We start from the raw sequence: 72,089 nt of genomic DNA, 5'->3' as shown, positions 1-72,089 counted from the left end.
GAAGTCCAGATTATATTCTTCATCGAGCAAAAGAAATTCAGGCCCTAATATTTCACTGCAAAAAATTGAAGCTTGTATCATTTGATAGCTGCTTTTGGAAGTTTTTTTTTTTTTTTCAAACAAGCTAACTTCCGGGTAGATTATTAGGGAGTAGCAAAAATTTTCCCCTTTTATTGGGATCTATTTATCATGATTTTGTGCATACGCATGGTGATATTAAATGCAACTCTACTTTCTTTTGAAGTCTGAGGAGAAAGATGGATCTGGCACATTACTTAATTTACTTAAATGGCATGGAATTATTGATCTGTTGATTGAGATGCTTCTTCTTTTCTGCAATTTGATGTAATGTAATTTTGTTGATCCATGTAAGTCCTGCAATATTGGCAATTATTTCCATTCTCCAAACTATGAAGTACATATGGTTGCTTGTATTTTCTGCACACATATATTCTTCTCCGTGTAAATAACTGTACTATTGTTTTAGACTTGAGCATTTTTACTCATAAGTTGCCCATTGGTGTCGATTGATATCTTACTTGTGTTCGATAATGCAGGATGGCTTCTTTTAGGAACAAATCGATAGATAAATGGCAGAGGAAGACCCAGGTGACAAGTGGAGCTGCCTCTTTCAAAGGGAGGTTACACGCGTTCAACCAGGTTTAGTCCAAGTTCTTGTATAATGTGCCATGATGCAGCTAAAAGCATAGCCAGTTAGAGTGATCATGTTGATTTTTGCAGAACATTAGTGAACAAGTGGCTCTGTATATGAGGGATCCAAGTAAAATGATCAAGGGAATGCAACAGGATAGATCGGCAGTTGCTCAATTTGGAAATGTAATATTTGGTTTCCCAATTGCAATGATTAGCTTCTGAATCTGCTCTTTATCTGCTTTGCAATATAGTATGTTGGAATTATAAACTAGTTCTTTGCTCGTCTCTTACAGGTTCTGGGTTCTACTGTTCATAATCAGCCAGAGGTATCACCTGGCTCTGCTGACTTGGTTTCTGTGGTTATTTTAACCTAGGATTAAGCTTCAACTTGTTTGATTAAAATAATGAAGATAAATTACATGTAACCCCGTGGTTTTACATAATGCTACCTCATCCCCCACCCCCAGGGGGGGGAGGTTTCAAAATAGCCATATAACCCCTTGTAGTTTTATGTAAGTGGAAAATGGACAGAAAGCACCACAGGTTACAGATATTGAACCAAATGCAGTCCAAAAATGTATGACTGAATCATAATATTCACTTAACCCCCTTATAGTTTGCATGAATGTCTACTTTACCCCCTTATGGTTTTAGCATTTATCCATATATTGTCCCATAGTTTTGTGCAAGGTGGTCAGACCGTTGTTCGATTTAATACTTAAGGGAAATACTGGTATTTCAACTAACGACATTATAGACGCTATTTTCCGTCAAGTTTTCACTTCACATGGAAGTATATGGGGTGAAATGGATATTTTGAAATGTTAGGGGGTCATGTGACAATGGTGAAACCATGGCATTTATGTGTAATTTACCGAAATAATGAAGAAATTTGTTGGTATAAGTTCATTCTGCTGTATATACAAAATGGTTTTTCAGTGGAATCAGGTTGTTGAAAACTGCTGGATACATGCTTAAAATTCAAGTTACCTGCTTTTGTAAACCGTTTAAACCTTTTATCACTTCTCTTCGTGATATCTCAAATTGTTTGGACTATTATTCCTTGACATTAATGAATGTGACCCAAACATATGTTTGGAAGCATCATGGGGTTGCAGAATGTATTGCTTGATATGCGATGTCAAAAGCTAATGTTACAGCAATTGCTCATTTATTTTTTTGCTGGAGTAGAGCTCTACATGGTTCCACCTTACTCTGCTAGTCTGAAATAATTGATGTTCCTGTTCCCTCACAGATGCCTAGAGTGCTATATAGGGTAATCTAAAGCACGTATGATACTGCATTTTGTTAGGTCTAATCTTTTAACTCTCATCAGGTTATAAGCACAGGTGGTGACCCTGAATTGCTGGATGACTCTGACTTCTATCAGCAACTGTTGAAGGAGTTCTTTGAGACAGTGGACCCAAATTCATCAGGTAAACTTTCTAGTATATCGTATATCAGCAAACAGAAGGATTCTTTTTATCGTGTATTTTTTTTTTTCCAATAATTGTCTTTGTACGCTTGTTATCCTTGTTCTGCATTTTGTGAAGGGCATGCCAAGATAGTTACTGTTATCTGTGTGGGAAATGTTTTACTCCAATAGAAAATATTACATTTGGTTATTCAAAGTCGTGAATCTCTAGAAATCGATACATTTCCGAGATAGCCCAAAACTTGCCTGTTGGACTCCTATGTCTAGTACTGGTTTGCCAAGCATAGACAAATTGTCCCTAAAAGTTTTGAGAACGCTTTTCTTTTACCTTTTGAAACTTCTTGTTTAGTAACCTAATATATAAATACCAGCTGAGGTAATGTATTTTATCATGAAACAGAGGCGGCATTTTATGCTGTAAGAAGGCTACAGGCTAAGAAAAGAAAAATTGTTGATCGACGCGCCTCAAAAAGTCGTAAGATTCGGTAAGTTACCCAGCTGGTTAGCTTGTTGAGTTGCCAGCATTTACTATTTATTCTGTATCACCTTGATGAGCGCCAACTGTAGTTGTTTTTCATTTTGGATCAAGTTTCAGATATCTATGTGCAGGTATAACGTCCATGAAAAGCTTGTCAATTTTATGGCTCCCCTACCAGCGGACATTCCCCCCATGGCCCCTAAATTGTTTGAGAACTTGTTTGGGCTAAAAACTCAGAGGCCTGCAGTATAGGCTTATTTGTAGGGTATAGTTTTTATATTCTGTAGATTGCTGGTACATCATTGACTGTACAATGGAAGTCATTATATAAATTTTTTTTTCAAAAAAAATTCTTCCTTGAGATCAAATTTAGCCTGGGCTATAGGTCTTTCTCCCTTGGCAAGCTGCAACGTGTCAAGGAGATGAGGACTAGCCCAAAATTCAGAATGATATTATGTAACAATTAAATTTCTCTATGAACTACTACTTGTTTTGAAGATCAAAATGTCAGTATCAGGATATTTGGATTTCAGGCTGTGTATTAGCATCTATAAAAACAAAATTATTAAAACAATGAACAAGTTTTACTGTTGGGCTTTGTTATCCTGTATTGACATCAAAGGCAATGTAATTTCCAGAAATCAAACGTCACATAAGCATATGAACTAAATCCGTACAATCTCAATGCTTTTGCCAACCAGGTTGTATATCACCTGATGAATATAGCAAACCCTATCATTTTTCCCCTCAAAAAAGAGATCAATTCTATCCACTTCACCGACCTAGTCACCTAATGAATCTGCGCGACCAACCGGGTTCCATATCACGTCAAAAGTAATCAAAAGGAATAGAGAAGGGACAACACAAATAGAGAGGGCAAAGGTGAAAATAAACACTGCTTAGCTCATACCAGACAAAATTAACATGCATATATATGAGAAGGCACTACAAAATTGCACCTTTAAAATTCACTTGAAACTTTTATTATCTCCAATAACAGGAAAAGGACAACTTTGGGTGGGGCAGAAAATAATCAAAAAGATAAAAAAAAACACTAATAAGCGTGTCTTTTGAGACAAACCACAAGATTACAAAATTACAGTATAACGAATAAGTTCACACTACAATAGTCCACAAGTTTGTACACTGGTTATCTCGTCCCTAACTTAACGCCGCCGCCACTTTGGACTTATATTGGCGGTGCCTGGAATGACTGTCCATAGTAAGCAGCCGCCTGGTCTGCAGTGGTTGATGGATATACTGGAGCGTGAGATGGCATCATAGCCGTTCCAGGATTACTGCAAAACCATAGAGTGAGTGAGCATTTTCTAGTTTCCAAAAGCACAGGTAGTAAGTTCAAGACAATATAGATCTGGAATCTCATGTATGAAAACAGAAATTGAGGATAGGAAGATTTAGCTTTGACTTCTCAACACATGGAAAGCTTTCATGAATGTTCTAAATTGAATCATCAGAAGATATGCTCAGTTCCTTTCTAATTCAGGAAAAAAACTACACATAGTTGTCCTGAAAATCAGCATAAAAAAATTTTAGGAGACAATTGGCAATGACTTTAATTTTTATAATTAAGCCAAAAAAAGCTTGCCCCAAAGCAATCGAAAGCTAGCATCATGCACAGGTACAGAAAACTAGCTTGCTAGGAAAGATTGGCGAAATCATATCTGAAAAACTCTCATATAAGCCTCACAGAAATCATAAATCCAAAAGGTATTGTTAACAAAATTTTTCTTTCAAACTCTACCCATGTGTATAGTAATATTGAATATTGACAATAGAACCAACAGTCATCTGCCTTCCCTAGATCCTACAGTGACAACAGTTGCCACCAAGACACGACGAATTTTGACAATTAGAGATTGTTAGGTCTACAAGCATAGATATTCACTGCAATACAAGGTACCTGCCTGCAGTTCCATACAAAGTGAACACAAGTGCTTATGCTTGTTAAGCTACAAACTTGCCCACACTTAAAAAAACCACACACATAAAGGAACAAAAAGCATGCGCATGCAAGTCCTAGCATAGAGTTTTAGGACATTAACCTGCTTATATAAAGTCCACTATTGTGTCCATAACCTTGCAATAAAGTATTTGCTTGGAGATAACTATTTGCTTGGAACAATGTGTTGGACACAGCAGGTCTGCATCACACAAGACAACACAAAACATACATCCTTGTTAGATGTACGGTCAATCTAAGAGAGATTCCAATTTCAATTGCAGGTCCAGAAGGCCCCAAATAAATGATAAAGTGAAGACTACACGAAACAAAAATAAAAATTACATTGATGGCTGTACACCGGATTGTAGCATCAACTGGGAATAAACATATTCATCAATTCTCTGCTTTGCTAGGCTAACCTGTGAGGAGTAGAAATTAGATAGTGAGAGACTTCTAAATCAATCCAAGTAAATTCGCTATTTCAAATACAACAATATTTTGAGAGAAAAATAAAAATCATTGAACTACCCCTGTAGTTGGTATCAACTCTCAATCAGATTACATGGATCAGCAATTAGTACAGCTTAACAACTTATAGATTTTGATAGAGGGTTAACAAACTAAATTTCTGTATTCTCATGGGTAATTTATTTCACTGCTTCACAAGGTTTCAAGATGGATTCTCATACATCAGTCCACAAAAAAAGCACAAATAGCCCTTATTGATGCTTTTTTTTTTGTTTTTTGGTTTTTGGGGGGAGAGAGGGGGCATAGAATGGATGGTGGATGTTGTTTTTCTTAGTACTGTAAAAACCAGAAACTTATATCACAGACGAGCAATGTTCACCTGTTGAGCACTACCACCCAAATGAATTTGCCTTTGAGTTTGTTCACCCTTTGCACCATAAACCTGCCAAAGCAAAAAGTACAGCAGAAGGAGATTTCAGATCCACACTTGAACATGGTCTGAAAGCCCAAAGTATACAACTATTCTATCACAAGTATCACACGCATAACATTTCATTAACACATCTGAAGAGGAGATAGAGTTCAAATTCACCAAATCCACAGAGGTGGGAGTCCTACACTTGAAAAAATAAATTAATCCACGTGCAGGAAGCTTGAACATCACTAATTTGTAAGGTGTAATGAAACTCAGATACTAGTGCAAATAAATGACAGCCCTCAAGATACAAATACAGCAGATTCAAGCAGTAATCAAAAGTTGACCTCTTGCATACAAGAAAAGAGATGACAGAGAGAGCCAACATACCTTAATAGTTGCTCCTGACTCAGTCCTGATTCTTGAAATGTTGGAACCACACCGTCCAATTAAGCCTCCAACCATTGATTCAGGAACCATAATCTCCAGATTTACATATTCAGCTGCAAGAGTGGTTGTCCTAAAGATCATGCCGTTATGAGAAAAATATTAACATTGCATACAGCAGCAGAATGCAGCAGTTTTTATATAAATACAAAAAAGATTAGGCAACCTGAAGCTGGATCAACGTATTGATGAGGTTGGCGATTGAAGCCGGGAGTATAGGATGGATTGATGGAAATTACTTGTTTAGGTGGATTATCCCTGAACAATTTTTACATATAAGTATGAAGTAAGAAAGTGAGACGATAAATTGATCGGAATTAACCAAAGCTGTAATATACCTCAGTTGACATCCAATCTCCACAACAGCCTTCAGGACTGTATCAATGTCTCCAGAAACCTACATTTGACATGTAATGGAGCAAAATTCAAAATTCAACAGAAAACAAGCAAATGACGCGCAATCATTTTCCCTAAAACTCTGGCTTCTTGTATTGACTTGTACAATTTCTGCAGAAATATCCCTTGGTTTGCAGATCAGGTAAAATTAGACATCTCAACATCATCTCATATAGGCAGTCAAATGAAGCCACAAGCCACCATGGGCAAACAATCATTAGTTCTATTTCCTCAAAACAAACCAAGAAACTAAAATTACATTTCCCTCATTATGTTCAAAAACAGACTTTCGTCTGACTAGTGACCATCATTTTGAACTGAAAAAAAAGATGTCAAAGAGAAGAAGAAGACAATATGTCATTTGCACTCTAGCAAGATTAATTTCACATTATGACACTTCAAGTTTCAACTAAATCAACACAATAACTTGGTTTTTACCTGCACCACTCGATCAGACTCATGAGCAGATGCACATAAAGGTAACTGACTTTGAGCAAGAACCGTAATAGAAGCTCCAGAGGAGTTCCTTAGTTTCTCAATATTTAGACCATTCAGTCCAATCAAACCACCAGCTTGCGTACCAGCAATTAAGAGCCTAATTGTATTAGCAGCAACATGCCCAGCTGCTACTTTCTGTGGCTCAACGTTAACATCATCATCCTACCAGATGCAGAATCAAAATTACCACATCAATGAACTTCTCTTACCCAACAAGTTGCCACACCAAGAACCAAAAAAATAAGAATATATTGAAGAATATATTGAACATATTCCCATAATCAAGCACGTAGAAGCTAACAAAGCTCACAAGAGGTCAAAATCTGTGGCCCAAAGAAAAGAAGTGGGAAAATTAAGCATATACATGCCAAAAGTCTGTGGCACCAAAAAAAATGCAGTAGAACAATTAAGTATTTCAGATTTCTAAAGAGATTATCTAGTGTTCTCAAGCATCCTAATCTTTTCTACTGCTTCTTGCACATGTTTGAGAAGTCACGTTGCAGAGTTGTCCTGCATCTATTGATATCTAAAAGTTCTTGGAATTAGTTTTTTAAGGAGAGTCAACTATCTTTTGCTCCTAAGTTGTATACAGCAGGTATGAATGGAATTGCTATAGGCAAACACAGACTATAGAGAAAGGATTCTCAGACCGATTAAAAGAAAATCCTCTGGTGACGACCAGTAACTTTTTAGAAATTCACGACATATCTGAGGTAATGGATTTCTCAGGAGACAGATGTTCACAATGGACACTTGATATCATTTGAAAAAAAAAGTAAGTGCCATCACCTTAAGGATCAAATTGACAATATGATGAAGGGCCATCTCAGCATCACAAAATATGTTGTCACTGTCTTTTGAACTTATGATGATTACTCTTTCTTCATGCCGCTGCAAACATCAAAATTTAGAAGTAAGTTCCATTCTCTGAGAAGGAAAAAACTACTAAACAGATAAATGCGATGTAATATATCAATTAGCAATGATGAGACAAATACAGCACTTCTCTTTGTCTGCCAACAACAACTCTAACTGCAAAAACAAACAACTTTTTCTGCTGAGGGTTTCCAATTCTAAAGTATCTAAATCTATGAGAAAATTAAAATGCCTCAGAAATTCATTATTCAACAAGAGGGATGATTGCCATATACTTAAGCCAAAAGAACGCAATTAAACAACACTCAAGACATCTTCAAATTAGGAGACAGAAAATTTTCTGCATATATATTTTTTTTGGTATACAAGGCCAATCTTCTCGTTTTACTGACTGCTCCTGTTCCAACCAGCCACCACACAAAAAGCCATACCACAAAGTTTGTAACATTTTGGAAAAGTCAATCTAGTGGACCTACCAGTTCCTCCTCCTCCCTAGGACCCATTCACAAAATCCCCACCCACCCAAAACAAATATTTGTACCGCTCCAGCACAGCTTCTGCCCCACTACCCTCCATCTCCGACAAATGCAGAATAGAAATGAAAAAAAGAGAAAATACAAACTATAGCAGACTCAAATAACAGTCATCATTGTTATATTCCCACGCGACCATGCAAACACAACCAACCAACACTGCCCCTACCATATCAGCTACTGCAACTCTACATTTCCCACAAACTATGTCAGCAGCCAAATTCATCAACTGACACTGACAATCCTTCCCAACCTACACCATCTGCCATCATTTCACACCGACATTGCTACGATCATCTAACATCCCCTCCAAAGCCATGCACAACTATCAAAAAATCATTTCAATACTCCCCAGCAATATCCTAGGTTTTTTATTACAAACTTTCTTGCCCAAAAAAATCCAGGTTTCTCAACATGAAAAGTTCCTGATCACGTTCCTACTAATTCAACTAAACATTACATGTTTGCCAAGATCCAGTACCTAATACTAAATTGGCTATGTTACATGGGCTCAAGTTCAGATGTGATATGTATATTACATGTGTATGTGCGCACTCGTGCAAAGGTTGGATTGTCTAATGATTTTCAGCTTACAACATCTTTTCCCAGAACTCAAGGTTAACTACGCAACAGCGTCTTAACTTTAGGTGACTTTCAAATAGTAATTAACAAACAAGTCATCCCACATGGCTAGCTATTATCCTCTCAGGTCAATACAGCCATGCTTGAAAATTTGACCTTTGCTCTACTATCTTTCTTTATTTTACTTCATTACTCCAAATTTACGAATGAAACTCCGTTTGATAAATGCTTTATAAGCTATTGGCCAGGTTTCCATATCAGTTACCAAAAAGGAAAATTAGATGAAAATATGCGTTCTAAAAGCCCAGCCTTTTACAACTAAATATACTCTGCAAAACGTAGGCTTTCTAACCCCACATCCACGTCCTGAAGCAATTTGCAACGTTTTTGCCCGATTATGGACATCAATGGTTAAAAGGATTTTTCTTATTGATCATCTACTCAAAACCAAAATTATCAAATTCCAAACTCCTAAACTAACAAGACATTTCTGTTCTGCTACTACGTTTAACTTCAAGTCACTAAATTGCCCTAATAAAACAACAACGACAAAGATTGCTCTTTTTTTATAATTTTTTTTCAGCATCACAACACAAAATTAAGAGAATTAAGAGAGAATAAGCAACAAAATTTAAGCACTCACAGCTATAGCGTCCGCTATTTTAATATTTGCTTTGGTATCTTCACGAATCTTCTGAATTCGATGCCCAACTCTACCAATAACCTTCCCAATCTGCCTCGACGGCACCACGATACGGTAAAGGACGTCCTGAGTGACCTTGACCCGCCGTTTCAGTGCCGGAGCATCAACGGATGTACCGGCGGCTTCCGCCTCACTGTCATCTTCTCGAGGACGCTTCAACGTGTTCGTCCGAGGCGGATCTTCGATCACTGATAGCATAGCCGAGGCTGCAGCTGCAGCTGCCCCTGGAGGCGACGCCGTGGTAGAAGAGGTCGCCGGAACCGAAGCAGCCGAAAGTTGTGCCGGAGTGTTTGGGTTTACAAGGGTTTCGTTCGGGTGCTGAGATTGAGCCATTCTGGGTAGGGGCGAGGTCTACAGACCTGAAAATATATCTAGGATCATTAAGCATCCAAAATTACTACTAATATATTCTTTGTCAAATATACACGAGGGAGTTTATGATAGGAAAGAAAAGAATGCAAGGACAAAGATGTAATTTTCTTCAAATGCTGTTTGGGTTAAAAATTGTGGCGTGTGTTGGGGTTTGTGACTAGTTCATTGTGAAAGGAGTAAGAGTGACACATGATCGGAAAAATTTTCAAAATGGTAACAGGAAAATTACTCTCTCATAAAATGCAAGTTTCATTAAATTTAGGGTAAATTCCAGTAAACCCCTGTCAAAGATTGGAAATATCCACAGAACTCCTCTCTCTTGACTAAACTCGAAAAGAAACTGCTCAAAAATTGGCTAAATGACTGGCAAAGCATAAAGACTTCCTGTTTGGATTGTTTTTTTTTTTTTTTGGAAAAAATTTATTATAGAAGATACGATATTATATATGATATATATATATGAGATAAAAATATAATTGAAAATTGTGTAGAAGAAAGAAATATTCACAAAAAATGATAAATTTTTCTGTAGAAAAGCACAATCCAAAATTTTTCTTGTTCCTTTCCTTTCAATTGTTGACCAAACCAAAAACTTAGTTTTTTTATTCCTTTTCTTTCCATTTTCCTCCAATTTGAGAGTATGAAAAATTTTAATTTGACCAACTAATTTTAAGTTTTGAAGGAAGAAACCCCAATTTAACAATCTTTTATCTTTTAATTGGTTACTGGAGGGCATTTATGGAATAAAATGTGTTTTAGAACAACACGCACCTGGATGATGTCACTTAATGGCCATTCAGCCGGTCTTCAAGTAGCTTGCAATTTAGTCAATAACACTGAGGGTTTATATATAAATATTTTGAATCGATAAGCTACATAACATAAGTCTCGAGAGAATAAATTTGGATGCATTATTTGATAAATCATTAATGTATTAATGATTGAAAGGGCAATCCGTGTATTTCAATGATGGTAGTGTTGATAAATAAATATATTTGATAATAAAAATTAGATAGTTGACATAGTTTTGTTATTGTGGTAAAATATAACGTCCTATACCTATATAAATAGGTGACTATTAAAATTTTTTCGTCTACCGGGTGTTTTAGGCAGGTAAAAAGGTAAATGCAAGTGGTTAAGTGTATATAATATTGTAACGTGTAGTCAAGTAGGTTTTAACTATTGTATCCTCCCATATGCAATTGGTTTCTATTACACATGATTATCAAACTTTTAACTAGTGTTTATATATGAAAAAAAACACTAGTTTATCCTTTGAACTAACCGATAACTTTAGCATTAATACAAACAGAAAATCCATTAGATTGCAAAATATTGTGAATCCTCAAATATGCAATTCAGCTTCTGTAACCAACAGGACTCATTGAATTTAGTAATTGAGTCATGTTTAAGGTAGTTTTAATATGTAGTAGATGAAAAATTAGCATTGCAACCACTTACAAGTATAATTGTGGCACTTTTCCTTTTTGTCTGTAATTGTTAGGTACTTTTTCTAAGTGCCTTAATGGAGGCTCTTAATGCTGTAAGTTGATTGGTTCAAAAAAACTCTTAATACTCAAGACTCTTGGTGTAGATGATTTTGTTTTGTATTTTGGTGTGGTTGTTTTAGAGAGGTATGTTCATTTAAGTCAATAATTGATTTATATTTAAGAGAATTTTAATGAGCAATAAGTGAAGAATCATTTCCAATGTGTTACAAGTATAATTGGAGTCCTCTGAGCTTTTTGGCAATAATAGAGCTTTTAATATTAAAAAATGTTGGTTCGGATGCTTGTGCTCCATATTTTACTATAGATATTTGAAGGACAAGTATGTTAGTTTTCTTTTTCCCTTTCTGCAGTTTTTGATGCTTACCTGATACAGTAAAAAATATGCATTTTCTATTGCAATATTTTCTCAGGCGTTATTGCATGAATCTAAAAAATTGATTATGGAATGCATGATACCTGTGAATAATCATAGAAACCTTCTTACATCTTTTAACTGTATTTGCAAAATCTAATATCCATGGCTACATGTGGTTAAATTGTTAGCAAAGGTTATTTGTGTGACGCTCGAAGGAAAAGAAAAGGGAAAATTTTCCTTATTTATTTTATTTTTCGCGTGCATTTCTATTACTTTATTTTATTGTCAAAATTTTCCAGAGACTTTTATAAATGAATATAGTTTTCCAACCATTTTTCTAGTATAAGTTAGTTCGGGTCAATTTGGAAGTGTATTAAGGACGTGGGACTCGCTAGTACGATAAATTTTTGGCAATTAATTGAAGTTTAGTATTGATGGGTATTATTTTACAAGGTGCTAGGAGATAATTAGAGATTAGCTAGATAGATTAACCATTGGAAGAAAGAAGATAAGTTTGAACCATTTAAAGTGCCACGTGTCGCGACACGATTGGGTGGTGGACTTGCCTAACTTTCTTACTTTTACTAAAATCCCAATTTTGACCAAGATCATCTTCATTTTTTGCTTGGGATGGTCGAACCTCTTAGAGGAAGAAACAAGAGAAACTTTTCAACCTCAACTTCAATTCTTGCTTCAATCTTGATTTCCAACCATTGGAATTGTAAATTACTCCATCAAAGTTGTTTATTAAGGAGGATTAAAGCTTCTAGTGAAGGGATTTGTGAAAGGAAAACCCTAAGTTATCATCTTTCTTGAGGTGTTAAGGTACTTTGCTTACAAACTTCGTCTTTGTTCATGCTAATGTCAAATTAGCAGCTCTAGTGGCTAAATATGTTGATTTGTGGTAGGTTTTATGGTTGAAAGTGGAGTTTTGATGGATTTTTAATTTATTAGTGATTTTTCTATTTTTATATCATAATTATTGTTTAGTCATGGATTGATGGCCTGTTATAGTGTAAAATGGAGATTAATATATGTTGGATATGATTGGTTGCGGAAAATTATAGAGTTTATGCGGAAATTTCAGTTTAGGGTTTCATCCTACCCTGTTCTGCCCAAACCTATTAGGCCATGATGGAGGCCGAATCAGCCTTTGCCCAAAACATGAAAGTTGTTGGTAATTGAGCTAACTAGCTACCTGTAAAATTTCAGCTCAATCGGAGTACTGTAGCATATGAAATGACTGAAATATTCTTGACTGACCATGAGCCCTGTTCCGCGCCCAGATTTCTGTTTTCTTGGAAATTTCTATTTTTGACCATGAAAATGCATGATTTGGCTTTGGAAGTCTTCATAAGAAATGTAGGGTTATGTCTTGGCTTCGAAATTCCATAAGATTCGTTTCAATCCGATAAATGTAGCTTCAGTTATAGATATTATGCCGAAAGGTGTATTTGATAGTCTATGATGTGTATGTGATTGATTTGAGATGAAATGGTGTTGCTTATAGGATGGAAAAGTAAGGAAATGTAGGGGAAATGCTGTCCGATCTTTGAAAGCATTTGATTGCTTTGAGTTTGAGTTGAAGAGCTTGGACTTGAGCAAGGCAATGAATATGATGGATGGTTCCTGAGTCGTGGTTAGTGAGTGACCCCAAACTATTTCCAAAGCTACTTATGAACTGTTTCTTGCATTATTTACTCGATTGCATATCATGTGTGCTTGCATGTGAGTTCATGACATGTTTTGGCTCAAAGGAGTACTTGGAATTCGTGTGCTTAGAACCAACGTCTCCACCACTGTTTACCTGGAGCAAATGGCTCCCTATCATTGTTTCACTGTTAACTGATCAACTTGAGCGTTAGACGTCTAAGTACCATGATTTCACTGGCTCACGAGAGCAATAAACGTATATTTGATTACTGATTCATGATATCATTGAAATGAACTATTGTGAAACTGATTTGATTACCGATTTTACTGGTTACTCGTTGAGCTTGTAGCTCACTCCAAAACTATTTTTAATCCCCTCCACAGGTCTCGAGGCGAAGGAAGCATTTGTATTAAAGTTCTCCGTGTGAATGGTCGGATGATCTACTGTACCGTTGGAGTTTTAGTTTTATCTTGCGTATTATTTGAGACTGCAATTGTACTTGTACTTATGTGAGAATTGAGAGCCTTTGTCTTATTCGAAAAATTAGTATTTCTCGTATCTCTTGAGGTTTTAGTTTATAGTGTATGTAAGTGTGTAACATTTGATGTAATATTTGAGATTTATATTGTACTTTGTTTCAGGACTGTAGTGAGTGAGCGAGTCCCGGCGAGAGTTGGGCAGGCGGTCCGCTGAACCCTTTGGTTCGCCTTAGGGGAAGGTGGGGCTGTCACAATTTGTTCATTGCAAATTCTTGAATAATATAGGATCTAAATTTAGCCTCACATTTGATACATGCTAATTGTTGATTGTTGATTGGATGTTAATTATTGTTTAAGAAAATTTTGGACTGTTTGTTTAATGGGAAAAATTATTTGTCATAAATATTGCTTGCGCAAAAAAAATGGTGAAATTCATTTGGATTTTAAACTTTAGTAGATTTGGTTTGAAAAGGTCCTTCTTAAATTTGTTTGAATGGTTATCCTCTAATTATTATGTATATATAATCTCCATGTTTTTAAGTTTCTTGCTTTTGCCATCCATATGTAAATTAATCCAATATCAAACTTGTTTATCAAGATATTATAATTAGGTTAAAGAACAAGAATACATTGTGTATGATATGAGGGCCTTAGTCCCACGTCAAAAATATGGCAAGGAAAGAAATTGTATAAGAATCTAGGCCTATGGGCTACTTAGTAACTTGGGGTAATCATTTTGAATTCTATAATTCCATTCAAAAGTTATTTGGACCAACCCATGAACTTGGGGCATTACAATTAGTATCACAGTAAATATTGTGTGGTTTCGATTACGCAAGAGAGTGCAACTTTTTGCATGGTTTCAATTAGGGATGGCAACGGGGCGGGGTTGGGGCGGGGGATCCTTCCCCCGTCCCCCGCCCCGTTGTCTATTAGTTCCCCCCGTCCCCCGCCTCCTGCTCCCCCCGCCCTGCCCCGCACCCGCGGGGTTAATAAAATTTTATTATATAATTTTATTATAATTAAATTTTAATAAATAATCAAGTACTAAAATAATATCAACACATCACCAAATTATTATTCATTGTAATTTTACAATTGAAACTCATAAAAACAATCAAACAGAAGTTATTTGAATACAATCCAATATGATGAAATAAATATAACTAAAATAGTCAAATTTTCACTTTTAGTACAAATGCAATCACTAATTCATCATTGTGTTTGTGCTTTTTTTTGAGAAAAAAGTGTTATTCTATTAAGTGTAATTAGAAAATTAGTATAAATGTATTAGTAAATTTAGTATAACTAATTAATAAATTCTATTAGTAGACATATATAATTATTCATATAATTGATAATATCAATTATATTACATAAACTAATATACATTATATAATACATCTAACTAATAATATCATTATCATAAGTTTATAACTAATTAACTTACATATAATATATAGTCATTTATATATATTTATATATATACATTTTTTTTTGTTTTGCGGGTGGCGGGGCGGGGGATGGGGAGGGGGTATACTCCCCCACCCCCCGCCCCGTTTCTAAGCGGGGGAAAAAAATTCCCCCCGCCCCCGCCCCACCCCCCGTCCCGTGAGCCCCCCGCGCGGGCACCCGCCCCCATTGCCATCCCTAGTTTCAATTACACAAAAGAATGCAAGGAATTAAGTGTTGTGTGGGACTAAGTACCACATTCAACAAAGACCATCTCTAAAATCTGCGAGACTAATGGTGAGTTTGATAAAATTGAAGTTTAAAAATCAAAATCTGAAATCTGAAATTTGAAATCTGAATCATTAAGTTATTGAATTGTTAAATATTAAATCTAATATATCTGGGTGTATATCACATTTAATGATAAGTGAATAACTTATCACTTATTTTTTGGGAGTAAGTTTTGCCTAGAAAATTCAGTGTCACTTAATTAATTTAGATATTTAATTTTTAGTTATCAAACACGTTTGAATATGTTAAAATTTGAATCCATTAAGTTTAAGTGTTGAATTGGGTTATCATACAAGACCTAAGTGTCTGTTCAAGACTAAGTGCCACGTTCGATAGAGATCACCTCTAAAACATGCAAGACTAAATGATTGGACTAACCTGTGAACTCAAGGTGTCATATATGATACTAAGATCTCAAACTTGTTAACAAGTAAATTCTAAATATTTCTTCAAAAAAAAAAAGTAAATCCTAAATAATATAACTTATGAGATAAAATTTTACAGATCTACTAGTATTCTTATGGCCATGTATTGCTAACAAGAGTTTTAAATGTGTCTATTTATCTATTTAAATGAAGAACCTTAAAATGAAAATTCTTTGTTATCACATAAAACTAATGATGTCTTATTACTATTAATATAGAAATAGCTAATGTCTTATGCCCTCCATAGGCACTAAAAAAAATATGTTAAATGACAAAAATTTTATAGACTTGAAATCTTAAACCTTAGATAACTTGTATCTCTCTTATTCATTAAATTTACCATTCGGAAACATATTATGATCAAAATAAAGCTACTCTATGTGAATTATATAATGTGAAACTAATGGGAAACAAATAAATATCTAAATTTACTCATTTAATTCTCCACTTAATTGCAGCATACTCAACTAATAACTTAGTTTTTGGGTTTCAACTATATCTATCTCTTTCTCTTTGTCTCCCAGTTCTCTTCTTTTCTATCGGTTTTCTTGGATCTTCTCCCTCCTATCCCTTTACCGTCTCTTATTATTCTTACCACCTGATGTGAATTATTCACACTTTTGTAAAGTCATGATGGGTTGTGTTGAGTCATTGATGATAGCAGAAGGCATGAAAGTAGAGGTGATGATATCGCTAGTCATGTTTTGATGCTTCGTGTACTTAATGGTGGTAGTAGTAAGAATGCAAAAGAGTGATGGTGGTGGCAATAGAAATGGTTTGTGATCTTGTGTTATTGATAATTGTGGTGGCAATAATAAAAATTGGTAGAGTGATGGTTTGATGGTGGTGGTGGTAGTAGACTGTATGAATAGTGGTAGAATGATAGTAGTGTAGTGATATTGATATGCTAAAAAAGTGACGGCATACTCAAAAGGAGTAGTTTTCAAAAGGAAAAAAAAAATACTATGTGAGTAACTTAGACATCTCACATGTATCAGTCATTGAGTATATGAGTATTCTTATGTTTAACAATTTATTTATACATAGCTAATACATTTTCATGCAAATCACTTCCTACAATATTGAAGTTTATATAACATTTTGTTTCGCTATATATGATACCTTATCAAGACAAAATATTTGCAATATATTCATATTTTATAATGTATTTTTGCAATTTATTCTCTCATATATTTTCGCTTTATGTACAAGTATTATTATAGTTCATAGATAATTTGTTATATAATGTGCTATGTGGTTTCAATTTTATTAATACATTTGATACATATAATTAAGATATGTCATACTTTCTTATACTTGAACTCTTTCCTCCCATTCAGTGCTCCATCTTGTCCAACATAAAGAAAGAAGAAAATGGGTACTTGTTTGTCACACCTTTAGTGTATTAATAATTCAACCATGAGAGAGATATATTTCAGATTATTTACGCAATATATCATAAAATTGTAAATCTTCAGATATCTCATTTTTTATGCATAAAGCAAAGAACCAATAGGAGGTCTTATGATGAAGTGGTCACCATAGGACTGTTTTAGAATTTTTTTTTCTTTCACTTCCTTGAAGTTTTAAGGACTTATTTATTAAGACTATATCCTATTTCTAACGACTTTTGTTTTCAAAGAATTTTAATCTCTTACCATTGCACAGATTCTTTATTGTAAAAAATATATTTAATTAATAAGTCTTCAATTTAATTATTCATATTCTCAAAAATGTATTCAAATAAATGCTTCTATTAGAAGATTTGATGTTCTACTTTCTTGGGCATTGAGATAAAGTAAAAGAAGATTTGTTTAGCTGGAATTTTAAAACATCATAACATAAATGACCTTAAAAGAAAGTTTAACTAACTTATTATTTTTTTGCCTATTTATTATAACAAGAATTGGTGTTTTTTAAAAAATGTGGCAATTGATATGTCTAAATCTAGCCATAATGATTCATGTAGTATGCCTAAATAGGACTTTGAATTTAATATCAAGGAAATATTAGAACTGAATGGTCCTGATTAACTTGATATTTCATATATTTTGTTGTAATTAATAGCTTGATTATCAAGAAAATGACTAAATCCACACTTTATCATTCTACATTCACATCTAATATGCGTTAATGACTTATAAAATAAGTATTTCCGACTTTTTCCATTAGTATTAGTATTAAAGTTTGTATAAAATAAAAATCAAGGATGAAGGGGTGTGGATTTTCTTTATTATGATAATTAACTTGATTTACATAACTATGAATTACTACAACTAAAAGTAATATAGTTATAACCATTTATAAATGAAATGCATTTTTTAAATCAAACTTAAACTTATTATGTGATGATTTTTATTTTAATTTTTTCTATAGAATAGCTTTTTTAACATAAAATGGTTTTAACAGATATTTACATGATATGTTATCTGATTGACAAAAAAAATAATAAATTGGAACTGCATTTAGTGTAAGGCAAGAAAAATTAACCATGATTTCCTACCCGTACTATATTTCTAGCTTGTCATTAAATACATTTAGTCACATTTTGTAAATTTCTAACTAGTCATTAAGTACCTTTAATAGATGATAAACTATCTATATAGGTTTCATGTCTTCACAACCAATTTAGTATATATTTAAATCTTTGTAGTCAGTTTCTAAAAGTAATAACATTTCAAACCTTTACATTAGAGATTATGTTCAAACCCAAATGTTATCACTCCTCTATTGTAAAAAGTTTTAAAATAATATACCTGTCTTGTTATTAGAAATCTACTAAAATAAGAAATAAGATGTTTAAACTAATTTGTTCATAGAAAGAATTTAAGATGAACTGGAATGCATTAAAGAATATTCATATTGTTTGATTTAAACTTTGTTTCTTCTAAAGGTAAATATCTTTAAATATATTGTTGAATATCTACATTGGCTTAAATTTATGACTTGGACAAACTTGAGCGCTAATTCACTAAATTTGAGTATTAATACAATGTACTTAAGGGGTCAAAAGGTTAGAATTCAAAATTTTGTAAATTGTTTGATGCAAAAAATTAATTACAACTAGATAAAGATAACGAGTCAACAAAATGTTGCGTAAACAACATTTCTAACTTAATATTTACTCACATATTACCTATTTGAATCTTGAACTCTTTTAGGTAATATCTGCCACTATCATCGAGTGCTCATAATTGGCCAAAAAAATACATAGTTTAAGATAAGCAATAATAATAATATTAATTTATTCTAGAGTTTTTACTATGTACCCAGACACCTTTTATCTATCAAGACACAAGAAGTGTACATAATATATCTTTAAACAAAGCTCCAAATAGCGCATAATAAGATTCTTTGGAAATCTCTAAAAGTTTGTCCATTGGTAATGTTCAACGATTCTAGGAATCTTATTAGTTTTTTAAACATTGTTAGATGGTCAATTTTGTTCACTGGTCATAATTAAAATATTATTTTTCAATTCTAAGCATAAAGTTTATGTTATTTTATGTATATTTCATAAGATTCTATTCAATTTTTTAAATTTCAAAACAAGACTCCATATAAAGTGTGCATGTTAAATTTCTTTAGAAGTTCGTAAAATTTTTAAACAATATTTTGGGTAATTTTCAACCATTCTAGGAACTTATTAGGGTTTCAAACATTGTTAGATGGTCAATTTTGTTTATTGCTTGCAATTAAAATATCAGTTTCCTATTCTACACATAAAGTTTATAGTATTTTACGTATATTTCATAAGATTCTATTCAACTTTTTAAATTTCAAAACAAAGTAATATACTTTTTTATGAGTTGTAAATTCTTTTGGTAATAGATTTTTATAACTATTGTTGATAAACTAATATTACTGAATGGAATTTATATATAATAAAGTTTTGTTTGGTTTTCTCATGTTACATTTTAGACGTGATCTCATAGTTCTTATATCTATTTTATGTATCATGTCATTATTAAGAAATTTTTATAACAAAATTGGAATCTTGCATTGGAATTTGTTTATAAAAATATTGTCTATACTAAAATTTAGGTAGACATAGAAAGAAAACTAATTAAATTTAACACATTAAAATTTTGTAGAATAAATTAAAAAATCATGTAAAATTGTGAGAAGTTATCAAGTAATATGTCATTTATGAATATACCCAACACATGTATTTTACTTGTATACGGACATATATATATATACACAAATACACATACATATTGACTCTTTTTTTGTTGTTTTTAGCCAGTCTAGAAACAATCCAAACTAGTTTTAAGTACAAACATCTAGGATGGATGGATGAATTTGTAACGTGAAAAGAAAAAGTGGTATAAGGAACTCAAAAGATCAAAATAGTAGTTTAAAAAAGCACATGATTTTAGAGGTGGATCCTCATGGTATAAACACGCCAGAATGTATCCTCTTAGTATAAACACGTCAAAGTGAGTCGGACTTTTTAACACATATTGAACTTTACTCTTACATGTGTTAGAAAGAGAGTAAAATGACCATTTAACTCCAACCACCCTATTTTGTCTTCTTTTTACTCACATCTCTTTATAATCTGTTCATTCTTGGGTTTTAAAGACTCACAACCTTCAATTTGATTACTCTCCAGCTCTTGCTCTATTAAGCGTTCTTTTATACTTCAAGTGTTTTTGTTCTTTTAAGCGTTCTTTTATGCTTCAAGTGTTTTTGTTCTTTTAAGCGCTCTTTTATGCTTCAAGTGTTCTTTGAAGATATTCAAATATCTAGGTAAATATGAAAAACAGACATACAATCACTCTCTCTTCTTTTTTTTTTTATCTCTTTCATACACATACAAAATCATGCAATACCCATAATAGAGAAAGCTTTCATGATATTTCATTTTTATAAGTTATTTTTTGTTTAATTTTCTTTGTTTTTCACTATATATTCTTCATCTTTTTGTTTGTCACACATGCGTACACACTCTATCAACGCAGACAGACACCTTTTCTCTCTCTCTCTCTCTCTCTTTCTTTTATATATACACACAAAAGTTTATGCGTCTCCATTGATACAAGTTTTCATACCTTTGTTAATCATGCCTTTTATTTCTTTCTTTTTTCATCACTCTCTCTCTCTTCAATTTTGTTATTTATGACTATATGGCATTTTTCTCTTTTCAGTTAAATTAAAAGATGGAAAAGATCTTTTAATCACTTTATATGAAATAAACTAAAATAAAAAAACAAGAAAAAGAATAAATAAAGCTTTATTTATTCATAATTTATGAAATTTATTTCAAACTTTTCTTTGAAATTTATATGTCCTACAAGTTACTTTGGAACATTTTTAAGGATCAAAGAAGGACAACTTAGTATTTCTATCCAGTAAAGTGACAATCTAAGGCCTTGTTTGGAAGACAAGTTTTTTACCAAGTTTTTAAAAAACTTTAGTTACAGTAGCCTCAAAAAACTTTTCAAAGTTTTAAACTATACATTTCAAAATATTAAAAAAAAAAACACAATTAAAATTTAAAAAAAAACTTCTACAGTAAGTTACAGTAAAGTTTTAGACAAACACCCAAAAAACTCACTTGCTAAAGGGGCCTTTATTCTCATCACTGGTAATATACAAATTTTCAAATTATATTCATATGCTTGTCAATATCACATGCACTGAATCATTCTTTGTTTAAATCAATTTGATATGTTAATTAGAAAATTATGAAAGAAAAATCTTTTGCATGTTTGTTTGAGTATTTAATTTAGTATTGTGTGTTTTTATAATGTTTTTTTAGGTGTTTTAATTTGATCTATATAACCTTTTGTAAGTGATCGAGAAGAAAAATCATGATTTCATAAATTAATAATTGAAAATACGTAAATTTTTTTCATCTATATTTCTTGAAATATAATATATACACATGCATATATATTTCTTGAAATATAATATATACACATGCATATATTAGTACATATCCATGTGACTTAGCATATTAGATTAATTTAAAATGCATATATTTTGTCAAGTTTTCTTTATGCTACATAGTTTTATCACTAGTCTGTTAAATTACTTTGTTATGTTAAATTATATATACTCAGCATTTGATTTAGACAATTCCAACTTATAAATTTGGTAACACTTTATGCACTGATATGTACACAAGTACTAATTTCATATGTTATTCCTTTCTTTCAGCTTTTTAACTTTTATTAAATTGTGTTCAAGGTTTTCAACATGTCATCACCATCACCTTCATCATCATCTAGATCTAAACGATCAATACATAATTTTGATCTTTCGTCTGATGTCAAATGGACAAGCAAGAATTAGACTACCAATAATGCCATTCGTGGACGCCACTTATCAGGGTCATCATCTTCATCCTTATCAAAACAACATTCTGTATCAACTTGTGATGCTACTCCACATCAATCAACTTTACATAAATCCTATATTCTTGATTGGTTACATGGAAATTTATCAAAACCCATATTTAGTTCTCTCAGTGGATCATCATTAGCTAATCCTAATTTCAGCACCATCAGCAATTTTGCCTCTACTTTGTCAGGACATCGACATCTCAAACTTTTTTTTACAAAGAACCTCATCTCCTATGCGGTCTAAGATCTTGCCACCTACTTCTACAACTAAAGTAACATCTTTTTCCAATTCTTATCCTCTTAATATTTCCCAATCTAGTTCTTTTGTGCAAGAAACATCTAGTGTGAATTTTGAATTTTGAAGAGCAGTTTGGTCCCGAGAAAATGATTGAAAGTCTTAAGAACAGTTTATTGGTATCAGATAAAATAAAAGGCAAGGAGCAAATCAACAAACAAGAAAAGCCACTGAAGACTTATGGAAGCAGTACAAAAAAAAAAAATCAAGTAGGGAAAGATGACAAAAAATGAGAATGAGAACCAAGAAAAGATCCAAAAGTAAATGCCAACCTTAGGAGTTTTCATCCACAAAAACCTCAAACTTTGAATTTGGAAAAAACTGTGGGACCTTCTTTTGCAAATCATGGTAAACATGTAGAAGAAAACATAGAAAAACAGTTCAAAAAAGTAGCAAAAAGTAAGCAAAAAAATGCGAATAAGAGGTGTGATAATCAGAAGAAAAAGAAAGGTAAAGAGCAGGAACCAGAGCAGGAGCAAGAGTCAGAAATTAAGCTACCCGAGTTCTCGCTTCAACTTACTCTTGAAGAAATTGCACAGGATCCTTTTGCTATGACAGGAAGGATACCAACTAAAAAGCCAAAGAAACGGAGAAGAAATGCTCAGAGGCTAGTAAATGTAATGGATACTCATGTGTTTAATACACTCATTTTATTACTATTATTGGGTATTATTTCTAATATACACATCTAACATTCATCTTTAATTTTGATATTTATTTTTCAGCAATTGACACTTGGTTTATGGTTACAATCCATAAGTGCTGATCGCTACAAAGTTAAAGAGAATGCTCAAAAGATTTACCGTCGTCCTTTTTGTATCTTTTTTAGTATATTATTAAATTTTAATTGAAATAATCTTATTATGTAAAATATCATTGCAGGTTGACTCAAAGTGTTAGTTACTATTGCACAGTTTGCTTCAATGAAGTATTTGAAAAGACAAAATAATGCATGGATCTTATGTGATTAGCATCTGTTATGGAGAATATTTGCAGACGAGCAAGTTGATTTTAGTAATATTGTCATTGGTGTTTGTGTTAAGTACATTTCTAAGAAGTTAATCCAATACTAGTTTCACCTTACTTTCTTTGCCAATCAAAATAGCTACTCAATCATTATTTTTGGTAGAATAATTTTATGTGATTGTATCGCAATTTATATAAGTATTATATGATTAGTACAACTTTGGAAAAAATGAATTTAGTGGCGAACATTGATTTAAACCGTATACTTTAGAAATAAACAACTTGAAAAGTCATTGCAAATTGTTTAATTGACAAGTGACTTGAGTTATATCAGTATGGAGATGCTTATGTGATCTAAAAGTAATCAACATATCTAAATATTATCTATGGAGCTTTTATATAAAAGTTTTAATAAATGTAAAAATTTTGGTATAAACATATAAAATGTTAGAAGTAATACTTTTTTCTTAATTTCTTTTCATCCTTAGTAATATATGCACGATCAATGCAGAAATTTGAAAATTTTAACTAGGATTGTTATTTACTAATTCAATTATATTAAGTTCCTACTTTTGTTTTAGATATCCCAATATTATGAGTATTTGTTTTGATAAACACATTAGTTGTGTAATAATACAAATATGAGTATTATATTATACAACTTTTTTAAATTGCAAAAAGTTGACTGTCACGCATTATTTGATTTATTTGATCACAACCAATTTGGTAAAATATATATTATATATTGCAAATAATTTCTTATTTGATAAGTCATATTCAAATAGTCTTTTTTTAATGTTGGAGTAGAATGTTCTAATCCCTTTAAGCTTTAACATATAAATTTTTTGTTAGCACTCTTTCAGTTAAACTAAATTACAAAACTATCTTTGCAAAGAGATAATTACAATAATAATAACCTAGAGTCATACTTGCAAATAGAGTATTTCAAGAAGTATTTAGCAATATTTATTAACATGTTGTTATTAATTACTCACAATATATATTCTTAAAAAGAATTTATAAAATATTTAAATAGTTATTTAGATTCCAATATATATTTATTCTTTCTCAACTTTAAATTTTTTTTGTGCATTGACTTATTTTCAAAAAGTTTATATTCATAGTAATTCTGAAAATCCCAAGTATTTCTCCATGCTTTGAAAATAAAGAGTTTGCTGGTTGAATACTATAATTATTCTTTTTTACTCAAATAATTTATCAATATTTTATGATTCCTATTATATTTACATGGATTCTATTCTACTATCTTGTTAATTTTTTGTTTTAGTATATAAAAGAATAGCAACATCATGTATTTCTGTAATAGTAATTCTTAGCATATTTTTATATGCAAGATCTATTATATGAACCAATATCTAGTCTATAATATATAAGATGGACTTATCTTAGAAAAATTTATGTGTAATACTTTTGATACTTTTGATAGAAGAAATGGTTATTTATAGCCAATCTTTGTAAAATTGCATTAAAATTTGTCATCTAATATGGTATCATTTTCCTCCTTAAATGTTTCTTATGTCCTTGTATGGGGTGAAAATCATAGAGTGAAGAAACATCTAATCTTAAAATTCTTTTCTTTTTCATTTTTCAAATCACAATTTTTATTATTTAGAAACTCTTGGAATTTCTGAACATCATGTAAAATATTTAATCTATTTGTTCTAGTTATATTCTATCCATTTGCTATATTTATATGTCAATATACACCTTTTTTTTTTGCATTGACGAAAATGCCATGAAATAATACTATTAGTGTTCAACATCCAAGATCCTGACCAATGCAAAGTACCATGTCCCATCAATCAATCATAAACTAAAAAAGGAAACAAAAGTAAACATCGCTTAGTTTGAAGTTTGAACAGTATCAAATACAGAACACGACCAAAATTTATACTACTCCAATTTTAACACCGGACTCTGCAACTCATGGATTAGCGGCTCCTTGGCCTTGAAATAAATTCACAAGACTTCGTGCATTTTGTACCAGTGAATTTCAACAGGGCAGCCATCTTAGCAACTATCTCGGTCTCAGCAACCGTCTCCCCAGCAGGGGTGCTGTGGACTCGACAGTGGCCACAACAGGAGGTTGGACATACGAAATGATAGCAGGCGAAGGATCCACAAACATGATGTGAGATCCGCCCAATTCCCGGATTTGGTCACTAAGCACTGTGATTAGCCGATACTTAGGGTTCAACCTCTATATCAAGTCCGACAGATCTGAATTCAATGATTTCAGCACGGCATCATTGCCATCGAGAAGAACTGCCTTTTAGTTGAATTCTTCAAGTAATTCATCAATTTCAGACAGAAGTTGCTGGACTTGATTCCTCATATTCGTAGCTGACTGCACTCGAACAGCGATTGCATCCATCTTCCGTTTGCCTTCCATTTGAGAAAGCATTATAGTGAATTTGTTTAACAGGTCCTTAGCAGCAGAACGCAAGACACGAAGACCTTCCATCATTATCTGTTTACTCTGATACATGTTGGAGGGCAGTTCGTACACTTGAAATCGGGGGACGAAATTATCAATTTGTTCAATTAAACACTCCAACGCAGGAATCCACTTCAAACACTCTCCAATCATAGCCTTCGCCATTGCCGTTGTTTGCTCCTGCCTTCGAGAAATAAAACCCTAGCGATAGTCATTCCTCTTCTCGTGAGTTGTGATTACCGGTCAAAATACACCATACTAATTATTTTCCTACCATTGTTTAATGATTATGCTATTCTTCTTTGAAATACTAGGTTAGAGTCTAGGTACTACCGTGAATTCTACTCAACATTGAGTGGAAGACACCGAGAAAAAAGATAACTAATATGCATGTTAGCAATTATTCTTTGAATCAATTCAGTTTGTTGACAAATTATGTTAAGTTTAGTAAAATTTTGATTAATGAGTTTAAGTTTTCATATGATAGTACTTAATGTTGCTTAACTTTATTTCCTATTCTATGGTCTCTAAAATGAGTTAAGATCAAGAATCTTACAATAGATTTTCAACTAAGATAAGCTTTAGTTGTGTTAATTTGTCCAAGCAAGAAAGCAATTGAACATAAGTCAAAATGTGAGATTACTTCTGTTGCAAAAATACATATATTTTTATCACTAGTGTATTTGGTAGGAAGTATCTATATTATGCATCACATGTGTTAATAAAGGTCCAATTATATAATAGGTCAATTAGAAGGATATAATAGGAGAATAATAGTTGAAGATTAGGATGTTTTGGATATATGGAAGGATGATCATCAATTGCTAGTCAGGAGAGACAATACTAATATTACTACTTTACTAATTTGTATGAAATGCAAGCATTACTTTGTTGCACTTCTTTCATTTTTAAGTTACCTAAGTTATTGACATTCAAATTGGAAGGGTTTATCTAGGTCGTTCTACTTTGCATGGAAGAGTGATTAGAGGCTTTATATATATTTTTCCTTTCTTTTCATTTGATGAAAACAATCACTATTAGTTTTTTTAAAAGTACTATCAAATTACGATGTGCCTACTTATATTATAGAAATCGGAATGTTAACAGGTTATATACTAACATGACTCTAAAACTTTTTCAAATGTTAGGAAACTTAAGTTCACTCAAGGTTTCATTTTCATTATAATGCTAAAATTTAACAAAAATTAACTATCAAGACATGTTTAATCTACCGACACATGGGAAATATATAAAACAAATATTGAAACAAATGTCTATGTATAATGCATTTAAATTTCTATAGAAGTCTCTAAAATTTTTTGACAATGTTTTAGGCAATTTTCAATAGTTATAAAAACATTATTAATTTTAAACATTGGTATATGGTCAATTTTATCTATTACACAATTAAAATTATACTTTTTAGTTTTTAAGCATGAAGTTTATGATAATTTATGTATATCATTATAAGATTGCATTCAACTTTTTAAATTTCAAAACCACAAGTAATATTAAGTTTATGACTTACAAATTTACATGGATATAGATGTTTATACATATTGTTGATCAAAGAGTATTGTTAGATTATACTGTAAATTTAAACATAATAAGGTTTTATTAACTCTTCTCTTAGTGCATTCTAAGCACAATCACATAGTTCTTATATCTATTATACGTGTAAATGATTTGGACAAATATCATTAGCTAAGAAATTTTTATTAAAACTATTATGTGGATTAAGAGTAGATAGATACAAAAAGACAAGTGACTAAAATTAACGACTTACAGGTTTGAAAAATAAATAAAATATCATACAAAATTATGAAGAGTGATTAGGTAATATTTCCTATACACTAAAAAAAGTCTTATATAAATATACTCAATGCAAGTATTTCACCTATATATATATATATACAAATACACCTATACACACACATATATATATACATACATGTTTGTGTGTGTGTTCATTTGTTTTGTTGTTGTTGGCAAGTTTAGAAATAATCTAAACTAGTATTAAATACATAAATCATTTAGGATGGATAATTTTGTAATGTAAATGAAGATGGTATATAGGAAATTCAGATGAGGCAAAAATGGTGACTTAACAAAGCACATGGTTTCTTTAACTTTTAATGATGGATTCTCTTAATATAAATACATCGGAATGCATCATTCTTTCTAACACATATTTAACTTTATCCTTATATATGTTAGAAAATATGTAAGATGATCAAATCAAATTTCAGCAATTACTTGATGCGAAAAAAATGTAAGATGCGTAACTATTTATCTCCAACCACCCTATTTTATTTTTTATTTTTTTGACTTACTTCTCTTTATAATCACTCTTTTATGGGTTCTAAAAGACTCACACCTTTAGTTTGATTATTCCATAGTTCTTATTCTTTAAAAGTTTGATTATTCCATAGTTCTTATTCTTTAAATGTTCTTTTTGTTTTTAGGGTTCTTTGAATTGATGTTCAAATATTTGGGTAAATATGAAAAATCACAAATACAATCACTCATGCTTTCTCATTCTGGCTCTCTCTCTTACACACATGCATAACAACATCATAACTATGCATCTTAATATAGCAAGCTTTCATGATTTTTCATCCTTAAAAATTATATTTTATTTGCTTTTTTTTTCATTATATATTCTACATATTGTTGTTTACAACAACACATGCATGGTTTTTCTTTCTCTTTTACACATACACATAAATTTATGCCTTTCAATCAATACAAGCTTTGATATTCTTTTAATTATTTTTCAATTTCTTTCTTTCTTATGCATTTCCTTCTCTTCAATCTTGTTACTCATGAGCATTAAAGCTTTAGTATGACATTTGTATTTTTCACTTAAATTAAAGATAATAAAGATGTTTTGATCACTTCACATAAAATAAACTAACATGAAAAGCAATAAAAAGATAAAGAAAGCTTTATTTATTCATAATTTATGAATCTTATTTCACATTTTTTGAAATTAATATATTTTATATGTTACAAGTTACTTTGGAACATTTTTAGGAATCAAAGAAAGAGAACCTAGTATCTCCAGTTAGCAACACAACAGTCTAAATTTATTTTTATATTGGTAATGTTTAATTTTTTTCAATTGATATTCATATATTTGTCTATATCACGTATGTATATTTGATTGTCTATACCACTATAACTTGTTGATTAGAAAATTATGAAACAAAAATCCCTTGCATATTTGCTTGAGTATGTAATTTTGTATTTTGTACCTTTGTTAGTGTTTCTATTTGATCTTTAAAATATATAATACAATATACGAACATGCACAGCATATTAAACTAAATGAAGATGTGTATTTTTTTATTAAGTTTTGTTTGTATTACATACTTTTATTACTAATTTGTGAATGTACTTTGTTGTTTGAAAATTATATATACACTGAGTATTTGATTCAGAAAATTTCAAAATATAAATTTGGTAACTATAAATCTCTTGTATATACACTAATATGTATGCAGGCAAATATTGATTTCTTCTGTTGTTCTTTTTTAATTTCTAACTTTTATCTAATTCTATTCTAAATTTTCAATGTATCAACATTTTTACCACCACCACTACCAACATCTTATAAGATCATTACATAATTTTGATATGCCAAATGGTCAATCAAGAGTCAAAATATTGCCAATTGCGAATGGCGGGATCATCATCCTCATCCTTATCAAAACAACGTTCTATATCACTTAACGAATCTACTCTATAGAAATCTTTCTTGATTGGTTACACAAAATTTTGTCAAAAATCTGATTCTTCCAATGGATGATCACCTTCTAATCCTAATTTCAATACCATCATTAATTTCAGTTCTAATTGCCATTAGGGCCCTTTTCTTACAAAGTAGAGACATCTCAGTTTCGTCTCTACAAAGAATCTCCTCGTGTATGCGGTTCAAGACCTGATCGTGTAGTTTTACTATCAAAATAGCATCTTTTCCCATTCTATGCTTTTGAATCTAATTATTCCATGCAAGGAATATCGCCAATTAGGACCATATGACATCTCAATTTATTTTTTACAAAGAACATTATTTCTTATGCAGTTCATGATCTGATCATATAGTCCAATTGCTAAAGTAGCATCCTTTTCCCATTCTCTAAATACTTCTTAATCTAACTCTTCCATGCAAGGCACGCCTCTAACATCTAGTGAGAATTTTCAAGACCAATTAACATGATTAAGCAATCGAAATTGGTTTCGAAAAAATGATTGAAAATCTTATGAATAATTTATTAGTATTAAATACAAAGAAAGAAGATGAACAAGACAAAGAATAAGAGAAAACAATAAAGAAGAAAAAGCACATTAGCAAACACTATGATGTATTCGGTGTGGAAGTAGGCCAATATTTCTATTGGCAAATAGGGGGTTTTCAAGTTGATAACCAAGTATTTATTATTTGTTGGGGGGGGGGGGGGAAAGATAACCACAAGTAAAGTCAAGTGCCAGAAAAAGAACTAAAAAAATACAAACTGATCATCTACCAAAACAATTATCTACTGGAATATAAGTTTGATGATCTAATTGCTTTGAAGTTTTCTTCCAAGAAAATTCAATCAATAGTCTCAAACTTTGAACTTGGAGAAGAATGTGGGATCTTCACTCACAAATCAAGGGGAACATGTAGAAGAGAACATAAATAAATTGCTCATGTCAATTAAGAAAATTAAGAAAAAAAAATGTGCCAATAAGAATAAGATTAAGAGATGTGATAATGAAAAGATAATGAAATGTAACAGTAACCAAAGTAAGAGTAAGAGACGGAAATTAAACTACTGGAGCTATCGCTTTAACTTATGATAGAATAAAATGAAAGAATGCTGAGTGACAAATTGATATAATAGATAATCACATCTTTAATACACTAATTACTTATAACAAATATATGTTTAACATTTCTACTTAACTTTGGTGTTTGTTTTTTAGCAATTGATACATGGTTTATGGTTAGAATTCATAGATGCTGAATGCTACAAAGTCAAAGACAATCTCTGGAAGGTTTACCTTTGTCCTTTTTGAAGTCTTTCTTCATATGTTCTTTAATTTTAATTAAAACGAGCTTCCAAGTAACTAGAACTACTAACTATTATAAATTTTCTTGCCACAATGGAGTTTCTGAAAAAGATGAAATAACACATAGATTGTATGTAATCCACAATTTTCATGGAGAATATTTTTAATATTTTTAAACAAGTTAATTTTAGAAAGTTAACATTGGTATATGTGTTAAGCACATTTTGAAAAAAAATATCATTGTAGTACTATGTTCAACTTAATATTTTTGCCAATTAAAGTAGCTCCTTGATCAATTTTTTGAGTAGAATAATTTTGTACGATCATATTTTGCTTTATACAAATATTTTATGATGAGTACACTTTGATGAAAATAAGTTTAGTGGCCAACAATTGTTTGAAATGTGTACTTGAGAAATAAGTAACTAAAAAGTCATTTCAATATGTTCAATTGAACAAAAAAATTGAGCAACATCAACATGGCGATATTTTTGATACCTAAAAGTGATCAAATACATATTTAAATATTGTTTATATTGTTAGACTGCTAACTACTGACTCCTTATTACTACTAGGCTTCTGTCTGCTGTTAGCTACTACGAGATGGCAAAGAGTTAGAGGTTCCTACCTATTGAGAGCCCTCAATGAAAGTAAAGAGAGGGGTCACCTAGATAGTAGAGGGTTTGTTTGGATAGGAGGTTATTTGAAATAATTACTGTAGCACTTTTTGTGATATGATGTATGTGAGATAAAAAAATGGTTGGAAATTGTGTGTATGATGCAAGCAAAACAAAATTTGAGATTTTTATAAGAAAGTCTTGCAATCCAAACACACCTACATAAGGATGATGTTTTAGAAAGCAAGGTAGTCGTGCCAAAATTTGAATTTCGAATCAACAATAAGACTAACCATAAATAAAATATAAATAAAATATCCAACAGCCAAGATAAATCAACAAAACATTATTGTACAAACATCATCTATCAATTACCCCTTGGTCAGTTTGGTGCTAATTCTTTGTACTGTGGTCCTACATTCTTTATCTTTGATTTGGAATATTCTTTATTTTAAAATACACAGTATGAAATAGTTGTTGGAAATATTGTTTATTAGTTTTTGCCCAAAAGTTTTAGGCTTTGATAATAAAAAGAAAAATCTTGATATAGAAATATAAGATGGTAGAAGTAAGTACTTTCTTAATTTATTTTCCTCCTTAATAAAATAAGCATGAGCCACACAAATATTTAAGAGTAGATCATAAGTGAGCGTGTTGGTTGCTAACCATGCAATCATTCATCATCTTCAAGGTGAGTTTGACAACTTACTTTGGAGTACCCTTCTTAGACTTATTCTTACTAGTTCAATTAAATTAAGTTTCTATTTCTGTATCAAATATTATGACTATTTGTTTTGATAAGCTTATTAGTTTTCTTTTGTAGCAACATATATATGACCATTGTGTTATACGTCTCTGTAAAGTTGACAAAAAGTTAACTTGTCATACATAATTTGTTGAGTATTCATTAATTTCGATTATTTGATCATGGCCTTTTTATGGTGATATGTGTGTTGCATTTTGGATGCAATTTATTATTTTAAGCGAAAACATTCAATTTAATTATGGTGCTAAAATTTAACAAAAATAACCAGCAAGGGATTTTACGTGTTTTCAAGGGATTTTTTTGGGGCATAGTTGTAACATTATTACATAAGTGGTAAGGAAAAATAGCTAACAAAAGATATATTGTGGCAGATTTATATGCTGCCAGACTTGAATTAATTAGGAATGAACCAATTCCAGAGTTGAGCAAGACTTCATTACTTGCTTCTACTACTTGCGAATCTAAAATAATCAAGCAACATGCGCTTCCATTCTAATGTAAAGTTTAAATGATATTTTTGATCGTTCTCTATTGCCATCAACCTTTTACTCAATGTGCGTGATTGCTATTATTCTACTTCTACGTATCTCCAAACAAGCATAATGATAGACCAAACACAAAGATTAAACAAACTCCACAGGAAAATTTTCAAGAAAATTGATAAAGAGGCAAAGGAGGACATTTTTTTCTTCTATTACTTGCAAAAGGAAGCAGCGATTTTAGTACAGAATAGAAAACGAAACAAAGGCTGCCTACTGTATAAAGCCCCATGCAGTTGATCAAAAACTAAAAACTAGGAAATTGCTATTGACTAACAAGTAACAACTCTTATGGGATGGGTTCCAATTTGGCCACTCTTATTACCCAAACATTAAAATAATCAGAGTAAAAATCATAGCTTGTCAACTTATGACACATAACCAGCTAGCTAATAATAAAAAAAAAACTAAAAACTGGGGGCTTAATTAGTTTTTACACGTGCGTTTACTTTCAATGAAGGCTGAACAAAGACACAGGTTGAGGTCCTTGGAGGGGCAAAGTGCAACTACTGCTATATTCAGGAGTTTGATGTAGTTTAGATAATCCCATAGCTCAATAAGTTTGGACAAGAACTTTACTAGAATTCATTTTCACCGCTATTCTTAAGGAATAACTTTAGAAACCTCCCCTGAAGTTTCTAATAATTTCATTGACCTCCCCTAAGGTTTTGAAAATGATATAAGCCTCCCATGAACTTATAGTTGTAGTAACATGATCAGCCCATGTCAGAAAAATAAGCATTAAAAAAGTATTTTGAAGAGTGAGATGATATTTGTGTTCCATATATACCCTTTTTGCTTATCCACAACTTGTATTAGTAAATAATGAAAAATATTAAAAGACATAAACAATTAGTAAATTTTAGCAGGTGTAAGAGCTATTAGAAAAAGTGCTGTAGCAACAACTTGAAGTTTCAATTTGCACCAATGGCTATTGCAATGGCCATATTTTTAGTTTCTTTCAAAAGCATATAAACGGCTCAAGCAACTCAAGAAATAATTTATTTTTAATGTGATTATCTGATTTTGAGGTAATAAAAAGTGGCAAGGCTGGAACAACCAAAGGCTGTAGCTAACATGATACTCATCATAAATATCACACTAGGTGTTGTATTTATATTCATCCAAATTATAAAATCAATTGGATAAACTCTTGTAACAAATGTAAAAGTGCCACGGCATTGTACCAGCCATTTTAAGCCTTTTCTAATTATATACGAACTAAACTAGTAGTACTTGTCAGTTGGATTGTATTTGAAAGAAATGTATGACTGTTATTTGATGACTACTACTGTAACTTTACTAAGAGATAATAAGCAACAACATATTAGCTGAACTAGTTAGTAAGACAACATAAGTCACTTGACGTTAGTTCAAAATTGCTATAATTGTAGCAGTTGTAGTACTACATAATTATTGCCGCAATCCAAGATAGTTTCAAAACACCATCTGCCCCAAAAGAATGAAGCAGGTGGTAAGGATTGCAAAGCCAAATTTCATGACCATTGATTGTTTGTCACTAATGCCAACCATATACAAAAGCATGAGTGGGTAGCATGTCAATAATCTTAATGCAAATCGGCAGATTTTAACCTGAGGGGAGCCATGCTTTTCTCCTTCCTTTCCCTCAATTTTTCTATCTTCCCCAAGTCTTCGTATGAGACTGTCCTTGTGTTGCTCTCTGAAGTCATGTCGAATCACAAGAAAATGGCATCATGTTGGCACATCAATTAGTGCCATTTCTTAAGTGCAGTTACATTGACATATTAGAGATAGAACCACGGTTAATATCATTTAATTAGTTCATTTATTTAATGACATAATTATATTTTTCTAGAAATTCGTTCTTATCACCCTTTTATGCATTAGGGCAAAGCAGTAAATTCATTCCAGGTTACATCAGCAATGGGGCCCAAAATCAATTGAGGAGAGGTCAGTGTTATTTTTGAAACCTCAGGGGGGGTCAGCGAAATTGTCAGAAATCTCAAGAGTGGTTTCTAAAACTATCCCTATTCTTAATACTAGCTAGGATCATCATTATACTATAGAGTCATAGTGGATTCGGCAATAGATTTGCTTTTTTTTTCTTTTGCTAACAAAGGTGATTTTAGCAACAATTTATCTGGAGTGAACAATTCTTTCTGTCGTTGTTTTTAGCTACGTACACGTATTTTTCAAATAAACAGTGCAATTAATTTTTTAAAACATTTTTAGTAAACCCTTTTGGATTAGATGCTCTGTCAAACATTACAAGGTAAGTATGTGTATCTATGGTACGCAAAATAGTATGGTAGCATTAAAATCAATTGACAAGTTGACATTGCCAAAAACAGACGGAGAAGCCATTTTTTCCTACAATATAATATGGGGCAATTATCATTCTTTCTATACTGAAAAAAAAAGAATGTATGTGATTCAAGATTGAGCATTCTATAGTATTCGTTACACAAAATTTAAAGCTTGTTTTTGATGTTACATAAACAACCGAAATATTATGTGACCTCAATTATTATTGATCATAAAATATCTACAGATTAAAGCACTAGATGCACTTAAAAGCAATAAATTATTGTATCACAAGTTATTCCTCCAGTTTGAGACTATGAAGACAAAGACTAAATCACTAATGTTTTAGTGGTACACACATAAAAAATGATTTATGTTCACCATGAATGCTCTTCAGGACACTAGTCCACTTCAATATTTTTCTTTAAACTAACTAAATGTAGCTTTAAAAAAAAACTAGATGCGATGCAGTTAAATGTACATTTAATTTCCAATCTTTTTCCTCCTACTAAACGAGAAAGATGCACCTTAAATAAATATGCATATGTAAATGATAAAACTCATTGATGAACTCACACTTCAGCTTTACTCATCCATTACCATTCACATACCTTTATTTTCTCCAACTGCCAGCTCTAGGGCCTCTAGTGTTTGAATTCTAAGTCTGCCAGTGGAGAGAATTTTAAAAATTCTTCCTGATCACTGAACCAACGTTAATGATTATGTGAATGAGCTTGTATCTTGTGGTCAAAGAAATAATAGATTTTGGAACCAAATTTTTCCAAATAATAATTCGTTTGCATCATAAACACATTTTTCAACTCACCTTTTTAAATTCTCAACCATTTTTTTATCTCACATACATTACATCACAAAAAATGCTACAGTAATTATTTCAAATAACATAATTTGGATAGTAAATTATTTGAGATAATTTTGTGAAAAAATACTGTAACACTTTTTTGATGTGATGTATGTGAGACGAAAAGGTGATTAAAAAATGTGTTGATGATGCAAACAAGTCAATGTGTGTTAATAAGGTGGAAATAATATGCAATTCAAACACACTTAGTGCAAGGAAGCTAATTAATTGTAAGCCGATGGATTTGTCCTCCAAGGGTTAAAGTTAGGGAAAATCACCAATTTAGTCCTCAAACTATTTCACTAAAACTGATTTGGTCCCTTAATATTTTATCGCATGAATTAAGTCCCTTAACTAAAATTCTTGTGCCAATTGAGGACTTATACGGTGTTGCCACCCAAAACACATGTTTCTGTACACAAACCAACGATGAGGCAGGGGCTTTTTTGGAAGTACATAGTAGGATTTCTACGAGAAGCAAGACACCGACCATTTTGCATCCAAATTGGGGAAACCTTTGAAGCCAATCGTGGCGGTCAAGTCAATTAATTGTGTTGATGATGCAAACAAATGTGTTGATGATGCAAACAAGTCAATGTGTGTTAATAAGGTGGAAATAATATGCAATTCAAACACACTTAGTGCAAGGAAGCTAATTAATTGTAAGCCGATGGATTTGTCCTCCAAGGGTTAAAGTTAGGGAAAATCACCAATTTAGTCCTCAAACTATTTCACTAAAGCTGATTTGGTCCCTTAATATTTTATCGCATGAATTAAGTCCCTTAACTAAAATTCTTGTGCCAATTGAGGACTTATACGGTGTTGCCACCCAAAACACATGTTTCTGTACACAAACCAACGATGAGGCAGGGGCTTTTTTGGAAGTACATAGTAGGATTTCTACGAGAAGCAAGACACCGACCATTTTGCATCCAAATTGGGGAAACCTTTGAAGCCAATCGTGGCGGTCAAGGACTTCAAGCTTCCTCTCGAAGTATATTCTCCAAATTGCGGCCGAGAATGGAGAAGCACACACCTCCTGGCAAAATAACTCTGAAAGTACCTATCCTTTACAAAAGCTACCATGAGCAAGAGAAAACCAATTGCAAACAATAACAACCCTGAAAATGAATCCGAAGTTCGGATTAACAGCTGATCATGAGGGGTTGATCCTGCGAACTTACTGGCACGGTCTCTCCCGTGGCTGAATTCAAGGAACTCGTAATTATGGAACATCATCATGCCTCCACAGCTCAAGGCCACCAAAGAATGCATAATACATATCATGAAGAACCCACCCGAACCCATCAATTATTCCCAAACAACAAAGATAATTTTTTTCCTTTTTTCCCTTTCCAAAAACCTCCAATTCCTAGAAAGCAAGAACGGCCCTTTTAAAATTAATTCACAAAAAAGAACAGACTTCAATCAAACATAACCAAAACTTATATTTTTAGCCTCAAATGTAATACTAAAAACTGAATTCACTGCGGATTTTGACTTTTAAAGCACATGTAACCGAAGCCCAAGAATCTAGATGGCGTGGTACAATTCTCAACTGATCAAAACCCAGAAAGATTTTTCACCTAAAGCTCAAGGCTTTGGATGCAAATAAGCAATAAAGTACCCGAAAACAATCCTTCAGATTTAGAGTTTTGGACCATAGGTTGGTTTCCGTCCTCTTCTCACAGCAACTAACAGGTGACTATCTAGGCTGGTTATCATGGGAAATCGAGATCAGTGAATAGGGACTGGATGGAGAGAGATCCAAAAAAAGCGTTGGATCCAAAAACACAGACAGAATGACATCTAGAAGAGGAGTGGAATTGAGTGAAATCTCCGATTTCGCTTCAAAGGTTTCCCTCAATTTGGATGCAAAATGGCCGGTGTCTTGCTTCTCGTAGAAATTCTATTGTGTACTTCCAAAAAAACCCCTGCCTGGCCGTTGATTTGTGTACAGAAACATGTGTTTTGTGTGGTGACACCATATAAGTCTTCAATTGGCACAAGAATTTTAGTTAAGGGACTTAATTCATGCGATAAATATTAAGGGACCAAATTAGCTTTAGTGAAATAGTTTAAGGATTAAATTGACGATTTTTACAGCTATATGACCCGTGTCCAGCATTGCATGACAAATGGAAGCCCCTCTGATTCTCCTCAAATCTTCTTTTCACACAGCCAACAGAATATACAATCCTTGGCATGTATCTATATCCTATGTTCTTTTAAGTCCACTTCAATAAAAAAAAAAAACTCATTCAAAATTACTTCATTAACTAATTTAATCAAAATTCGAGCAAGACTTATTAGTCTTCCTCATTTTAGGTTTAAATTGGAGTTTCATAAACGGCCAAGTCACTTGGCAGTCTCAGCCTCGATAACAGAAAACAAGTAGAAATATTTGGAAAGGGTGGTCTCAACATAATTTGGAATTACGGTACTTTTATTAAAAAAATCTTTTTGGGTGATATATAGAAATATTTTTAAGATATTCAATATTGCATATACATTGTTTTATAGAGTTAGGAGTAGAGTTTTGGTTTAAAAAACAAAAAAAAAAACACTTCAATACAAGATCAAATTTATACTTATACTAATAAATTTTTATGTCTCAAAAAATGAAAATAAACTTCGACCTTCGTATCATGAACTCAGTAAAAATATAAATACAATTAAAAAAATTTAACTTCATATCTTATCAAATACACAAATCCATACAAAGAAAACACTTATGTAGGTATGCACTTAACCATGATCAAATCCAACCGGTATTTATACAAAAGCCCATGCAAACAAATGCAATTGAGCATTTATTGAGCATTATTCTCTAAATTTGAAAACTCTACTTATGCCCTTGTGCAATTGAGCATAAAGGCAATCAACGTTAGATTGTGATTTTTTGATGAAAAATTTTCGTCTTTTCTAATCATAAATCAAATTTTTACGGTGTATATATATATATATATATATATATATATTTTTTTTTTTTTTTGACAAAAACTCATTAAAATAGCAACGCAAACACGGCCCAACGTTTGAAGACTACAAAGAATATCTAGATATAAATCTCCCTAATTCCAACACTAATACAAATCCAACTCGGAAATTTCTTATAGTACCTGATTGTGATTGATTGATGCCAATCCTCTTTGTCGACTCTCTGACCTGGTCAGTAGTAGCGGTGGTATATTTGTTTATGTAGAACCGTCTCCTCACTTTCACCTCGTCTCCAAGCCATCTCTCTTTCCCTTCCTTCCTGGGCGCAAAACACACACACACACACGCACTAGACTAGACTGCCTTACATTAGGGTTTTTGGCGATCCTTTTCAGGCAATTAGAAGTAGGATTAGAATTAGATTCTCACATTTAATAAACCCAATCTATCCATGAAGCAAATCTATCCTAAATCTATCTCCTCAAACTTTGTTACAGATTAGCCCTATTTTTGTTTAATTCAGTTTCTGCAAAATCTTCTCTCTTTCTCTCGCACTCAGACACTTCTGCTGGAGATTTACTGTTTCGATCAATGGCGTCGACGGTGCCGGCGAAATCTCAGCCGCTTCACAATTTCTCATTGTCGCACCTGAAATGGAAAGGCAATCACCAACGTCCTCGCTCGGCTTCATCTTCCGCCGCCAGGCTATCTGCCTCCGGCTCGCCTCACCGATCGCCGCCTTTCAGTCATGATTCTCCTCCGCGGAGGCAGTCGCTTAACTCTCCCTTGCGCAGCGCAGCAGACTCAGTTGCTGCATCATCTCCGTCTCGTCATGCAGCGATGCTCGGCGGCGAGGACTCAGCGGCGTCTCCGATGCTACATGGAGATGGCGCAGATGAATTAACTGCGCCGCTACTGAATCAGTCTCCTGTCCGTGGCAATGGAACCGGAAAGCTGGAGTCTTGTGTGAAAAGCAGCAAGCCTTTAATTGAGTACCGGAGGCACTCTAGACCTTCGGTTTCTTCTGTTGTTAAGAATGGAGTATTTACATCATCGCCTGATCGAGATGAGAGAAAATTGAAGGGGGCAGGGGCAGGGGCAGGGGCAGAGGCAGAGGCACAGAATACTGAAAGCAGATCTTCGAAGTTTCTGATTAAAATCCGGCAGAAAACCAGCAAGTTTGCGGAGGAAATTCAACCTGAAGAGGAGGGAAAAGCTGAGGTAAAAGTCCAGGATAATGAGGTTCAGGACGAGGGGAAGCTACTGGCTAGTTTTGATGACGACGAGCCGTTGCAAAAGACATGGAATTTTAGGCCAAGGAAACCAATAAGGCCGTCGCTGAATTTGAATGGAAGTGGTTTTAAGAACAATGGATCCACAGTGCAGCACGCAAAAAGAGCTCAATCACCGCAGGTGAATCCCAACAGTGGTAATAGATCAGAGAATCAGAAGAAGGAGAAGAGGAAGATTGGATTCACACTTGCCCTCTCGAGAGAAGAGATTGAAGAGGATTTGTTTGCTTTACTGGGATCTAAGCCTTCTAGGAGACCTAAGAAGAGATCAAAAACTGTTCAGAAACTAATGGATGTAAGTCAAAAGTTTAACCTTAATCTGATCGTATTCTGTAAAATAATATTTCTGGCCTCTTTGTTTCCTATTCTTCTGCTTTTTTGGGATTTGACAATTTGATTGTCTCTTTCGCTGCAGAATGTGTTTCCAGGTGCTTGGTTGCAATCTATAACTGCGGATTCATATAAAGTTTCTGAACACCCTGGAAAGGTATAATTTTTTATTGCCATTTACGAGCTCTTGCTTTGCTGGATTGGTTTGATATATGGGATTGACAGCATGATTTTCTGTTTGCAGGCTTAGCTTAGGTGACATCTTTTGGGATTGTCCTAGTGATGGAGGTTTCTGCAATTTTTTGATGCAATCTGAAGAAATAATCAGCAGCACTGACTTGTATAGATGAAAGGGAAGTTTTTTGGTCGGGGGAATAAGTTCTTTTCCATCATGTGGCTAGCTTTTGCTGTTTTCTTTTGCTCTATCTAATTGTGGGCAGTCAGAGAATTGGGTGAACGTAGTTTGATATATTAGTAGTTGCAGATGTACATATGAATTTTTGGATAACTTAATAGAGTTTTCTTCAGTTCTATGTTGCTTATATAGAATCAATTGACAGCTTTTTATTTGTGATCAAATTTTGATTATGCTGTTGTTTGTTGGTATCTTCTTTTTTGATGGCTTCTGATATGTCAAGACATAACAAGGTGTCTCCTGGTTGATGAATGTGGTTATCCTAGTCCATCTAGTAGAGATGTTGGCCTCTGTGATCGTTTGCAATTACTGTTGATGTTATAACCTTATATTTGTCATCTTTGACATCCTTTGAATAGTTTGATAATAATTAGGACTAATAATATTGTCCAACTTTTTTGTTCTCATAGTATGCTGAGAGCTGATCATGGCTTTTGGTACTGCGGTTTAATACTCTAAACACAAAAATCTGTCTGTGGACTGAACCCTGTGTATGCTTTTTGGTTATTTTGCTGAAGGGTTAGACTGAGAAACCAAAGGGTTAGTCATATTAAAGTTTACCTATTGTTCCTTAGGTAGTTGTCTTGCTGTTTAATGCCATTGAAATTCCTATTCTTTTTAGCGTGTGGCGAAGATCAGGCTGATTAATCCAAATTCTGCTGAGAGTTTATATGGAGGATTTTAAAGCTGAGGCAGGTCTGGCTGGCCCTGGCAGTTGATTTCTTTGAAAGGCAAATGGTTAGATTGTTGGAAAAGAATCTTTTATTGGTTTGAAATCTGTTGTTTTTGTAGTTTGCTTGAACTCATTCATCTAGAGATTTTTTTTTTTTTTTTTTTTGTCATACCCAATTGATGACAGGTATTGTTGGAAAAGAATTTCAAGATTCGTTTACCAACACATGCATGAACAGAAATTAGATGCTTGAACCATATTTCACCGAAGTCTCAGCTTCCAGTGTTGCTTTCTTTGCCATGATTTCACTTTTTACCTCATCTTCTTATTAAAAGATACTGTAGCTTGGAATTTTATCACCTATTTATGATAATATTACGCTTGCACTTGGCAGCTACGTTAGTTGTGAATTATGTTCTCAAGCTTATTCTACATGTGCAGTTGTTTTCTTAATGAGGAGATACCTCTGGCCTTGCATTCTGAAAGCTATTTTTTGTACGTCGGGGTACTGTAATGTGCTATATGACTGAAGAACATCCGTGCTTTGATGTTGCTGATTTGCCTTCCCTCTGTCGTAGCTCTTCACCATTTTCTGTACCGGGGTAACCATCTTTTTAGTCTGTTTTTGCTCTCTCTATCCAGATGCAGCCTTTTTGCCCGTGTAGTTTTCCAAGTTATTTGTTCCGTGCAGTCCGTCGACTGTTGGAATATACATCTTGACGTAGTACAATGGTGCTTGCATTTCAATTGCCATTAGATGGTACCATCACGCTCAATTTCCAAGTACCCTAGCTGAATGAGCTGCCTGAGCCTGTATTCAACTTGTGCTCCTGTAACAATGCATGCTGTGCCTGCTGGGTTATGGCCTTGAGCAAGATGGGGGGAGAGAACGAGGGGAATGTAGTTAATACCATACCATTTATGGATTAGGAATGTACCAGACACCTTTTTGCATTTAAGTATTTGCTTTTGTAGTTGTCATGCTGTTTTATCTAGAATCTTCGAAATAGGAATCTATTGACACGAGGCATGTAGCCCTAATTTGGCGTTGGTAAAGATCAATTACTATGGTTGCCCATTTGTGGAATCAAATTTAACCGAATTCCGCATTTAGGTTCTTTCAAGCATATATAGGAAATCCTGTTTGAAACGCGAAGAGCTACCTTAAAGATTGAGCTAAGAAGGGCAAAAGCCCGAGCAATTCGCAAGATATGAGTACTCGTCAAACTCTGTATTTGGTTTAAAAGCTGGGATAAGGTACCTTGGGAACTGGGTGAGCCCTCATTTTGTTTTGAAGGATAATAACAGCTAAGACTTATATTGAACTTCCAAAGGGCAAAAAATCTTAGCGGCTATTAAACTATTGTCAGGATCATATTTTGGCCATCGAACTATTTTTTATCAATAATTGACCACTAAACAACTTAATCAGTAGACCCGTAGCCATTTCCGAGTAATAACTCTTAATTTCTGAAATTACCATTTCCGAGTAATAACTCTTAATTTCTGAAATTAGCATGACACGTGACAAAGCGCAGGGCAAATTTGTCCAACAATTTACTGACTGTTGAAACAAATTATGAGCGGGGCCAAACATCCGGAGGCAGCGAGGGGGCGTCCAGCAAAGCCACGAGCGGGGGGATTGCTCCGAGCAAAGCAAGAGTGGTTCTGGCTTGAGAATCGCCTTTAGCGAGCCTACTGACCTCCTTGGCTGCCTGCAACACACGAACATCTGGAGTTAAGAAGCCATGGTTTTCATTTTCTTCGAGTTGTTGGCTGCTGCCACTGCTGCTGCTGCTACTTTGGAGATTCTTCACCACTGTCTTCAATTCCACCAGTGCCTCCACTTTCCTTTTCACCGCCTCCGCCTCCTCCTCGTCCGGTTCGTTTTCGTTTTCCGATAACTTCAGAAGGTCTGATAACTTGTCTGATCCGGAGGGCGGTGTGTTTGTTGGATATTTAGTCTCACTCCTACCATCGCTAGTACTACCTTTACTCAACTCAGATCTCAGTGTTGTGACTGCAGTGAGATCAATGTCGGGCTCAGGCTTGGGCTCTTGGATGGTTAATTTGCCAGTGTTGTTGTGCTTATGATGCTGCCATGTCCCGCACCGAACTGTGTCCACTATAATGCGGCGGAATGAGGCTGACCAAATCTTAAACTGACCCCTTCGCGGGGAGTCGGGTGGTCCAGTACCACGGATCCGAGGTTGTTCCCGTGCAACTTCCCCATTAATTACTAGTAGTATCCGCCATCTTTACTTGAGAATTGAAATTAATTTGATTTCCCCAGAGATGGATGTTGGAATTAGAAATTTGACGGTGTTTCTAGTCAAGATCCATATCAAGATCCAAAATTATGACAGTAAATTGTTGGACAAATTTGCCCTTGTGCTTTGCCACATGTCATACTAATTTTAGAAATTAAGAGTCATTACCGATGAAATGGCCACGGGTCTACTGATTAAGTTGTTTAGTGGTCAAGTATTGAAAAAAAATAGTTTGATGGTTAAAACATGATTCTGATAATAATTTAATGGTCGCTGAGGTTTTTTGCCCACTTCCAAAAGTCCCTAATCCACGGCCACAATCTAAAAACTTCCAGACCTTTTTGATTTTTGGGTGGTACTTTGCCAACCAACGCACGCATTTAGGAATTCGAATAAACTTTTGTTTTCGAATACATGTAATTATTTATAGATAACTTTAAATGTATGTGTTCACATTAAGTACCATGCCATTTAGAACCTCGCAAAGGGCAAAATAACTTTAACCACAATCCCAAATGCTTATCATACTCCAGTGTGAAGCAACTAAACAAAAATTAAAAAACCTAACAAATCAAAATATATTGAAGTTTAAGAAACCCCCCACTAGAATTACGATGAGATCAAAGATAACAAAAGGCTCAAACCTACAAAATTTGAGAGACCCGGGGGTTAAATACTTTGTGTCCAGATGTATCAAATTTCCCGACTTTTGGCATGTGGACCTAATTTGTAGCCGAAAGAGAACAGGGCCAAAGCCCAAATCTTATAGTCCAAGATTCAACCGCGGCGGGGAGTGAAGAAGAAATAGAAAAGAAAAAGAAAAAAAAAACAGCTTTAGAAGGAGAAGAAGGGAAATGGCGGATGGACGGAGATGAGATGGAGCTAAATGAAGAGAGTGATGGTCCTCGTCGGTGGAGCGGTGGCGTAGAAGGCTACTGGTATTGGGCGGGGGCAAGTTCGGTCCAATTATTATGGGCTATTTTATCTCTCCGGCGAGGTTATGCAGGCGATTCTCGTTTAATGCCTTTTAAGGCCTTCGGCGTGGCATCCCTCTTCGTTGGCTCCGCCGCTTCCGCCACCATCGGTTCTCTCCGAGCCTCTGGCATCCACTCGGTAACTCTCTTTCTCTTTCTTTGTCTATTTACTTCAGAAATTTTGGTTGCAATTGCAGTGAAGGGTGCAGTCTTGGAAGTTTGAACTGTCAATTACTCCCGTTAATTTTTAGATTTTGCTTTGTAAACAAGCGAAAAGTACTTTCTTTTTGAACTCTAGGGTGCATTTGCCTGGTGAAATGAGATATTTGGTAAAGGAAATTGTGTTGACATCACTATAACCTATATACGAGTTCAGGATAGTTGGGATTTTGGATTTCAGTTGTCTAGGTAGCCATAATTTTTGTAGTCTCTTCCAATTAAAGCTATTTCCTTACCTATCTACCAAAGGGCATAAATATTACTCCATGTATTTTTTACACGAAGCTGAAATTCATCAAGTTCAGTATCTTTCTCCAGCCAGAAGAGGAGTACTATTGAGTTATGGTTGTGACGTGTGTCAATGAATTAGTAAATGTTGTGATATGTGTCCCTGGCTCTTCATAAAAGGTTAGATTTTGCAAAGTGATTATCACATTTTTAGCTCTGGAAATTGGTCATTGTGTTTTGTCAGATCAATTCTACTAACGTTCAATTGTGGAAACATTGAATCTGGAAATTGTGTTTTATTCTGCACCCTATATCCTTTCTATATGGGACGTTGGGGAATTTTGTATGCAGTAGTGGAAGCTTTGCAAGAACCGTGCCTCTAGAAATGAATGCTAATCCTAATTACTTGGCTGAAATAAGAAGCAAAAAGGTGGGTATCACCTTTCTGTTGAAGCAACCTTCATTGGGCCAAAGCAAGCATTCTTGCTTTTGTTATTCTCAACTTTAACAGTTTGGGCATTGTCGTGTTGAATAAATCAGAGAATCAAGATAACTATATTGCCTTTTTCTCTCTTATCTGGATTTTCTTTCTTCTGCCCTCTTTCTTTTTAGTTTGGGGATTGTGGTCCAGTTTCTGTTATGGTCATGTCTGCTTGTTTCTGCACCATTGCTAGCTGTATATTAGTGCCTTAATGGTCACAACTAGGTGTTTATAGGGCATCATCTTTGCCAAATTTACTGCTGTTGATCTGAAATTCTATCCTATCAGCATTGCTCATGCTTATTGGCCATTATTGTCAACGTGTGCCATCCAGATAGATTGTTTATTGTGTAATCTGATCACAGAGTATCTCTCTGTCATAATCTTTTAGGTGGATGACATGAAGACTCTAGGTGCAAATATAAGGTCTGGGCTTGGAATACGACCAAGAGCACAAGACAATTAATTATGGTTATGTCATGGCAAACCTATGGCATTCAGGATCTCCCTTCCTGATCTTGCCCTGAAGTGCTCGCAAACACAAAGCTCATCATTGAATTTTTAATCCTTCGTGGTAGTGGAGCTCAGAAGCAATCTCTTTTGAGAAGTACTCTCTCCTTTAGCAATATGACGATTTTGTGCATTTTTAGTGCATGATGACTGTTGTTTTAAAATCCCTCTGAATGGATGCTTTTGGAGGTGTACTTTTATGTGATAGTGGCCATTTTAATGTTTCTTTTAGTTTTAAGCTGATCTGTTTCTCAGTGATTAAAAATAAAAAAAAAAGTGGTCTGTGGACAAATTCATATGGTCCAGTAGATTAATAAACTTAAGCAGTTGGTTACAGTAGGAAAATTGCAAATCTTGTTAGGATTTGTTCAGTGGAGCGATAATCATAATTTTTACTGCCAACATTTACCAATGGTGGGAAGCTTCTTCCAAGATTATGTTTGCGATAACTCTCTCTCTCTATTAAGTTAATCGTTGTCCTTTGAAAGGAAGCCGAATACAAACTACAAAACGATTCCAATAAAACAATTAGTAAGCTGACTCCAAAAATGTTTTGAAGCTGTAGGTGTAGGATAAAAGCAAGTCTCTAGTAAGTCGAGTGGAAGGCAAGGGCAATTGGTAAACTGAGGTCTGAAGCAAAAACACGTATCCTCCAGACCATTGATTTTACAACAAATTTATTTTTTCTTTTCCTTCCCAACACGGGAGGAAAAATTGCTAGAAACTGAAGGAAAACGCCTATGGCGCAAGCCAAGCTTGTATAAGAAAGAGTTAAATCACGAGGAAGAAACTTATGTTGAATTAGAAAAGATGCCACACTGAATTATCAATCCATCCTACAGCTTCTAACAAAAATGAAACGAGAGGGGATTCAAAACCCCAATTTAATCAACGTCTGCCAGTTCCCAAAAACCTAAATCCCAACAACAGCAAACCACCATAAATTACCCTGCCCAACTTCAAGAGGTGGCAAACAAATTGCCAACGAGGACCAAAAAAAAAAGGGCAGATATCCAAACCCTAAAGAGTGCAGACTACCTTCAGATCAGCTAAATATTCCGTGCTACATTGTAAAGTTGCTACCATATATTCCAATTGCCTCAGACATCAAAAAGCCCATTCCAATACCGTCACTCGGTGGTGAATGAAAAGAAACAGGCGAAATCCAACGAAATAGAAATCTGGTTGACATCCACGGGTGCAGCAAATTTCCGATCGAACAATGTATGTAACTCCTTTCAGGCTGGGATGTATGACTCCAGCAAAAGCATTTGCCGAGATGGTGATGTAAGCTCAACCACCAAAGAAACAAACTTCCATTGCTTGTCCTCATCTTTGAACATCTCTGCATAAACTTTGCCAGCTCCATGGGGGCCGCGGATGTAGAAATCAACCTACATTTAATTGAGCACGTACTTAAAAAACACAAATCTGATATCCTTATAGTATTAGATGGCTGTAATTTCAAGTTTTCAGCTGAAGATGCAGTAACCAAAGCCTATATCTTGTTTTTTTTTAATGAAAAGCAAGTTTGTAGTGTAGAGTAAGAAGATAAACAGAATATAATATATAAGTCATAAATGCTGAAATCAAGGGACTATTCCTGAACCCTTACCGCAACATGCTCAACACCATCTTTGGTCCATATCCTGTTTGGAATGCGCTGGCGAGCAGCTCGATTCCTACTTTCTGAACCATAACCAGTTATGGGGGATCCAATTCTCACCCTTACCTGGTGCAAAGCAAATTAAAGCCACTTAAACCAGAAGATGCAGTAGGAAGGATATAATCAATGAGAAAAATCACACAAAATCAACTTGATTCGTGCTATAGTTTATGAAGAAATAAGAGAATCCAAAACAACTAAAAGAAACACAGAAGCAGCAATCAAATCTCTCAAAAAGATAAACCGTGTCCTGTCCTAACTTCCAAAGCTAGCCTGTTACTCCACTTCCAAAACTTGGACTTTAGTCAGAAAAATGGTTAAGCCTCACCTTTAAGCACGAAACAACCGTCCGTTTACATTATCATCATTATTCTCGTATCTATTCCATGTTCTTGCTACACCATCATGAATAAAAGATCTAGGAAAACACAAAACCACCATTCAAGTATGCGTAATAACCATATGCAGTCCTAAATTTTTTGCCTCAGATAAAAAAAGATTAGAATTCTCAGGTTAACCACACTAATGCAACCTAAAATAACTCCCACAATAACAGTCTTGACTATGTCGAACTGTTCAATTCTAACTTTCATGGTAGAGGTGATCCTGCAATGCCACTGGAAACACTTAAAAAAATTTCAGGTAAGACATACTTGGCTATCATTTTGAACCCTTTCCAGAGCCTTCCCAAAAATTTTATACCTGTAAGACACAAAATTCATCTCATTTAAAGTAATCTTGAAAGATAATGGGGAAAAAAATCAAATCAGATACTGAAACCGAACATATAAACAATATAGAGGTAAGTCAGAATCTTACTCCTTTGGTTCAAATACAAGCTCAGTAAGAACTGCATAAGCCGCAGCAATAGCAACTCCAAGTCCAGCAAGAATGAATACAGTGTAGGAAGCCCCTTCTACAAATGTCACTGGCTTCTCAGGGATGTTATATGTTGGAGCATCAAATGGATCTTCAACAGTAGATATATCTTTGCGAGTCTGTTAAAAGGAGGACCGAAGGACATAGTTCCTTGTGGTTACAACAACAGGATTCAGAGATACCAGCAAAAGGAAATGAAGCAAATCATAAGAAAATGGCTGGCATTTTTTTTAGTCTACAAAAAATAACGAGATGCTTACAACTCCATCAACTATTTGCATGAAGCTTGCAAAATTGTAAAGCAGTGTATGAGTTGATGTAGCATATTTCAAGATAAGAAAAGATGCAATAAAGTCAAGCACATCTTCAGTTGCTTAAGCAAAGTATATCTCCCTAAAGCAATTCCTAATAATGACTCCTTGCTACTTAGAGTGCAATACATCACCAATGACCAGCTAAAAAACTGTCTAGGAAACTTTACCACAGGATTTAGACTGCAATATGTATGACAAGAATTCATAACATTAAACTAAAATCTGGTTTAAACTGTAGACATATCACAGACAAGTGAATGACGTGGTTCACGATGTATATAATGGGCCAGCTTATGTGCTCGTACTTTTCATCTTTCCCCAGTGTTTGCTTTACTTTAGACATACCTAAAATTAACCAGTCAGCTAAGGAGGCTTCGGGAGAGGCAAGAATTAACTTTTTATCATCTACCCCTTAGTTGTTCTTCACATCTCATATTCTCCAGTCACTGATGTTTCTCCTCAAAAGACAACCCTCCATACTTTGTTTCCTATTTTACAAATAATTCTGATAATTAACCAATACTAAAAATTAACACATGCAATTAAGCATATGAATGTAAAGGAACCACTGACAACATTATGTGCAAAGCACAGTAGCAATCTAGATGGTACTTAAACATAAATAAATTGCATAACAACCACAGAACAAAGTTGATCCACACCGCATAATCAAGCATTATATTTGAATTTAGAGAGAAACCTCTGATTCATTTTGACCCTTTGAATCAGATGCCTTTATTGAAAAGGATCTAGCTGAGGAAGATATGTTGGAATTTATTCGACTCATCATGGCTGGTTGAAATGACGACTGGGAAGTAATGAAGTTCCTCCTAGTCCACTGCTTTTTGAGTAACAGAGGAAGTCCTACACACATATTCACAATAAAGAAAGATTTTAAGGGGGGAAAATGAAAGACAGAACAGAAAAATGTGTCCTCCATCTCACACATACACACTCAGATACTTGCAGATACAAACATGAACACAAACACAGAAAAACAATTGATTGATGGAAATTTTAACTTTCAGATCTAAAGTAACCTTCAAGCTACTCTATATATAGCCAACCTGCAAGAATTTAAAAGTCTGGTCTAGAAAACTTCGACGAATTATATACTCCAAAAAATACTCTCAACATTCAAAAGACACCATCCAAGAATGAGGAAGCATTAAGCTAAACAGTGCTAAACTTGTCCCTAGAAAATCTGAATTTTTGCAAAATCCCAAGAAGGTCACATCATTGGACATAGATTAGAAATGATTCATGTGTTTGCAGCTCTTACACAAGGACTCCATAGCAGCCAAAGAATAGAATAATCAAGAAAAATAATACTAACCCCCAGCTTCATGTTTGACCTGAAGAACAATGAAAAGAAAAATTATCAGAAAGCACTTGTATTAACTCCATGACTATAAAGAAAATAACAATCATCTGCATACCCTAGGTGCATAGCTTCCATCTCTGACATATTTTGCACCATTATTCATCATTTCCTGCAAGTAATCATGGTTAAAAATTATGAGTCAAGTTTCAGAAAGTAAACAATGCAACAGAATTACCTGAAAAATTTCACATGCAGGACAAGGACTTAAGAAGTACAAAAGTCATTCTTGTTTTGGTAAGTTAAACAAGCACAATTATCAATTATGGTGACGGAGTTTGCCCCCTAACATACCAGACAAAAGGGGAAGAAGATAAGTTAACAGTAGTACCAGCAAGCGTAAAAGTATTTTACATATCAACAACCAGTTAAGTATATCAGTAACATCAGAAAGAAACAATATTATTGAAACAAACAATCACCATCTGTAGCTGGAGTACAATTCGCACCTCAACTACTAGATAAATTTGCACGTAATATCAAGAAGAAACATCATCCTTGAAACAGAGTGTGGGTACAAATTATGCTTTCACCTCTCCCTCCCTTTGTAAGTAACATCAGAAAGAAAGATCATTGCTGAAACAGGTAATCACATTTTGCTGCTGGTATACAATTTATGCTCTCTCTCTCTCTCTCTCTCTCTCTCTCTCTCTCTCACACACACACACACACACACGTATATATGTATGTATGTATGTATGTATATCTCTAACTAACGTGTCATTTCTAACAAAATTTAATTCAGTGCAGTAATTTATCATATAAAGCTACCTAACAGTCTTCCTGGTTATCTATGGCTGAAAATGGGCTGAATTAAAACAAGAAGGCCAAAAATACACTTTAAGCCAAGTATAGTATAATGTCATGTTCATTTTCCAATTTAGTTTGGCCAATGGTCATGCTCCTTGTTCAATGTAGTCGAGTCAGTTTTAACTTCGTTCACCATTCCTAGAAGTGTCAAAGTAAAAGAAATTTACCCCAAAAAGAAAGCCTGTTGAGCAAGAATTTGGCTGCAAAAGATTGGTAGAGACAGTTTGCAAACTAAACGACAAAAGAACTCCCTAATGTCTTACTAACATTTCTTTATCAAGTTTTATAGAACATAATCTGCATTGAATAAAGAAACTCGTCATCCCCTTCTTTAGTATAAGTTTCCACAAAGAGACCAAAATCCCACACAGCCAAACTGATTAGAGGTACTTTGCAGATAAATTATATAAATCCTAACAGATGTAAATTCCTTTGATTAATTACACCGATTGGAACCTGATATCAGTATTAAAATATCTTCTTATCTTGTTCCTAACTCTAGATGCAAAGTTTTGCAATAAACAAGTGCACCCAGCAGAAGTGAAGAAATACAGCACAAGATTGAACAAAATTATTGGAAACTTTTAGTATGAAAAGCCTTAATCCCCATTAAACATGAGGTAATATTGGCTTTCAACAAAGAGGAAAATGAATTGTATGATTATCGAAGTGGAAGTTTTAGACATGTAAGTCATAGGAATGCATGGAAAGTAATTTACAAAATAGTCAATTTATTCTTTAGACAATTGATCAGCTTTAAAGGCATGTCCACTGTGAAGAAGAGATGCATCAACATCATGGAATAAATATTCCAAAAGGCAGAACAGATGACTCCCTCAGCTTAATCACAGCTGATAAACCAGAACTCCAGTGCAAATGCAACACAAGGTAAAGGTAATGAGTCATAGAGGTATCATCATATTGTCGACCATCCAATGTCCATTTCATTCAGACTGTTTTCTGACCTCTGACCTAACGAACAAAACACAAGCTTGTGAATCTAAACTAGCGTTGCATTATAGGCACAGTGAGGTCTACTGCAGTGAGAGTCATGTGCTAGTAACTTTATTTACTTGAGATGCCTGTTCCCATCCTACAAGGGCAAGGGACTTTAAACCTTTACCATTTTATTATAAAACTCTCTTACAAACGAATCGCGCTTAGCTTAAAGTTCTACAAGTAATAAGCAGCGGCAAAACAACATAAAGTAAGAAAGTAGCCTACTTTCTCAATTCCCCTACATTTAGTCTATTCACATCACATTCCAATATACAAAAATTGCACCTTCGCAAGTTCCACTCACGCATGCAGAGACACACATTTACATACACAAAACAAAAGTTCATATATTTCAATAGCAGAAAAAGAAAAACGAAAATTCACCCATTTCAACAAAATAATATCTATAATAAATTGGGAAAAAAATATTCACAATTGCTCCAGACCACCTTAAGAAAACTACACATAAGCACCACATTGAGTTTAAGCACTTCGATCATTAAAAAAAATGATACTTTTGACATACCCTTCTAACAAAGCTGCTGGCTCCAGGCTCCCCAATGGGCGTAGATGAAAAGGGAGCAAAACCCATATTTGATGCATATTTTGTGGGCATATAATCAAGAAAAGAATCGCCCAAGCCATTGCAGGATTTCAGAGCGGTTGATAGCCTATTATTCTTCAGTAATAAAAACCCAGTTCTCCTTAGATGCTGCATCTTCAGAAACAGGTAAGCTTGACTAGTCGGATTTATGTCAGCGAGAAGAGAAAGGAAAAGAACAGAAAATCTTGAGCTTTTAAGCTGTCCAGAATGGAAAACCCATCAAGAAAAATTTGCATAAAAGTGAAGACCCTATAATAAGTAGCACTATACTATGATCGATTCAACTGATGATGATCAACTAGAACAAAAAAACGGGGGTGGGGAGGAGGGAAAAACCAATTGGGGTGCAAGTTATCTATAGCGAGATTTTAGAGGGGAAGAGATGAGAGGCAATGTTGAAAAATTGACAAACATAATGAAAACCCAATCGGGGTTTTAGCCCTTCAGCTATGACAATACAATCGGATATTTTAGGCTGGGCTTTACTCCTCAAAGCCTGAGATCGGCCCGACTCGAAAGCTCGATCCACCTGTGAAGCCTTCATTATACCGTAGCGTATATTGGTTTAAAAATATTACTAGTTACTTTTATTCTTGAAATTTTGCTTATAGCGAAAATAAGCTGGCTAAATACAATATAACAATAGTAGAGCACTAACTATTACTAAACCAAGGGACGCCGTTACACGATATTCACAAATTTGAAGGGGAGAAAAATACATGAGTTAGTGAGGTGATTTTCTCATTTTGCTTGTTTATGATTCCTCACATTTTTGGTATTTAATAGGTTAGTCTATTTTCCGTAACACCAATAATTTCTTTTATGGATATAATTATGAAAAGATGATAGATAGAAATTTAATCATATTACAGTATTTATTTATAGGTTCATTTCTGGATCAGATTTAATGTATAGTTCACTTTCAACCTAATCCAAACTTCCTTCCCTCTCCTGCCTTCCCTCTCGTCTAATCAGGACTAGAAGACTGCAACTAAATCAGAAACAATTTTTAATCGGATTTGAATGAGTTTTTGACAAGTGGATTTTGAAGAGACTCGAATCGAATGACTCGTCAAAAACATTTGCTTGCGACTGCAGGGTAAGACAAAGGAAAAATTGAAACGGAACGTCAAACGAAATTTGCGATAATAGACCATGAAACTAACGACTCCTAGTTTGGTACATACTATGTGAATTTGACAGATCACGGATCTAAGAGAGTCTAAGCACCAAAATCTTCTTGTTTGGCAAGTTCGAGAGTTGAAAATTAGAGGTGGTTGTGTGTTTTATTAGTCATTTCTGACGAGAAGACAATTCTTGTATGAGCGAACATATTAGCCAACCGGCGTTTGAATTTACACATAGGTAAAAGTGAATGGAGAAACACGTACCACAAAGCAGAAGAAAGTTGCTTAGTAGAAAGTATGTGATATGCACCACTTAAGTACTCAGTAGGGTAAAAAGTTTCTCAGTGAAGCTCCGATAGCTACATGATTTCATTGATTTAAGCCAAAGCTCTCAGATCTCATGTTCCACATGGAAGTAACATGCCCTCAGAAAACAAGACAGTGAAGTTTTGCTCGAGATGCAAAAGGAAATTGAGGAGGTATTTCACACATAAGAAAATGAGAATCGTGTCCTTAAAAGTTTAGTTGATTAGCCTTAGCCAGATGGACTGTCGCCATAAGCAAGTCATGGCGTAAACATGTCAAGTATATGAATGGTGGTCACATTTAACAAGGAAGGTTTGTACATGCAGGAAAATATGTAGCCATTTCAAGGAAGATATGTAGCCATTTCAAACAAGTCTCTAAAGCTCAATTTTGTTCTCGATCAGAGCTGATCTTCATGAACTATTTAACTATTCAAATATCCCTCGGTATGATTTGAATCCTATGTTGAAGTATTCGTGGCATCAACTGCCAAATGCACATCAATGTTTTAAAATCCGGACTGTTAATTAAACCGATGAAGTGATAGGGTCGAGATTCAACCAATCGGATCGTTTCAACTCCGATTCAATAAATAAATAAATATATATATATATATACACACACACACACATACCCGTGCACAGAATAAGATATAAATGTTAAACCACAATTAACATAAGAGCAATATCATAGTTATCCAACTTACATATCCAATTGTCTAAATATTAGAATTAACAAAAAAAACAATATAAGTCTAGAAAACACTCAAAAGATCCAAACAAGTCCAATTTCTGAGGCTTCTATAATCTTCTTCGTCATTCTGGGACAACAAAGCTTAAAAAAATAAGCCATCTTGACAAATCGTCATCACCATCCAAGACCATTATATGAATAACAGGTAAGTGATAAAAGTATAAAATTCATATTAATATCATCAGACCAACTGATACAAATCTTAAAAATAAAAATAAAAGAATTCAAACAATTCTATACCAATTACAATTTGAATATTTAATGCCAATCATCATCTTCTTCATCATTAAAAAAGTTTCGACGCTGAAATATTTCTAAATCAACATCTTCTGCTTCATCTTCATTATCTAAAAAATTAGCATATTTAATTATATACACATTCAACTGGATATGATAAATAAATTACAATTTCAGCTTTTACAATAACAGGGGATCTTCTTAGACAAATTAAAAACACAGGCCAGGTGACCGATTCTTTTATCTGATTTTTCCAAACAAGTTGCAGATCCAGTTCAACCAACTGAACAATCTCATATGCACTTTCTCAAGGTGAAAAGAACCAGCCCTTGTGGAGAACATTGGAGTGGGACTTTGTTGTCTGGATATACATAAAGCTAAGGTTAGTTGGCCTGGACGCCCTTGGTACAAGGACAGGGTTACCTTCACTTCTGGCTACTGACCATTAGATAACTACAAAGAGCTCAGCTTATATATGTTAGGACAAGTAGACACACGGATACCATTACATCAAAAGAATTAGACAAATTTGTGAATCTCTTTGTTTTCAACCTCTTAAATAATAAGAGCAATAATTGCATTGCATAAGAACAATACACAACAACATCACCTTAAACTCCAGACAGTAAAAGCAATCTCTAATTCTTAAAAATAAACTCTATTGAATACAGATGAAGGGATTCCAGTGGTACACATCCATATCCATTTCTAGCTCACAAGAATTTCCAGCAAAAAGAGACGCACCACCTAGTAATATCAAGAGTTTAATCCTGTGATGACTGCCTTCATGCAAGAGGACACTGACAAAACACGCCCGAAGGGTAAGCCAAAGAGAATCGAAGTTGAAAGAAAAATTAAGAACCCTGACTGAGTACAGGAACTAGACCTTGAAAAAAATCAACAGGCAATAGTACTGATCATGTTCAACAACTAAGTAATCATCTTTTCTTCGTTTTCTTTCTGTTACTGATCATAATCAAGAAAACCAATAATTTCTTTATGCAGTTATTCACATTTTGCATGCATGCAATCATCCAATGACAAAACCTTCGTACTCCAGGCTCCAGCACTCTCTGTTTTTACCCCTATCAAAACTCATAAAGAATTTCTTTCAGATAACAAAAACCCATAATATGACGATCATATCCAATTTTACGGTTCTTCTGCTCGAAGAATTGTATTCCAGAGATCATGAAACATCCTCAAGAACTAGCTAGTCTCGAGATTATTCTAATAAACTGAAACAGAGAACAAAACTACCCAACTAATAAAAATTCCAATACGATTTTCCTCCATAAATTCCAACATTTTCCTGGCAAGATAATCTGGCAACTTATTTTTTGTGTCGTAGTGTGAAAATTTCAAAAAAAACCCAGAAAAATAAGTGCAGCAAGATCAGAAATATACTAACAAAATTTAAAAAAAATTGATGATATATATACAGAGGGCCAAGGGGATCAAGTTTACTTGCTTCGTGCTTCCTTCATGCTGATTGCTATGGATCAAGTTTGGAGTTTGGACTGAGAAACTGAGAAGGAAATAGAGACGGCAACCCAGCAATGACAGCAAGAGCAGCTAAGCAGGAAGACTGAAGAGGCGAAGACTGGAGTGAAGAATAGACTGAAGACTAGGTTTAGACGTTTAGACGTTTAGTCCTTAATTTCAGTCAAAATTCAGTCAATTTTGTGAAACATTAAAAAACCATGGTTCACGGTTCAATCCAAATTTAACGGTTTGAACGGTTATTTACAGGTTTGATCGGTTCTAGAACCAAGTCAACACAAGCTATGAATCGGACCAAACACATGGCCGGTTCCCAGTTCGATCGGTCAAACCGGCTGGTCCGGCCCGAGTTTGAAAACATTGATGCACATGCAGGGATTTGTGCCATATAAGAACATAAGCTTGCCAAGACGAAAGCTGCAGCGCATTGTCCAACAATGCAAAATTAACGGAGGCTCTTGGTTCACCATCTTACGCAACATATTTCTTTTGAAGAAAATAAGAAATACATGCATAAATCGAAAAAAAAACACAAGATGGTGAAAAATGATACATCATGAGCTGATGAATTGGTCGTCCTTTTATGGACCCTTTTTCTAAGGGAGAACTTCCGGTGATTTTTTTTTTTTTTTGTTAGGGAGGGGGTATCCCTACATATGAAAAGCAGTGGTAAAATCCTGACCCAGACTTACAACAGCGGGAGGACGAATACTCTTAGAAACAACTACAAAGACAGCTTTTTGAAGAACAGTACAAGCCAAAGAAAGATCAGGTGATGAAGGGGGTTTTATGTCGATAATAACCTAACATCATACCGGCCTGAAGAATATCTCAAGACTCTTCACTATAATAATAACACTATATAACATAGAGAGACAGAAGACAACAGGCCAAAGAACAGGAGGAAGCCAAGTTGAAAGCGCTCTATCTTTAGCTGAATAAATGGAAAATAAGAAATATGTAGGCAACAGAAAGAAAAGACATTCTTGTAGACTTCTGTATGGTGTCTTTAAAGAAAATAGTATCTAAGCACACAAAAACAAGTGATGAGCACAACCGCCCCCATAAAGTACCTCCTCTAAGGACTGATTAGAGAAGGAAATGACATCAACAGCAACAGCCTAAGGAACACGCTGTCAACTCAAATAAACAAGAAATGAAGCATGAATGGCTTGGTATCCAAGAATTAAGAATCAGACACAACCCAAAAATCCTATTAAAAAGAGAAAGTAGATACTATATATAGCAGAACCTATCAAACAAGTGAAACAGTTATTTCCCAAAAGTAGATATCCAGTAAAAACATAAACCAGGAGAAGAGTAACACGAACTGAGTGCAAAGTAGGTCAAATGGCAGAAAGGCCAACTGAATGAGAAACAGCTGCAGCTGCAGCAGCCGGCAGAGAAGCAAAAAAGACAGAGAGTAAAGGGCAGATAGGCAGAGAGGAGAAGAAGAGAAGAAAAATGGAGGACCTGCTGAATATGATCAGTAGTAACGTTGCTTGGATAGTACCTATATATAGATGTATATTGACACCCTTTATGAGAACTTTTGTATTTTGTTGGAATATAAGAATATCATTCTCCATTGTTCTATTTCTTTCTCTAATATCTCCATTTATACTATAATAGTTTATTAGTTTTACAACATTATATTAATTTTTAATGAATTTATCAATATACTCAAACATTAAAAATAAAAACTTAAAAATTTTATTGTTGAAACAATAGAATTTTCTACAAGCAATCTCATTATGCTACATCCAAATTAATAACAACGACAGATGCTTCAATTCTTTTAGAAGAATTTTCTGGTGGCTTCGCTAGTGAGCAATCAAATTGGTTCAAATATTTATACAATATATAAAGCTTGGGGAAGATGTTTAGGGTTAAACAGTGAGGGTTAATATTTATCGTCACTTTATGAACTTCTTTTTTTTTTACCCTTATAAAAACTACTTTTATTTTAACTATGTATAACTACAAATGACTATTTTTGCTTTTAATTATTTGAATATATATTTTAGGCTGCCATCATGGGCTGCATCTGCATCAGGTGCTGCTGCATTTCTTTCTTTTATATTACCACCCAACCACACACACAACACACAATACGCACCACACTCAACACACACTTGTGAGTTGTTTGTGTGTGTGTCTCTCTCTCTATACATGTTTCTGTTTATGTATGCACATACGAAGCAAGCAAGAAGTATCTTTTTCCAAAGGAAGACTTGTAGTCATTTCCTTTCCGACCCACCAGAGGTGATTGGATCATGTTGAGTAGTAGATTTGATGGTTGTAACCCATAGCAGAAGTACCATTTTGCAGCCAAGGCTTCGGCCTCCAACTGATTATGAAAAAAAAAAAGGGAACAAGAATGCAATTCTGAACCTTAATACTTATGGCCATCTTCCAAAAAGAAAGCTTCCACATCTTTTGAACCTTAACACTTATCTTCAAGGACCAAAGAGAGGTTATGCTCGTCAGACTGAAAAAATACTTATGGCCAATTGAGTTAAGGTTCAACATCTGTGCCAATTCCACATCCTTGAAGATTGGCACAGATGTGGAAAGTTCAAAAGATGTGGAACGAGTTCTTGCTCAACGCAGCAACCAGGACTGTTCATATTATATATAACACCAACACCCAAATATATCTGTAATTTCCAATACAGCATTTCCCCTCAACCATAAAACATTGCTCCAGCTCAGTTAAATCAGCCACTAATCCATGAAAAGTTGAGCAAAAATAAAGCAAGGGAAAAAAGATGAGGGAAAGGAAATACCACCATTGCTTCTGCCACTTTCACAGTTTCACTCACATATACCCTGCAAACGGACAAAGCAAAGACCAATTGACCCAATAAATATAAAGACCAGATAGAGTGGAGAAAAAAGAACTGAAAATATTAATAAATTCTTAAAAGGGGTAAGTACCTTCAAGCTTCTATGGACTCTGCCTACCCATCCTGTTGACTTTCCTAAATCCAGTGGCACCTATTGGAAAACCATATTCGAGGATGAGGTTCCGGCGGACCTTGGCAAATCCCTTATAACCCTAGTCCTCCCCCCAAGAATTTTTTATCAGAAAAAACTCCTCCCCATTCTTATTGACTCCAGAACCAACAATCAAAACACACTGATGTCTTTTTTCTTCTGCAGCAATTTCATCTAGGAGACCTCCACCATAAATACCCTTGGTGCGCAAACAGAAAAAAAATAAGAAACACACGCACAAGATGCACACATGAAAAAGACACATAAATCAGTATTAAGAGATATTAAACATTTTTCAACATACTTTGCCTTTGAATTTTCTAAGACTTCTAGGCGAAAACATGGTACCAACAATGGGCTGGTGCTCAAGAGCTTCCATAATCGACAAATTCTCGTCTTTAACAACAATAGAACCAAAAATAAAAAACTTCTGCCCCTGGTCAAATACATATATTTTCAGCAACAACTAATGGCATTTTGTAATGAGATGTCCATACTCTTAAAAAAAATTGCAGAATAATAAAAATACTGGATTAAATAACTCACGCGAGCCACAGCAGATGCAGGTGTAACGAATGACATATCCTTTTCAGCTCTATATGGGTACACATCTTCCTCGTACAGCCCATATTCTTCAATCATTAAAAAGGCCTTTTCCATAGTGGCTGAAATGCGTCTCCTTTTTTTCTTCCCTTCATTCCTCTCCTCTTGTTTCTCCTTCCCTCTAGCCCTTTTCCTGGCTGGACGAGCTTGTTCCTTCTCTTGGTTGGCCTCTTTCTGCTCATCCTTGGCTAAACTACCATGTGAACTGTCATACCGATTATGCAACTCGTCAATGAACTCTTGCTTTGCCAATGAGACAGGTTCCCCCCCTTGGATGACGTGTAAAGCTGATACTGCATTAGTCAAAGGGAAAGCATAGCATGCCCCTGTTCAAGGAAAACAATAGAAAATTAAATTTAGATAAAAATAATAAAAAATAAAGAAGATACTACTAAAAATCTTCAGGAAAGAAAAACAAGAACTCACCAATAGGGCCTTGATCCCATACAGGAAGTATGGATTGTGGATTCCTCTTCAACCAAGAGTTAGGAATCTACAGAAAAAATCATATTAAAATGGAAAAAAAGTTTCAATGGTCCTCGAACTTTTAGTCGTGCAAAGTTGTAATCCTTCAATAATTATACTTGAGAATTTTGTAGAGAATTGAGATTGGCCCAAATGGGGTCTCGTGTGAGGAGATGAGGCAAAGGAGTTTTGCCCAAATGGGTCTCGAGATTGGCACAAAGGAGTTTTGGTTGTAGGAGAGAAGGCAACAAAGGGGACAATCGGTTCATTTTTGTTAATGACAATATGCAAGCTGTAATTATTACTAGGATTGTCAGAAACAGAGGAAAAAGGGGAAGAAAGTGAATTTGGGTGGCGAAGATGATGCTGAGGATGACAAAATGGAAGCAAAATTGTTGGGAGCATAGTGACAAGAATAGAATGATTGGGGGTTGCTGCAGCGTTGTTTGTGATGAAGGAAAGGAGAAAGATTACTCAGACGAGGGTGGGATTGAAATCCGAAGAAATGCCACAGCTTTCTATTCGGATCTGAACTTCTAATTTCAACTGATGCATTACACATCCTATCACAAACACCAATAATAAACCCAGAAAGAAAACAGAAAAAAAAAAGAAAAACAAAATAAGACTTTAGTCACTATCAAATGATACTCTTTTACTACAATAATTCAATTTAAGAATTTTGGATTTTTATATTCCTGCATGGACAAGAATGCCCTCATTTCCATCACTCATAAATGGCTAGAATTCGCACATTCAGCCTATTAAAATACAGCCTGCTAATATCTTGCTAATTTTTGGAAGAAAAAATTTAAACTTACATCAAAATAAGGATCGTCTTGCAAATCTATTTGCAGCTGTTCAGAAAAATAAAGATGTATAGTAAAAAATGCAATCATCAGAACATAAATAAGGCAGATACAAAATGGGTAGAGATGAGTCACCTTTTGCATCTCTTCTTGCAAATTATATTTCAGGTACGGAATGGAGAAGCAAAAATCTGCCATATTATCTTTCAGAGACGCGATGCTGGGGCTGAAAGGAAGGAAATTGGGATATCATCTCCTAAACCCTAAACTCTAAGATTCGATCAACAATATCTTTTGTCCTCGAGGTTTTGGGGGAAACAAATATACATAGGGTGTGTTTGGTTAATACGAAATCGGAATTGAAATTGTATAGAATTAGAATTTTATGAATTGGAATTCTAAAACGTTGGAATTCTTTTGTTTGGGAAATGCATAGAATTGATACAGAATTCATTTCAATTCCAAATCCTTTGTTTGGATGAGAGAAGAATTCATTATGAATTAGTGTTGTTTCCATCTAATATTTGCTTACATAAAAATTTTCAAGAATGTATATATAGAGCAAGTCAATTTTCCTAACACTGAGAGGCACACAAAAGATCAAGGACAAGGGCTTCCGATTTCAATAAACCAGAATAGACCGGTCATAACAACAAAGAATCCATGTCAACAAACATTTGAATCAGCCACTTAACTTAATTAAGGATAAATAAGAAAAAAAAAATGAATCCGCAGATAATCAACACAAGTAACTTCAATCATAGAGCATATGAACTTTAATAATCTACCTAACACAATTTAAAAAAAAAAACAGATTTCACACTAAACAAAATAATGAGCTGGAAACCAAAAGAAGCAAAGTCAAAAGGAAAAGCAAGAACAGAAAGGGATAGGAATGTGTCAGAACACAAACAGTGGCTCGAAAATTGATAAGATAAATTCAACATAATAAAGAAAAAGAAAGAGCAGGGATAATCGGAACGGCAAAGTTTACATGATTGGATACTCTCCAAATTAATACAGCAAAGTTTACATAATTAAGCACTTCAGGCAAAGTAACCTTGATCAAGAGGCCACGTTATAACCAAGCTAATAAGCTTGAGGAAAGAAGGGAAGACATGGGAGAATACGAGCAGAATCTAAATGCACAAGTAAAGTTACAGCACATAGAGGGAAAAGATAAAGGAAAGAAATCTAAGGATACAACATTGGAAGATAAAAAGAAGAGAAAACACACAAACCAGTATCAAAAACAAAGGCTGGGGCAATGGCACAATGCCTTAATGAAGTAAAAGAGCAAGTTTGAGAACAAAATAGCAAGCATTCAGTTTTGTTGAAAACAGGGAAAGCTGGTAATTAAGCTGCCAAAGAAACAGGCATTAAACAAAGATCTAGAGAAATCGAGCAGAGCAAAAATTTAACTACTAGACGGACACAAAATCAAACCAGGAAAAAGAGAACATCTTAGAAAGGAAAAACAAAATGTTACTTGTATATACATTTGACCATCGGATGACCAACAAATTCAACGAGAAAAAAGCAGAACAATCAAAACCTGCACATATTTCAATTCACAACATATAAACTCTAAAAACATCTCTGAAGCAAGTAAACCATCTGCAATCTAGACTATCAAAATGTTACCTTTCCGACTGAAGAACCGGGTTCGAGAAAATTAGGCTGGGTTAAAGAGAAAACAATCGGAGCAGTCTTACGATTGGCGAGGCGATGGGTGGATGCATGGCAGGAGTGGCGAAGGGTAGCGGGATGGCTGGAGAAGCAATGAGTGATGGGGTAGAGTGGGGAAGTGACGGTGGAGAGCAGAAGCAATTATACCTTCACTTTTTAGCGAATATGGCCATACTATGCAGGACCATCACTTTGTACAATTGGAGCTAGCAAATCGTATATCAATCACAATTTAGATTTAGCTCGATACCTGCGCAGTTGGTGAATTCCATCAGTAACACCATATTAAACTTTTAATGTTGTTTCATACTCTTATCAACATGTGTTTCAAAAAATTGTAAGTTTGAAAAAGATACATGTGCTCGAAAGTAATTACGTGGTTGAGGTCAACAATTTGACAACATCACAAGTATTGTTGATAGCAAATTCAAATAAAATATGAATATCTGAATATACAATCATGCATACGGTAAACTTACTCTATTTATTTAATTACTGCACAAATTTTTTAAATTTATAATCATAACCTATACCTTCTTTCATTCTTACTAACTAGGTCAAATATTTTCGAATATTTACTTACATTCAGAGTATTAACATAGAAAACATGTTCTATGAGTTATGCAAAAATTATGGACAGCTATGTGAAGGTCATTTTTCAAAAACAGTGTGTATGCATTGTAATGACGTGGTCGATACTGTTGTTAGGTAATTAATTTCAACAAATTTTTCTGTATTGTATATAACATTTTATTTGTTAAACAGGTACAATGTTAACATACAAATCAGAGATTCCAGTGGTAGCATGCATCTTAATCTACAGGACAGACATGCACGATTCGTATTTAGTTGCGATGCTTCTTATCTCAGAGAATTACAAAAAAAAGGTAGAATTTCTTGATATATGTTTATTTTTTATAATGCTATTTGTAAACTATGTAAAAAAAATACACTAATTTTGAATTTCACGCATACTTAATTCTCAGGACAATGGTGATAGGTTGTTCGACCAACGAATTAATTCATGCAAAGATCGTGCATTTTCATTTGTAATACGTATTCCACAAAATTTAACAGAATTAATTAAATCACCAATTTTGGTTTTCATACTAAAAGTTGATTGGTATGAAGAGTGTTCACACCTTCATACAAGATTATCAAATCGAGTGCATAATATTTGTAAGTATTTCATTTTAACAACATTTAATTACATTCATTTTTATTCATATATCAATCATTTTTTAATATAAATTTTTATTATTTTTTCAGAATCTATCTTCCGAAAAAAGATAAATTTTGAATAATATACACATTCTATCATATTTCAAACTATTGTTAGACAGATACTATATTTTAATTATGTTGGTACAATTTTTTAATCTTTTTTAATTCACCCTTTTATTTTTATTTTTTTAATAATATCAGTACGTGCGTAGCACGGGTATTTACACTAGTTAATAATGTAAAGGAGGAAATCGGTGCGTCTTTCTATTACAATTGCAAGTTACTGCAATTTTTCGGTTATTATTACTTAAGACCATGTAGAAAGTTCAAAACTTTCTGTATCATTGGCACAATTGCAAATTAGTGAAAAATTTATTACACTAAATTTATCGAAGAAAATAATAATATTTTGAGCAAAAAAGTCAATTGCTTCTGAAGGTAGGGGTGGGCAAAAAACCCGATCCGATCCGAAACCCGACCAACCCGATTCGATCCGATCTGAAAAATAGAATATCCGATCCGATTTTTCTTGGCCGGACAGATGCTGGTCGGGTAATCGCAAAAACGGATACGGATACGGATCAGCAAAATAAAAATTCGCGAGTACCCGACCCGTTGGGTATATTATATAAATATTAAAAAAATAAGGGTTCATATTATAATTTTATAATTTTTAATCCTAAGTGTAAGTAAAGTGGTTCACAACCTCATATTTTAATGTCATATGATTCGCCTCTCCTCATCTTATCTAAAAAAAGTGAATATTCTTGATAAAATCTGAACCAAATGAATAAAACGAAGAAAAATTTGTGAAACTCTATCATAAAAATTGTTCATCCCTTTCATCCTTTTTCATTTTTATTCTACTTCCATCGATCTTTTCTGCAAAATTTTGATCAATTCAATCAAAAATTTATGTTTGGAGCTCCAATTTTCTGTTAGCTAGATAATTAAAACATTTGTGTCTTTCATTTATTTATTTATTTTATTGCAATTGTGTCTCTTAAATTTGTTTCCTTTATTTTAGTGTAAGAAACTTATTTTTCTTTTTCATCACCTTTAATGCAACAAGGTCTATTCCAAAGGTGTAAGAAAGTTGGGGAAAATTTTTCAAGATTACTTTGGTTATACTTTTTTCAAAAATTACTAACTCTGTTCAATTCTTTTCCGCAATCGACTCATTTTGGATACAATCTTGTACCATAATATCCTTAAGGAAGTTGGAAAAGCTGCCATATACTTATTATTCTTGTGTTTGTTATGTTGTAAAAAGATAAAATGCGTCAGAATGGTGATGTACTCAAAATTATCATAAAATTTCGTTTTATCCTTGTATTTGTTATACTTGGAAAATTTGAAAAAGTTGCCATATACTTATTATCTTTGTGTTTGTTATGTTATAGAAGGATGAAATACGTGAGAACGGTGATGTACTCAAAATTATTATAAAATTTCATTTTATCTATTAGATATTATAATTCTAATATGTACTAAATTTATGAAATCGGTTTGATTATTGGATGAAATGTGTGAGAATGGTGATGCATGGATTTTGATTATAATATATCTATGAATGTTAATTGGAAAGCATACTTTTTTTGTTGGAAAACATGTTGATATTAAGTGAAAAATATTTTTTTATTGAAAAATAATTTTTTTAGGGGCGGGTACCCTATGACCCGCCTCTCTTTTTCGGATACTCGAAAATATTAGGAGCGGGTTAGGATCGCAAAATGACTAATTCGATATTTTAGGGTCGGGTCAGCCATATCTTGTTAGGGGCGAGTACTCGACCCGTGCCTACCCCTATCTAAAGGTTTTGCGTTTGCTGTCAGTTTCATAGAAATTGCGATTGTTGTCAGCTTCATGCTCAAGGACACTGCACACTTGATCTTTTCCTTTAGTTACGAAAGTGAGTGTAAATTGAGCAATATCTCAGTTCAGTTTCCACACTTATTACAGTTCAAAGTTCAAACGTCTGTTGACATTATTAATAAATTTTAGAAACAGCACGACCAGTAGGTACTCTAACATGGGGCTGCCACCTAATTTTACAACATAAACTTTCTTTTGTTTCTTTTCTTTTTTTTCTGTTGGTTTTCCCTTATAGTAGTTGTTTTACCATGTTGAGTATATAATTGGAACTTCTTTTGTTGTCCTTACTTTTATATAAAATCTAATCCATTGTTGGTCGTTCCTTTAAAATTTTCTTCATATACCATACGACTGACACGTAGGAATCGTCGTCCGCCCATGTGGCGGTAGGTGATTGGCTTCTGCTGACATGAATGGTGAACTGGCCTTGGTGGTCTCCTGGATGTGGGCTTCGTCTGCTTGGCCAATTATATATTTAAATTTATTATATTTTAAACGGTTTTGGGTTTGCAGTTGTTGCCGATACAGTAGAGCAGTTGGTTTGGTATTGTGGTCGTCGACCTCAAAATCACTTGATATGACGGTTTTAGCATATTGGTCTATTCCTATTTACATTGGACGCTCTTTTATTGTATATTGGAGTTAGTGTTTTTTTTTCAGGGGTATATTGGTAATGTGGGATTTGTCACCTCCGGTTTGATTAATCGGAAATTCAACTTCTTCTTGGGGAAGGTGGACAACACACGTTTGTGAGCGAGGAACCGTACATTTCCTTCTGGGTTTTGCCATTGTTTCTCGAGGTTCAAGTAATTGTACTGAATAATGATGAAAGGAGTTGTTTTTCGAAGTTTCTTTGTTATTAGTAGTTCGTATGTTGCCCTTCTCCACGAGCAGTGCATGTGATTGGATGCTTGCGAAGTGGGCTCTGTTGTGCATTTACGAGGTAACAAACTACTCTCTCTTGTGCATTGTCTGTCCTTTTTGTCCAAATCACGCAATGTTTCTTTTGGGCAATGGGTTGGAGGCCAGAAAGTCAGAAATCGGGTGCTTTTCTCTCTTTTTCGTCATTCTCTCTCATTTTCTTCTCCTCTGCCATTTTCGTCTTCCTCAGGTTGCAAGCCTAATAAGGTGATCTTTTTTGCTCTGTAGATTTACGTTAAAAAAACATTTTCTATTTTTTTTGCACTTCTGGAAGACCTCTTTTCCCTATTGTACTCTTCTTCCTCGGATGCATCTCTTAGTTTCCCTTTCTGACATGTTATGATGGATAGGGTATTATTTAAAATATTATTTGAAATAATTACTGTAACATTTTGTGATGTGATATATGTGAGATAAAAAGGTGATTAGAAATATAAAAAGTGGGTTGGGAAATGTTTTTATGATGCAAGCGAAATATTATTTAGGATAATAACACTATCCAAACAAACCTTGGGTTTGTTTGGATTGTAAATTATTTGAGATATTTTTACTGTAGCACCTTTTTTGATGTGATGTATGTGAGATAAAAAGGCAATTGGGAAGACAAAAAACTGTATTGGAAATTATAATAGTGATGTAAGCAAATATATTTGGGGAAATAACCCACTGTCCAAACAAACCCCCAATTTTTTTCCAATTATTCCTTGTTTTGTTTAGTTTTATTTTTATTGAAGATATTTTTTTGGGCGTTAGAAAACACCCTTATTTTGTTTCTTGTATTTGCGTCTAATGTTTTCCAATTGTTTTGGCTGGAAGTTAAAAAAAAAAATTCCTTGTTATTACTTTTTCTTTCATTTTGATGATGCATTATATTAATTAATGATATGCTAGTGAACCACAAAATTGATATGGATGTTTCCGCCTTCCTACCCATAAACTGTGTGTTTGTTTGGATAGAAGTTTATTTGGATGATTTATTTGAGATAATTACTATAGTACTTTTTTTGATATGATGTATGTGAGATAAAAATATAATTGAGAAGATAAAAAAATAATTGGAATTTGTGAAGTAAATTTTTTATTTCAAATCTGCCTAATCCAAACACACATACGACTTTTTGTCTTTTATATCAATGCTATTTTGTGCCCTTGATTTGTCCCACTTATTTTTTCGAAACTCCAAAACTTAGGGTTTCCCAATCTTTACTTTTATTATTATGTCTCCTACTTATCGTTTCCCCTCTTTATGACTTAAGTTTTAATCAGATTCCATAGCTATTTCCATAATAATTAGTATAAAGAGACGGTTCCTTTTTTATTACAAATTGTTGATGTCATCAAATTGGAAAGTTTTGCTTCGGTTGGATGGTTTGATGTAGTAGTTAGTTACGGGAAATAGGACAATTGAAATTTTAAAGTGTGAATTTTCACTTTATTGATTGGAGCAAGTTGAATTAGATATTTCTAAATTTTGTTGATAATGCGAAAGTTTATGTTAATCTGGCGGTGGAACCGAATCTAATGAGTTAGGATGTTGGAGATTGGAGTGCTTGGTTTAAACTATTTAATCTTTTATTTGCCTAATTATTTTTATGCTGTGCAATGATTTTTTATTATTCAGATAAATTTCTAAATCTTTTATCCGCCTAACTATTTTAACACTGTGGAATGATTTTTTGTTATTTGATAAATTTCTCCGATGGGGAATGTTAAGAACCTAGATACTTTCGATTTGGAAATTGGGTAGTTAATAGTTTCCATGTGGTGTTTTGTAGACATCATGATCGTTATCTTCGATTGGTAATCCAAAAGTCGCTGCTTACTGAATTTTATTTTTGTATATTTAATTTTCTCTTCGCTTTTTTCTCCCCTTTTTACTAATCTAAGTTTTACATTTTTTTTTGGTGATTGTAGGTGCAGAAGGTTGGGCTTTTTCCTCTTCAAGACTGCTGCAACACTCCAAGATATAGTATATTTTATGTCATTCACTATTAAAAAGTTTACTTTCATACACTCTGTTTTTTAAAAAAAAAATTCAATCAAGTTTCGGTTGTTATTTTCCAGGTTATTCATTATTTGGATGCTCTTTCACAAGCATCCTTTTCCATTCATTATTTGGATGCTCTTTATTGAGAATTTTGTAGAGAATTGAGATTGGCCCAAATGGGGTCTCGTGTGAGGAGATGAGGCAAAGGAGTTTTGCCCAAATGGGACTTGAGATTGGCACAAAGGAGTTTTGGTTGTAGGAGAGAAGGCAACAAAGGGGACAATCGGTTCATTTTTGTTAATGACAATATGCAAGCTGTAACTATTACTAGGATTGTCAGAAAGAGAGGAAAAAGGGGAAGAAAGTGAATTTGGGTGGCGGAGATGATGCTGAGGATGACAAAATGGAAGCAAAATTGTTGGGAGTATAGTGACAAGAATAGAATGATTGGGGGTTGCTGCAGCGTTGTTTGTGATGAAGGAAAGGAGGAAGATTACTCAGATGAGGGTGGGATTGAAATCCGAAGAGATGCCACAGCTTTCTATTCAGATCTGAACTTCTAATTTCAACTGATGCATTACACATCCTAACACAAACACCAATAATAAACCCAGAAAGAAAACAGGAAAAAAAAAAGAAAAACAAAATAAGACTTTAGTCACTATCAAATGATACTCTTTTACTACAATAATTCAATTTAAGAATTTTGGATTTTTATATTCCTGCATGGACAAGAATGCCCTCATTTCCATCACTCATAAATGGCTAGAATTCGCACATTCAGCCTATTAAAATACAGCCTGCTAATATCTTGCTAATTTTTGGAAGAAAAAATTTAAACTTACATCAAAATAAGGATCGTCTTGCAAATCTATTTGCAGCTGTTCAGAAAAATAAAGATGTATAGTAAAAAATGCAATCATCAGAACATAAATAAGGCAGATACAAAATGGGTAGAGATGAGTCACCTTTTGCATCTCTTCTTGCAAATTATATTTCAGGTACGGAATGGAGAAGCAAAAATCTGCCATATTATCTTTCAGAGACGCGATGCTGGGGCTGAAAGGAAGGAAATTGGGATATCATCTCCTAAACCCTAAACTCTAAGATTCGATCAACAATATCTTTTGTCCTCGAGGTTTTGGGGGAAACAAATATACATAGGGTGTGTTTGGTTAATACGAAATCGGAATTGAAATTGTATAGAATTAGAATTTTATGAATTGGAATTCTAAAACGTTGGAATTCTTTTGTTTGGAAAATGCATAGAATTGATACAGAATTCATTTCAATTCCAAATCCTTTGTTTGGATGAGAGAAGAATTCATTATGAATTAGTGTTGTTTCCATCTAATATTTGCTTACATAAAAATTTTCAAGAATGTATATATAGAGCAAGTCAATTTTCCTAACACTGAGAGGCGCACAAAAGATCAAGGACAAGGGCTTCCGATTTCAATAAACCAGAATAGACCGGTCATAACAACAAAGAATCCATGTCAACAAACATTTGAATCAGCCACTTAACTTAATTAAGGATAAATAAGAAAAAAAAATGAATCCGCAGATAATCAACACAAGTAACTTCAATCATAGAGCATATGAACTTTAATAATCTACCTAACACAATTTAAAAAAAAAAAACAGATTTCACACTAAACAAAATAATGAGCTGGAAACCAAAAGAAGCAAAGTCAAAAGGAAAAGCAAGAACAGAAAGGGATAGGAATGTGTCAGAACACAAACAGTGGCTCGAAAATTGATAAGATAAATTCAACATAATAAAGAAAAAGAAAGAGCAGGGATAATCGGAACGGCAAAGTTTACATGATTGGATACTCTCCAAATTAATACAGCAAAGTTTACATAATTAAGCACTTCAGGCAAAGTAACCTTGATCAAGAGGCCACGTTATAACCAAGCTAATAAGCTTGAGGAAAGAAGGGAAGACATGGGAGAATACGAGCAGAATCTAAATGCACAAGTAAAGTTACAGCACATAGAGGGAAAAGATAAAGGAAAGAAATCTAAGGATACAACATTGGAAGATAAAAAGAAGAGAAAACACACAAACCAGTATCAAAAACAAAGGCTGGGGCAATGGCACAATGCCTTAATGAAGTAAAAGAGCAAGTTTGAGAACAAAATAGCAAGCATTCAGTTTTGTTGAAAACAGGGAAAGCTGGTAATTAAGCTGCCAAAGAAACAGGCATTAAACAAAGATCTAGAGAAATCGAGCAGAGCAAAAATTTAACTACTAGACGGACACAAAATCAAACCAGGAAAAAGAGAACATCTTAGAAAGGAAAAACAAAATGTTACTTGTATATACATTTGACCATCGGATGACCAACAAATTCAACGAGAAAAAAGCAGAACAATCAAAACCTGCACATATTTCAATTCACAACATATAAA

The 72,089-nt window shown here is 33.9% G+C and overlaps 6 protein-coding genes and 1 long non-coding RNA gene across 14 annotated transcripts in view; 3 read left to right on the top strand and 4 right to left on the bottom strand.

The window, feature by feature from the left end:
• LOC113726854 (uncharacterized) overlaps positions 1-2,935 on the top strand; it is a 6,485-nt gene extending 3,550 nt beyond the window's left edge. For 3 of the 5 annotated variants that reach the window (XM_027250755.2, XM_072075351.1, XM_027250756.2), the window contains exons 9-14: positions 558-660; positions 742-837; positions 948-980; positions 1,991-2,090; positions 2,490-2,574; positions 2,699-2,935. In XM_027250755.2, coding sequence (XP_027106556.1) covers positions 558-660; positions 742-837; positions 948-980; positions 1,991-2,090; positions 2,490-2,574; positions 2,699-2,819 — 538 coding nt within the window. In that variant the 3' untranslated portion in view covers positions 2,820-2,935. Of the gene's footprint in view, positions 1-557; positions 661-741; positions 838-947; positions 981-1,990; positions 2,091-2,489; positions 2,575-2,684 lie in introns of all 5 variants that reach the window. The other 2 variants (XM_027250757.2, XM_072075350.1) reach the window with 2 other exon arrangements.
• Positions 2,936-3,520: 585 nt separating this feature from the next.
• LOC113726853 (uncharacterized) lies at positions 3,521-9,854 on the bottom strand. The gene is made up of 10 exons (XM_027250753.2): positions 9,389-9,854; positions 7,544-7,645; positions 6,695-6,916; positions 6,199-6,257; positions 6,027-6,118; positions 5,804-5,916; positions 5,378-5,440; positions 4,873-4,949; positions 4,631-4,729; positions 3,521-3,865 (listed from the first exon to the last, which is right to left on the bottom strand). Exons 1-10 carry the CDS (start codon positions 9,779-9,781, stop codon positions 3,757-3,759), a joined length of 1,329 nt encoding a protein of 442 aa, XP_027106554.1. The 5' UTR covers positions 9,782-9,854; the 3' UTR covers positions 3,521-3,756.
• Positions 9,855-39,281: 29,427 nt separating this feature from the next.
• On the top strand, positions 39,282-42,946 carry LOC113726851 (uncharacterized). 4 transcript variants are annotated; one of them, XM_027250748.2, is made up of 5 exons: positions 39,282-40,714; positions 40,835-40,906; positions 40,994-41,704; positions 41,787-41,902; positions 42,279-42,946. In XM_027250748.2, exons 1-3 carry the CDS (start codon positions 39,719-39,721, stop codon positions 40,997-40,999), a joined length of 1,074 nt encoding a protein of 357 aa, XP_027106549.2. In that variant the 5' UTR covers positions 39,282-39,718; the 3' UTR covers positions 41,000-41,704; positions 41,787-41,902; positions 42,279-42,946. The 4 variants fall into 4 exon arrangements, with proteins under 4 accessions (XP_027106549.2, XP_027106550.2, XP_027106547.2 ...); XM_027250749.2 differs by having other exon boundaries at positions 40,994-41,902; positions 42,279-42,439; positions 42,529-42,946; XM_027250746.2 differs by having other exon boundaries at positions 40,994-41,902.
• A 1,946-nt stretch (positions 42,947-44,892) lies between these two features.
• On the top strand, positions 44,893-46,757 carry LOC113726850 (uncharacterized). The gene is made up of 2 exons (XM_027250745.2): positions 44,893-45,220; positions 46,401-46,757. The coding sequence occupies exons 1-2, from the start codon at positions 44,969-44,971 to the stop codon at positions 46,473-46,475; spliced, it is 327 nt and encodes a 108-aa protein (XP_027106546.1). The 5' UTR covers positions 44,893-44,968; the 3' UTR covers positions 46,476-46,757.
• A 533-nt stretch (positions 46,758-47,290) lies between these two features.
• Positions 47,291-53,586, bottom strand: LOC113726849 (probable mitochondrial import inner membrane translocase subunit TIM21). Its single transcript, XM_027250744.2, has 8 exons — positions 53,095-53,586; positions 50,818-50,871; positions 50,715-50,733; positions 50,079-50,242; positions 49,005-49,183; positions 48,839-48,887; positions 48,135-48,251; positions 47,291-47,913 (listed from the first exon to the last, which is right to left on the bottom strand). The coding sequence occupies exons 1-8, from the start codon at positions 53,284-53,286 to the stop codon at positions 47,758-47,760; spliced, it is 930 nt and encodes a 309-aa protein (XP_027106545.2). The 5' UTR covers positions 53,287-53,586; the 3' UTR covers positions 47,291-47,757.
• A 2,528-nt stretch (positions 53,587-56,114) lies between these two features.
• Positions 56,115-57,186, bottom strand: LOC140035872 (uncharacterized). The gene is made up of 2 exons (XR_011839774.1): positions 57,063-57,186; positions 56,115-56,395 (listed from the first exon to the last, which is right to left on the bottom strand). It is a non-coding gene; the product is annotated as an uncharacterized lncRNA (long non-coding RNA).
• A 2,973-nt stretch (positions 57,187-60,159) lies between these two features.
• LOC140035557 (thiol protease SEN102-like) lies at positions 60,160-62,173 on the bottom strand. Its single transcript, XM_072076825.1, has 6 exons — positions 62,111-62,173; positions 61,988-62,023; positions 61,128-61,194; positions 60,645-61,027; positions 60,403-60,534; positions 60,160-60,297 (listed from the first exon to the last, which is right to left on the bottom strand). The coding sequence occupies exons 1-6, from the start codon at positions 62,171-62,173 to the stop codon at positions 60,160-60,162; spliced, it is 819 nt and encodes a 272-aa protein (XP_071932926.1).
• Between the last annotated feature and the right edge of the window lie 9,916 nt (positions 62,174-72,089).

Source organism: Coffea arabica, chromosome 2c (genome assembly GCF_036785885.1).
Source record: "Coffea arabica cultivar ET-39 chromosome 2c, Coffea Arabica ET-39 HiFi, whole genome shotgun sequence".
NCBI classification, from domain to species: Eukaryota; Viridiplantae; Streptophyta; class Magnoliopsida; order Gentianales; family Rubiaceae; genus Coffea; species Coffea arabica.
The sequence above is the reverse complement of the archived record's forward strand: the minus strand, read 5'-3'. Positions and strand labels throughout refer to the sequence as shown.

Coding starts and splice junctions, on each gene's coding strand:
- LOC140035557 (XM_072076825.1), bottom strand. CDS start 62,173: ATGGCAGATTTTTGCTTCTCCATTCCGTACCTGAAATATAATTTGCAA. Junction 62,024..62,110: donor TGCAAGAAGAGATGCAAAAG/GTGACTCATCTC, acceptor TTTTCTGAACAG/CTGCAAATAGATTTGCAAGA. Junction 60,298..60,402: donor TTAGAAAATTCAAAGGCAAA/GTATGTTGAAAA, acceptor TTGCGCACCAAG/GGTATTTATGGTGGAGGTCT.
- LOC113726849 (XM_027250744.2), bottom strand. CDS start 53,286: ATGCAGCATCTAAGGAGAACTGGGTTTTTATTACTGAAGAATAATAGG. Junction 48,888..49,004: donor CTTGTATTTGAACCAAAGGA/GTAAGATTCTGA, acceptor TGTGTCTTACAG/GTATAAAATTTTTGGGAAGG. Junction 47,914..48,134: donor ATGGTGTTGAGCATGTTGCG/GTAAGGGTTCAG, acceptor AATTAAATGTAG/GTTGATTTCTACATCCGCGG.
- LOC113726851 (XM_027250748.2), top strand. CDS start 39,719: ATGGCGTCGACGGTGCCGGCGAAATCTCAGCCGCTTCACAATTTCTCA. Junction 40,715..40,834: donor CTGTTCAGAAACTAATGGAT/GTAAGTCAAAAG, acceptor CTTTCGCTGCAG/AATGTGTTTCCAGGTGCTTG.
- LOC113726853 (XM_027250753.2), bottom strand. CDS start 9,781: ATGGCTCAATCTCAGCACCCGAACGAAACCCTTGTAAACCCAAACACT. Junction 6,917..7,543: donor TTGTCAATTTGATCCTTAAG/GTGATGGCACTT, acceptor TGCATCTGGTAG/GATGATGATGTTAACGTTGA. Junction 5,917..6,026: donor ATACGTTGATCCAGCTTCAG/GTTGCCTAATCT, acceptor CCACTCTTGCAG/CTGAATATGTAAATCTGGAG.
- LOC113726850 (XM_027250745.2), top strand. CDS start 44,969: ATGGACGGAGATGAGATGGAGCTAAATGAAGAGAGTGATGGTCCTCGT. Junction 45,221..46,400: donor GAGCCTCTGGCATCCACTCG/GTAACTCTCTTT, acceptor ATAATCTTTTAG/GTGGATGACATGAAGACTCT.